The 72,089-nt window shown below is 37.4% G+C and overlaps 4 protein-coding genes and 1 pseudogene across 4 annotated transcripts; 4 read left to right on the top strand and 1 right to left on the bottom strand.

Annotated features, from left to right (window-relative positions):
* The first annotated feature begins 35,249 nt into the window (after positions 1-35,249).
* Positions 35,250-37,465, top strand: LOC149216301 (disease resistance protein RUN1-like). Its single transcript, XM_089389901.1, has 3 exons — positions 35,250-35,864; positions 35,986-37,093; positions 37,220-37,465. Exons 1-3 carry the CDS (start codon positions 35,356-35,358, stop codon positions 37,463-37,465), a joined length of 1,863 nt encoding a protein of 620 aa, XP_089246027.1. The 5' UTR covers positions 35,250-35,355.
* Positions 37,466-37,469: 4 nt separating this feature from the next.
* Positions 37,470-39,985, top strand: LOC149216300 (uncharacterized). The gene is made up of 2 exons (XM_089389900.1): positions 37,470-37,567; positions 37,664-39,985. The coding sequence occupies exon 2, from the start codon at positions 37,949-37,951 to the stop codon at positions 39,983-39,985; it is 2,037 nt and encodes a 678-aa protein (XP_089246026.1). The 5' UTR covers positions 37,470-37,567; positions 37,664-37,948.
* Positions 39,986-54,072: 14,087 nt separating this feature from the next.
* Positions 54,073-56,038, top strand: LOC149216299 (disease resistance protein RUN1-like). Its single transcript, XM_089389899.1, has 4 exons — positions 54,073-54,581; positions 54,703-55,037; positions 55,125-55,834; positions 55,961-56,038. The coding sequence occupies exons 1-4, from the start codon at positions 54,073-54,075 to the stop codon at positions 56,036-56,038; spliced, it is 1,632 nt and encodes a 543-aa protein (XP_089246025.1).
* A 313-nt stretch (positions 56,039-56,351) lies between these two features.
* Positions 56,352-57,782, bottom strand: LOC149216298 (uncharacterized; annotated as a pseudogene).
* Positions 57,783-57,867: 85 nt separating this feature from the next.
* Positions 57,868-58,338, top strand: LOC149216297 (uncharacterized). The gene has a single exon (XM_089389898.1). The coding sequence runs from the start codon at positions 57,868-57,870 to the stop codon at positions 58,336-58,338; it is 471 nt and encodes a 156-aa protein (XP_089246024.1).
* Positions 58,339-72,089: the final 13,751 nt, after the last annotated feature.

Here is a 72,089-nt window from a genome sequence, read left to right as displayed (position 1 = left end):
GGAAGAAGCCCAAAATTTGTAGGAAAAAAGAGGCAAGACCCAGTTGTGTCTTTGGAGTGGATATCCACATAGACAGGGCGTTGGAAGCATCAGAAACCCTCCTTGTCGGCAGAGTTGGTGGAAGGAAGCTCACGGTGGCCTCCATTAAGAAATGGGCTCTGGCTGAATGGAAAGAAGCTCCTGGACAACCAGAAGAGGTCAAGATTCTTGATAGAGGGTGGTTTTGTCTTCGGTTTGGGCAAAAGGAGCACGTTGAATGGGTGATGTCAAAGCATTGGAGCCTTGGGAAGAGGCCTGTGTTATTCAGGAAATGGACGCCTCTCTTTGATGCCCAGAAAGAAAAATCAGAAGAGTTTCCAGTCTGGGTCAAACTAATGGGTCTTCCTATTCACCTCTGGACCGACTCGGTTTTCTCCTCCATAGGAAATACTCTGGGTAAGTACCTCGAAGCTGAAAAATCCTATCTACATTCACACGACTGGAGTGCAGCCCGCCTTATGGTAATTTTAAATCCAAAAGAAGGATTGGCGGGAGATATCCTTCTAAAGTATCGAGGCCAAGAGTTCATCCAGACCCTGGACTACGAAAACCTCCCGTTCAGGTGTCATCGGTGCAAAGAATATGGACATCTGGCTCGGGATTGCACTCATGGTTATCGTAGACGTCGAAGGCAGAGGAAAAATGGTTTTAAGTCAGAGGAAAAGGAACAAAAGAAGATCACTGCTCAGAAGGAAGAGTTTCAGTCCAAGGAGGCCGAAGCTCTGGCAAACATCCAGGAGATAGGATCGGATCCTATGGAGGGCACAGGAATATCTCAGACTGAGGTGATAACGAGTGCTATTGTTTCAAATCAGCTCTCTGCAGCTGGTGTCCCAGCAGCCACTGCATTGGAAGAACTATATCAGGCTTGTCCTCCCCCCCCTAAATCCTCATCACCTATCTTATCAAGTGATTTGCATGTGGCGTGTAGTGGTGAGTTAGATTGTTTATGTCATCTCTCAAAAGTTATAACAGACTCGAAGAAGGGACAAAATACAACTGACAGTGTTTTAATGACGGTGACATCCCCCCTTCCTATGGCTCCGTTGCATTCCGGAAATGGAGGTCGTGAACCTCATTACAATCTAAGGCCTTTAGCTACCAGAAAAGGAAAAGAGTTAGTTGCAGGCGGTTTGGCAATAGATGAGGTGTCCATAGGCCCAAAGAAGTTAAGAGGGAGGAAGTCGGACTTATCGAAAGCTAAGCTGAAGGCTATCATAGATATTGCTGGAGGAAAGCAGTTGTCCCTGCCAGGGGTGCTTAGAGCAAAGCAATCACCTCCCGAAGGTTTTAAATGATTATTTTATCTTTCAATTGCAGGGGTCTTGCTAGTACCCCCAAAAAACTAGCTCTGAAGGAACTGGTTAGGGCGAATAAACTTGACATCCTCTTTCTTCAGGAAACGCTTGGGAAAGGAGGTGATATTATAGGATGTCTGCATAAACTTTTGCCGGGATGGAGTTTTCACGCAGTGGATGCTACTGGGCATTCAGGAGGTGCGGCTCTGGGTTTTAATGTGAAGGTAGTGCGGGAAATCTCATCTTGGGGAGCAGAAAACGTTTTGGCAGTGGAACTCTATTCCAATGAACTCTGTATTCCTTTTCTTTTACTAAATATCTATGGCCCTAATTTGGAGCGGGAGAAGTTCTGGAACTCTTTCTTTGCGAAGTCTTTTTTGGCGCATCCAAATCTTATCATTGGTGGAGACTTCAATTTCTCGTTGGGCCTGGCTGAATCCTGGGGTGTTAATGCTAGAGCGGACCCCCTCTCTACTTTCATACTTCAGAAATTGGCCTTATCGCCTCTTGTTGATGTTAACCCATCAAAGATGCGCCCCTCTTGGAGCAATCGAAGGATTGGTGATGATTGGATTGGGAAGAAATTAGATGGCTTCTTAATAAGCGATTTGCTGACGGAGAAACTTCAGGTGTTTAGGCATTGGGTTGGAGATGGTGGCCTCTCTGATCATTTCCCGGTTCTTCTGGAGATGAAAGGTAACTTAACTAAGCCAGGTATCCCCTTCAAGTTTAACTCCTCTTGGCTTTTGGATGCATCTTACATTAGTCTTTTTCATAAAACCTGGAGGAAAGCTGGGGTAAGTGAGAATGAGAACCGAAGTCAGCTGTTTATGGAAAACTTATTAAGGATGAAGGCCGCTTCTAAAAGCTGGGCACATCAAAAGAAGCTAAAGGAGGAAGAAATAATGCAAGCGGTGAACGCAGAACTTGCCCTTCTTGAGGATCCAGACAGTCAGGGCTATGGCACAGGCGCATTGCGCTCGAGGATACATGAGTTGGAAATGGAAAGAAGGAGAATTTTGCAGCTGAGGGAGCAAAGTTGGCGTCTTAAAAGCAGAGCGATCTGGTTACAGGCAGGGGATGAAAATTCCAAGTTTTTTCAGAATTACGCCAAAGGGAGAAAAAATACAAATACAATATGGGAAATGAAGAAAGCAAACGGTGACATAGCGCTCTCTTTTGAAGATTTGGCCACTGAAGGGGTAAACTATTTTAAACACCTCTTTAAAGCCCCAGTTGAAGCCACAATTGCAGAAGTTATAAGGGTTGCCCAGGTTTTTCCTCGGTTCATAGAGGAGGAAGATAATGGAATTCTCATGGCACCTATTACAAAAGAGGAAGTTGAAAGCATCCTCAAATCGATGCAAAAAGAAAAAAGTCCTGGGCCGGACGGCTAGACTGTTGAATTCTTCCAGCATTTCTTTGAATTCATTGGCGATGAGTTAGTGGAGGTGGTGGAAGAATCCAGAATCTTAGGTTCCATCTATCAACCCTTTAATGCTACATTTCTAACTCTCATTCCTAAATCTGATATCCCATGTTCTTTTTCCGACTTCAGGCCCATCTCGTTGTGTACCTGCGTTTATAAAATTATTACTAAAATCATTGCTGTTAGGATAAAACCTTTCCTTTCTAAAAATGTTTCCCTGGAGCAGTTCGGTTTTTTAGATGGCAGGCAAATTCATGAAGCTGTGGGAGTAGCTCAAGAAACACTCCACAGTCTCAAAGTTGGAAAGAAAAAAGGAGTTGTTGTCAAAATAGACTTATCGAAGGCTTATGATAGAATCAGCTGGATGTTCCTGAGACTCTTGCTAACACATCTGGGCTTTAGTTTTGAACTTGTAAGATGGATTATGAGCTGTGTCACGTCTTCTTCCATTGCTGTTTTGATCAATGGAGTAGCCTCTAGTTTCTTCAGTCCTGAACGTGGCCTGCGCCAAGGCTGCTCACTATCTCCCCTCTTGTTTTTGCTGGCAGCAGACAGAATCAGTCGTTTGATCCATGAAGCAAAAAGTCAAGGCTTATTGAAAGGAATTGAAGTTGCTCCAAATCTTTGGGTCACTCATCTTCTATTTGTGGACGATATTATACTCTTCAGCAATGACAGCCTTGATGATTGCAGGATGCTTAAGAGGATCTTGGACCTCTTTTTGAAAGCGACTGGCCTCTGTATAAATGAGAGAAAATCTTCCATAACCTGTTCAGGTCTGGCTAGAGAGGAGGTGCGTCGGGTGTCCTTGGTTCTGAACTTTGAAGTCATAACGCTTGAGGATTCTTTCAAATATCTGGGGTTCTATCTGAAGCCAGATAATTACAGGATAAAACACTGGCAGTGGATCCTTGTAAAATTGGAATCGAAACTGAAGCACTGGAGCCATAAGTGGCTCTCCCGGGCAGGTAGGCTTGTTCTAATTAAATCTGTTTTAATGGCTATTCCAGTCTATTGGGCGAGCTTGACTTGGGTGCCCAAAGGTATTATAAACTCAATTGAGAAGCTTTGCAGCAGCTTTCTGTGGGCAGGGTCTAAGTCTGAGAGAGTTACCCCGTGGATCGCATGGGACAAAATTACCCGCCCTAAAGAGTGGGGGGGCTGGGGTATAAAAAACCTTGTCAGCTTCTCTCAATCCCTTGCAGCAAAGTTGGCTTGGAGGATCATTACAGCGGAGAATCTATGGACTACAGTGACTAAAAGGAAATATATAGTTCCATTATCAACGCTAGATTGGATCCGACTGCCGCAAAAGTCGTCCAAAAATTCATCGGTGGTCTGGAAAGCAGTGATCGCTTCTGTTAACATCATTGAGAAGGGGTTGGCTTGGTATGTTGGAGATGGAACTCAGATCCGCTTGGGGCGTGACCCTTGGATTGGCTGTTCTGAGGGTTTTCATCTATCACAAGATTTGGTGGCAGTTTTAAAAGACAGAGGATTATTCACTTTAAACCAGATTGCTGATCCCAGGGCCTCTTCCATTTGGAATCAAGGGTGGCTTAAAGGACGAGACTTAGATTTGATTGAAGACAGGTTGGAGGAATGGGACAGGTACATAAGGAATCTCGTTAACTCTTCGGTGCGGCTTTCAGACTCTCCGGATGAGTTAAAATGGGTTTTTGCTCAGAATGACTTTTATTCCCCAAAGGAAGATTACAAATGGATGATGTCTCAAAAGGGGTGGGAAATTCCGGGCTGGTGGGCTAAACCCTTATGGAAGTTAAAAGGACCTGCTAAAACGAAACTTTTCTTCTGGTGTGTCCTTTCCCAGAAAGTTCCTACGTGGGATTTCCTTCAAAGAAGAGGCAGAATTGGTCCTGGTAGATGTCCTCTGTGTAAAGACAGCGCTGAAACTGCCCAGCATTTATTTCTCTTTTGCCCTTTCAATTCTAGTCTCTGGGCAGCAATGTTATGCTTAATTAACATTCCTCATAGATGGGAAGGGCAGGGACTCTTAGAGGCCTGGCAGAGCTGGTGGAATTCTTCATTAAACGAAAGGGAACGATCCATTCCTTTAATCATTACATGGGGGACATGGCTGGCCAGGAACCTAGCCATTTTCAAGGACTCTGCTTTCCCTATTGGAAGACTTGCAGCTGAGGGAGCGGCCATCTATGGAAGCATTCCTATTCCTCAAGCTCCTAACTCCTCCAGAGCTGTTTGTCCAGAAGTCATAAGACAATCTATGCCGTGGGCTTATTTTGATGGGGCGTCAGATATCAATGGTCGGTGTGGGGCTGGCTTGATCATACATTTTTCAGAAGTAAAGATTCTTAAAGCCTCAGTAGGTCTGGGACAGGGTTCAAACAATTTTGCCGAATTGAAAGCCCTTCATCTCCTCCTCAGCTGGCTTATCCTCCGAGAGGTGCGAGAAGTTCAGCTTTTTGGGGATTCCATGAATGTGGTCCATTGGTTCAATGGGACTCATCACTGTCATAATCTTCCTCTGTTTAAAGAAGTTTCTCGGCTCAGGAACTGTTTTATGGAGATTTCTCTAAGTCATATATACCGGGAAAGGAATTCTGAAGCGGATCGTCTTTCCAAAGAAGGAGTAGCTAGTGAGATGGGGCTGTGGACTGTCTCGGAGGTTGATAACGGGTCTGTTCGGCCTGTTGAACAACCTATCTTCGCTTAATCTTTCTCCTCACTTCCTCTGTTCCTGTATATATTTGTGCATGTTTTCTTTTCTCTTCTCCTTGTCTACACTCTCTCATTTTCTCCTCTGCCGTCTTTCTTGGGCTGTTTTCCCAATATGTGGATGCCCGGGCAGAGTTTCTAGATTTTTCATAGCAGCTTCCTTTTCCTCCAAGATTTATGGGTGGTTTTTTGTTATGGGTCCGCGCAGTCCTTCGTTTCACTGTTGTTGACGGTTTGGTGCTTTCCCCTTGTGGTGGCTCTCCATTGTTTAGTTGCATGAACGTTAGGACGATGCTCAAACGCTTTGAGTGACTAGGGAGGCTCTCCCCTCCTGTGATGGGATCTCTGTAAGAGAGGTTTATTGTTTGCTGAGTCACGCCTATTTGATGGCGGTTTCTGGCTTGGTGTCTCCCTTACATCTTTATGTAACCCTTTTAATTAATAAAAGGATGGAATTTTTTCTGTGGAAAAAAAAAGATTCAATTTTAAGAATAAGACTGACAATTGATTTAAAATGTATGCAAAATTAGAAAAGATAAAAACTCCCTAATATCATATGATGATTGTTCTTCCAAAATGTTTGTTTCCAACAAAGTTGAATTTATAAATCAAATCCATGGGAACCCGCAAGAAGAAAAAAAAAATATAAGAAAGAAATAATAATTAAAAGAGAAAAGAAATACTAAAAATAAAACTCAAACCAGATGAGGATGAACATATAAATGTGTATCTGGAAGAATTCGATGATAATTTTACCTGATGAATCTTGATTTTCTCCCATGTATTAATCAAAGTTCAAAACCATCTTCTTATTCAATTTAAACTTCTACTAACCTACACCTAATCCTAATTTAAAAAGAAAACTAAGAGTAAGTGAAATCATCCCTCCAATGTAGCTATTCAATCATTTTATTTTCTGCATGACATCAAACATTAGTAACAAAAGTATAAATCTAATTAAATCAAAAGAAATAAAACTAAAAACATTAAGTACAACTATTGTTAATGTCTGTATAAGAAGTAACTTATTTACAATAACCCTTTCTTGTAGATTTTCTTCCAACCAAATCTCGATGGGATCATAAAAATATGGATGAATATTTGTTAGAGATTGGAAGTGATCTAAAGAAAAGGATTACATGTCAGATTGTGAAAATATTCCTTTAAAGGAAATGTCTTACATCAAATTATCAGTTTTATGTACATATGATGAAAGGTCACCAATTGTGTTAGATCACTGGTCATATTGTAAAGGTACACATTAGAGTACAATTTTTTGTTGGTGATGCCTTTGAGAAGAAAAATAAAATTGACATGCGTTGAAAATCAAACAAAATGGGAAGAGATATGGCTCTTGATGTTCATAAATAAAGCTCTGAAATTCAATTTTATCCCTTTTTGTTAATGTACCATGTATGTCTGCAATGCTAAACAATTTAACATACCAGCATAGAATATCAAAGTGTTGAAAAATAAAAGAAGAAGAAAATTCTAACCAATTACTACTTATACTATAATTACAATTATTGTTATACCACAATTGGGACAAGTTTGAAAAGTTTTTTTTTACAATACTTAGCCAAAATAATGCAATTGGAATGGTTATCGACATCATCTTGTGCATGAGATAATGGATCGGGAATAGAAAAGACAATTCAATCATCGTAAGAATCATAAGTCGGGATGGAATCTTGAGCAATGAAATCATTACAATGATTAGAAGATTGAAAATGAGAAATTATTGGGACAATTTTAAAACTAGATTTTTCTTCATTTTCAAATGATATTTTACTTTGATTATGAGGATTTAATGAAGAATAAGATGAATCAATATCCTCATTATCAGCGTATTTGTCATAAATGATTTCACAACTTTCCTTAAAATTTATAGCATTCCCATGAGAGACATCAAAATAAGAAGAAGAACTAGGCACATTTTTCCTAAGATCGAAAGAATGATCATTAAGTATTTCTTTATCCTGTCAAAAATTTAAAGGCAATTCATTTGTATCAACTTCTTTTATTTTTGAAATATAATAACTAGGACATCAATTTCTATCAACAAAAATACCAGGATAAGGAGAGAAATGAGAATTAGAAACAATAAACCTGAATATTTCTTTATTTGTAGAATCCTTTGAGTTCTCTCTATTACAGATTTCATATTTTATTTGTTTGTCTGATCATGCTTTGATCCGGATTTAAACAGGAACGCAACAAATTACAGAGATAACCATATACACAAAGATGCAGCGGAAATAATACTTCATTTCATTAATTGAAAATACTGAAATATGCTTACAAACAGAAATGGAAATAAACTAGCTAGGGCGATGGTAGCTTATCTCTGAGAAGAGATGTGATGGCTACATGCCTCTGAACTGTGTTACAATGAGGCTCGAAGGCCTATTTATTGTTGAGAAACAATGGAAAAACCCTTCACATTCCAAAACCTAACCCTAGGAGATGAAACACCCAAACTGTGGGCCCCGTTTGGGGGTAAGTTGGTACATCAACTTCCCGGGGTCGTAACTTTGGCATATGATCTCCGTTTGACGCGTACAATAGCTCATTAGAAAGATCTATCCGAGCACTATCATTGTTGGAACGGGCAACACCAATCCATTCCATGGACTCGTGTTGCCCCCGGATTCCCCAAAAAACGTCGTTTAGGGCCTCAAAACGGCTCCGGAAGTTCAGGACTCGAAAAACTGCTAAAAATAGTAAGTTGTGCTACAATTAAGGAAACTGAAAATGCTGAGAAAGACAATGGTGGGGGTCCAGGTGGACTTGGCAGGTGGCCACCAATATCCACCTGGATCATTCCTCCCCCCTTAGGAAGCAATGGTCCCCATTGCGTTGAGCTCCTCCATGAGATGAGGAAACTTCTGCTGAACTTGTTCCCTGGTGAGCCACTTGCCCTGCTGAAGGAGTTGGCCCGCTTTGACAACTCGATACAGTTGGATATTCTGTTGGCGAGTGTTCTTGATTTGTGTGTCCATGATCCGATCAATTGCAGCTTGTTCCATGCAATCTGGATTTAATTCTGTGGGTTTGAGCTGTTCTGCAATGTCGGATGTGTCTAGCAATGGTGGAAAGTATGGCCGAAGGCGGTCCACATTGAATACTGGGTGCAGGCCAAGGAATGGGGGAATGCTAAGCTCAAATGCATTGTCTCCCATAGCCTTAGTAATGGTGTAAGGACCATATCGGAGTGGTCTCAATTTCCGATAGGCTCCAGTAAGGCGTTCCTTTTGCAAATGCAACCAGACTTTGTCGCCCACCTGAAACTTGTGTGGCACCCGATGTTGATCATGTCGCTGCTTGTACTTGGCATTTGATTTCTCAAGAATGTCATGGACCTGCTGGCGAATATGTTGGATGCGCTCAATGAAGCTGGTGGCCTTATCTGTTTCGAACTGGACATGAGCTGAATTCATGTGAGTAGCTGCAAGTGGCATGGCCACATCAATGGGGCATAGTGGCTGGAATCCCAAACCCACCTGAAAAGGGCTATGGCCAGTGGAGCTGTGAAGAGCTCGGTTGTAGCTGTGCTGAACGTAGGGGAGGCTCTCGTCCCATGTGCGTGGATGCTTTGAGTTATACATGCGCAGAATGTGCACAATCATCCTATTGACAACCTCTGTCTGGCCATCAGTTTGAGGATGGAAGGCTGTGGACTTTGTGAGTTTGGTGTCCAGCATTGACCAGAGACTGGACCAAAAGGTGCTGAGAAACCGACTGTCCCGATCTGAGATGATAGACTGTGGGATCCCAAAGTGCACCCACACTCGTTCAAAGAAGAGTTTAGCAGTGGCTTCTGCTGTGATATTCTTCTTGCAGGCCATCATAATGGCCATCTTTGAGAACCTGTCGACGACCACAAAAACACAGTCATTTCCATGCTTAGTGGAAGGAAGGCCTGACATGTAATCCATGGAGATGGATTCCCAAGGTCGACTAGGGGTAGGCAACGGGGTATAGAGGCCTTGCTTCTTAATGGTCGGTTTGGCAATGGCACAGGCAGTACATGATCGGATGTACTTCCCAACATCCTGTCGAAGATTCGGCCAATAGAAATAGTTTTGCAGTACTGCCACTGTTTTCTCGACCCCGAAATGCCCAGCAGCCCGACTGTAGTGTGCTTCCCAAATCATCTTGGCACGCTCGCTTGAAGGAACACAAAGGTGACCGAGGTGGCATAATAGGGCATCCTGGAGGTGAAAATCTGCAACCTGCCGACCCTCCAAGAGTGTCTGGTATGTGTGGCCGAATTCTGGGTCGCTTTTGTAGAGAAGTGGCCAATCAGAAGTCTCGTGCCCGCAAGAGTTGAGCACGGTGGTTAGCGCCATGATCGGTGGTCGACTGAGGCAATCTGCAACATTATTGGTGCTGCCCTTTTTATACTTGATATTCAAGTGAAACTGTTGCAGGTATGTAGACCACTTCTGATGGCGATCATTCTGCAATTTCCCTTGGGTCTGTATGAACTGCAGAGGTCGGTGGTCTGTGTGGATGACCGTTTCCTTCCCCAAAATGTAATGCTTCCATTGTCGGCAGGCCTGTACAATGGAATACATCTCTTTATCATAAGTGGGGTACTTCCGGACTGTGTCTGAAAGTGTTTCACTGTGATATGCCACTGGATGTCCATGTTGAGTAAGGACTGCCCCAATAGCATAGTCAGAGGCATCTGTCTCGACCTCAAATGGTTGTTGTAAATCTGGTAACGCGAGCACTGGTGCCGTGCAGAGGCGATCCTTCAACTCCCTGAATGCCTTCTGTTGAGATTCAGACCAAAAGAATTTTGCTTTCGCCCCGCCCTTGGTGACTTGACTCAAGGGCCAAGAAATATGAGAAAATCCCAACACAAACCTGCGGTAGAAGTTGGCAAGACCTAGAAAGCTGCGGAGCTCTGTTAGAGTGGTTGGAGAGGGCCAATCCCGAATGACTTGGACCTTGGCTGGATCGACATGCACCCCCTGTTCATCAATGATGTATCCCAGATACTGAACCTCGGTCATGCCAAAAGTGCATTTCTCCAAATTGGCACATAGCTTGTGTTGCCGCAGTGTTTGGAGAACCTGTCGGATGTGGTGGAGGTGCTCTTCCCAACTCTGGCTGAAGATCAGAATGTCATCCAAGTATACTACTACAAAGGAGTTGGTGAATGGCCGCAAGATGTCATCCATTAGCCTCATAAAGGTTGCAGGAGCATTCGTCAATCCGAAAGGCATGACCAACCATTCGAAGAGGCCCTCCTTGGATTTGAAGGCAGTCTTCCACACATCTGAGGGTTCAATTGGTACCTGGTGATATCCTGACTTCAGATCGATCTTGCTGAAATATTTCGCCCCCTTTAGTTGGTCTAGGAGGTCATCAATCCGCGGGATCGGGTACCTATTACGGACAGTGATCTTGTTCAGCGCCCGATAGTCAATACAGAGTCTCCACGTCCCATCCTTCTTCTGTACCAACACTATCGGGCTCCCACAGGGCGAAGAACTCGGACGGATGTGACCTTTCTGCAGGAGCTCCTGAATCTGCCTCTTGATTTCATTGTTCTCCAGAACGGAGCGCCGATAAATTGGTCCATTGGGTAGCGGCGCACCTGGGGTCAGATCGATGGAGTGCTTGACTTGACAGTGCAGAGGAACCCCTGCTGGGGAGGTGAAGATGTCTTCGTACTCCTCCACAATCTTGTCCATCTGTAGCTGTCGTGCAGAGGGACCCCGTTTGGAGGCCGCGGCCACTGTCTTCTTCTTCCCTTGAGGGCGTATCATCAGGAAAACAAATTTCCTGGTTTTGGAAATGATCTTACTGCATTGTTTTGCAGTAATCAAAGAGATGGCGGCAGGTGGTGCTACCTCTGGTATCCTGAACAACTTATTTCCCAATGTAATAATAACAGCACGGGGCCTTGATTCATACACAGCATGTCGCTTCCACAAGTATGGTTGTCCTAGTAATACATCACAAACTTCAAGGGGAGCAATGTCACACAATACCTCATCCGTGAAGGGCTTGATGTTGTATGGAAGGCGACACTGCTGGCTCACGCGAAGATCTCGCCCTTGGTGAAGCCACCCAATGGTGTATGGTTGTGGATGTGTTGTGGTCGGTAAGCCCAACCGCTTCACGACCTCTGCCGAAATGAGGTTCTTTTGACTCCCGCTATCAACAATGAACTGTATCGGGGAGCCCTTTACCCACATCTGGGAGTGGAAGAGACGCTCCTCCTCCTCTGGATCTTCGGGTTCATTTTTCTGGATCTTTGCGGTAGCAACAGTGGCGCTGGGATCCGCATCAATGATCTGCTTCCCTTTTTCATACCCCTTATCGGGTTCTGACTCAGAGTCGGAACATGCATCTGATTCTGAAACCTTTAGCTCAGCCACCAGTGACTGCTTGGCCCGACACTCACTTGTGTTGTGAGTGGAGCTCTTATGGAACTCGCACCATTTTCCAGTGTCCTTTCTCGGCTTCGCGGCGTTGCTCTTTGCTTGCAGCTTCAGCTGGTTGTCTTGGGCTGTCCCGCCTTGGCTTTGTCCTTTGTTCTGTGGTTTAGGGGCACCTTTCCCCTGCTTTGGATTCGCAGATCCAAAGTCTCGCTTCTTTTGTTTAAACTTCTGCTCGACCTTGACGGCATACCGGTATGTTGCGCCGAGCGAGGGGATGTTTAGGAACTGTATTTCTTCCTGGATGTACTTGTGCAGGCAGCCACGGTATTTGAGTATCAAATGTTGCTCCGAATCCTTGATACCCAACTTTGTGCGAAGGGTATGGAAAAGATTGGTGAACTCCGGCACGTCTTGGTCCCTTCCTTGCCGCAGCGTGGTCCACTTTATGTATTCATCCTCATAGCTTCCGACAGGGTAGTACTGCTCCTTGATGGCATCCCGGAACGAATCCCAGGTGGGTGCGGCTGAAAATAGTGAGCCAATACTTTCATCCTTCTGCTCGCAGTAGGTTTCCCACCAGTCCTTGACGTGGGGGGCTGCTTTGAGAAGAGCAAAAACAATCTTTTCCCGACTCGAAAATTCATGAACAGAAAAATAACCCTCTAGCAGATTTAACCATTTATCTACGGCATCGGCGTCTATCTGACCCTCGAATATGGGGATTTCAAAATTAACTTGTACCTTAAAGGGTGTGGCGTTTCCAGAGGAGCTGCTGGAAGCCGATGCGCCGTTTCTGGGTAGCCGCTGAAGGATCTGCGCAAAGCTGTCCATCATCGCATTCCGTTGTCGCTCGAGCGCTTCTTCGAGCAAGATTTTGATGGGATCTCCTACCCCCTCGTCTTTCTTCTCGTCCGCCATGGGAGGCCGTCGAGATTTGCGAGGCTGGTCTTGCAAAGGTTCAACCAGTTCAAGCCCTAACTCCTTATATCCCGACCTTGTTGGGGACATGCAAAGAAAAACAGAGAAAAAGCAGACCGCTCTGATACCACTGATCCGGATTTAAACAGGAACGCAACAAATTACAGAGATAACCATATACACAAAGATGCAGCGGAAATAATACTTCATTTCATTAATGGAAAATACTGAAATATGCTTACAAACAGAAATGGAAATAAACTAGCTAGGGCGATGGTAGCTTATCTCTGAGAAGAGATGTGATGGCTACATGCCTCTGAACTATGTTACAATGAGGCTCGAAGGCCTATTTATTGTTGAGAAACAATGGAAAAACCCTTCACATTCCAAAACCTAACCCTAGGAGATGAAACACCCAAACTGTGGGCCCCGTTTGGGGGTAAGTTGGTACATCAACTTCCCGGGGTCGTAACTTTGGCATATGATCTCCGTTTGACGCGTACAATAGCTCATTAGAAAGATCTATCCGAGCACTATCATTGTTGGAACGGGCAACACCAGTCCATTCCATGGACTCGTGTTGCCCCCGGATTCCCCAAAAACGTCGTTTAGGGCCTCAAAACGGCTCCGGAAGTTCAGGACTCGAAAAACTGCTAAAAATAGTAAGTTGTGCTACAATTAAGGAAACTAAAAATGCTGAGAAAGACAATGGTGGGGGTCCAGGTGGACTTGGCAGGTGGCCACCAATATCCACCTGGATCATGCTTACTTGAAGATTGTCGTTGGGTTGCCTTGAATTTTGAAGTTGGTCATCATGACAGAAATCATAAATTTATGTCGCAAGGTGAATTTTGTCTAATTCTTCAATTGGTACTTACGTTTGCTGATCTGTTTGTTGACTTTCTGATTTCAAGACAACAAATTCATCTTGCAATCGGTTGTCAAATTTTTCCAACTTAGGTGATTGTCTTACATTAACATGTGAAAATGAATCTGAATTATCATTAACACTATAAGAAGTATGAATTAAATGGAGAAATCTATCATATATGGTTGCAACAACTTCATCATGATTAGCAAGTTCCTCCATATCACATTTTTCAGTCCTGTTAATGGAAGTTGAAGACAATTCACTAAAGCTTGAAATTGTTTCGTATGGGTTAGGAATGAAAGGGAAAGAAGTTAGTTTATCAAACCATCCTATTAATTGAAATTATGGAGGTAAATCATCAGGTTGAAAATGAGAACAAGTTAATTTGAATCTAATACGAAAGTTATCTAATGATTCACTTTCAAAATGACGAATATTCTCCAATTGATCACATACCATTTCAAAGTCATAATCCTGAAAAGTTGTAAGAAAAGAATTACAAAATCATCCGAAGTGCGTACAAAATAAACTGGTAGGGCTTTGCACCAGTCTTTCGTTATTCCTTCCAAAGTAAGGGTAAACAATCTATACATGAAACCTTCATCAAGATCATAATGATTAGAATTTAAAATAAATTGATAAACATGTTCATAAGCAGAGGTATTATTTTCACCATTAAACTTCTCCTTTGACAAGAGTTTAGTTACCCAAGTTGGAATCAAATCAGGTGGAAGTCTAGTAAATCAACTCCAAAGTGATCTCTTAAGAGGAGCCATTGAAATCAAATAAAAATTTAAAAATAAGATCTCTAAAGAAACCAAGCAGATGTTGGCCCTCCTTCTAGCACCAAAAATGTTGATCAACAAAAATCTCCACTGTCAACATTACAGGAGACCACCTGTCCGGGAACTTAGAGCAGCTCCTTTTCCATTGAAATGGTAGTTCCGACTCGTAATGGATCCAACTACCCTATTATCTAATATTAACTTAAAAATAATCTAATATTAGTCTAATATAAATTAAGAGTTAATCTATTTTTATATTTACTCTGGTATGCTAGAGTGGAGTATGATGTGGCATGTGGGGTCCTCCTATAATGCTTATTATAATATGTCGAAATATTTTAAAAGGGCTATCACTTATGTATTTCAAAGTTTATGTATGTTTATCATTATAAAGGGCCAATGTCATATGTATCCGAGTTTTGTTATGGGATAATTCTAAAAGAGTTCCTCCGATGTCAAAGCTCCAATATCTCTGATATAATAACCACTTGTTTGTGAATATGCATGATGGACTTAAGATCCGATATAAGATTCTGATATGTGTTTTTTCCAATAAAAGTGAGTGGAGAAGGATTATGTGATAAGTGAGTCTTAAATAAACTAGAACCACTTTATCAAAAGGCACATCTTCTTTATAAGTTCAAAGCCAGTTTTTTGAAAAATATAGCCACTAATAAATAATAATGAAGATCTTGGTCCCAAGGGCTATGTTTTATTCATTAATCTAAGATGTTTAGAAAAACTTATTACAAAGTTTATAATCAAACTTAGGCAAAATATGTAAATAAAAAGAATATTATACTGGAAATAAAGTGATCATACTCAAAGCCTACATGAAATGCAAAAAGGGCCCCCATGCCTGTTATGATAAAATAAAATGGGGGTGTTTTGTTTTCATGAAAACAGGAGGGTGTGGTCACCAAATACAGTATGGCTTTGTTGGTATGAATGTCCCTACTCTTCGCATCCTTCTTGGATGCTCATGGACCATTTAAAAGATTTAGAAATGAACAGGCATGACCTAAAAATTTTATGGCATCAAGATTCTCAGGTAAGTAAACGTAAATGAACATACAATACTAGCATATGATAATAATTATGTATGTTTTATTTATGTTTATGATTCAAAGGTCGAACATTGTAGACATCTTTGCAGTTGCGGGAGTTCTATTTTGATACTCTAATTTTAGAGTTTCCAAGGTCAATAGAGAAGTTGAAGCACCTGGAAAATATTGTCCTCATGAAACATTATTTAAATCTTCCTCCAGAGCCTGTAGATCTATCAACATTACCTGACAAATTTTTTCATGTACGCTATTTGAAATATATAGAACTAGAAGGGTGCTTCGAGATTATTCTAAAGGAATTTGGAAATTTAACAAATCTCCAACACATCGATCTCTCTGGTTGTGAAAGATTGGAGAAGCTTCTGGATTCCTTCACAGATTTAACAAATCGATAAGCATGTCGGCTATCTCTTTTCAATAGTTTGAAGCGAAATCCAAAATCCTTTGGTGATTTAACAAATCTCCAACAAATCACCCTCACTAAGTGTCTAATTTTGGAGGGACTTCTAGATTCCTTTGGGAATCTGAAAAATATCCAACGAATCAGCCTCTGGATTTGCGACAGATTGAAGTGGCTTACAAATTCATTGGGGTGTTTAAAAAATATCCAAGAAATCAATCTCAACTCCTGTGAAAGTTTTGAGGTACTTCCAGATTCCTATCGGAATCTGAAAAATCTTCAATGCATTGGATTCACTGGATGCAGAAGATTGAAGAAGCTTCCAGATTCTTTCACAGATTTAACAAATCTCCAATACCTTGAGTTGTTTGGTCCTGAGAGATGGAAGCGGCTACCAAAAATTCGCGGGAGTTTAGAAAACCTCTAATATGTTTATCTATCTGGGTTTAAGAGTTTGAAAAAACTTCCAAATTCCTTGGGTCATTTAATAAATCTCCAACGAATCACACTCAACGATTGTGAAAGTTTGGAGGCATTTCTATATTCCTTTGGGAGTCTGTTAAATCTCCAGAAAATCAGTCGGTCGCACTGCAATAGATTGAAGAGGCTTCCAAATTACTTAGAGGAATTAACAAATCTCCAAACAATCACACTCAACAACAGCGAAATTTTGGAGGTTCTTCCAGATTTCATTGGGAGCTTGAAAAATATTCTACTCATTGAACTCTTTGCGTTGAAAATATTAAACAAGCTTCCAAATTCTTTCATAGATTTAACAAATCTCCAACACCTCATGATGTTTAGCTCCCACATATTGAAGTGGCTTCCAAAATACTTGGGGAATTTAGCAAATCTCCGACATATTTCTCTAGCTGGGTGGAAGAGTTTGAAAAAACTTTCAAATTCTTTGGGGATTTAACAAATCTCTAAGAAATCACCCTTGCCTACTGCGAAATTTTAGGGGTACTTCTAGATTCCTTTGGGAATTTAGAGACTCTTCAAAGCATCTAACTGGGAGATTCTAACTTAAACACACTTCCAAAATCCTTTCAAAATTTATGAAATATTCAGTCTATTTCTATGCAAGCTTGTAGAAGTTTGAAGATGCTTCCAAATATTTTGTTTCGGAATTTAACAAAAATCCAAAGAGTAAGCCTGTCCAGTTGTGAAATTTTGGAAAAGATTCCACATTCCTTGGGAAATTTAACAAAACTCTTATCCATTGATTTGGATAACTGCAAAACTTTGAAGAAGCTTCTAAAATCGTTTATAAAGTTAACGAACCTCTGAAGCCTTGATCTGTCTGGATGCAAAAATTTAAAGAAGCTTCCAAATTCATTAGGGAACCTATCATAGCTGAGATGTTTGTATTTGATTATTGTAGCACATGTTTTCCCACAACACTTGGAAGCATCACCACACTTCAATACTTAGACTTATCAGGATGTGTCCAAATGGAACTATTGGCCGCCTAAGTGGGACATCAAAAGTCCTTGCAGACGTTAAATCTTTTGGGTACAAACTTAAAAGAGTTGACCAATGAGAAAACAATATGCCTAAGCAATTTGAAATATATTTTCTTAGGAAGTCTTATGTTGAAAGAGTTGTCACCTTCGCTTGGTTTCCTACCGAGTTTGAAGATATTGCTTCTCCATGGATGCCATGAATTGAAACACCTACCCCATTTGGTTGGAATGTTGACTCATTTGATTGACTTGGAGATATAAAAATGTGGAATACAGGACATACCAGGTCTCATGGAGATGAAAAATTTGGAAACTTTAAGAGTACGTGGTTGTCCATTATAGGAAATTCCATTTAAGGAGTTGTCTTCCCCAAGGAGAAATAGAAGGCGAAGATAAAATGATAAAGGTTTGATTTGGCTCATGCAGTTAGAGTTGTACTATATAGAAGTATCGGAGGTATCCTTTCCTAAAGGTGTGTGAATAAAACTTCACACCCTCCGCATCATGTGTTGTAATATTTTGGTGAAGGTTGGTTCATTGCGAGCAACTCTGAGGTATTTTATTTTGAGGGGTTGTGGTGCATTGAGGAAAATAGAAGGGATTTTTGAGTTAACAAAACCTTTAGAGGTAGACATGTGAGGGCATTATAATATACAAATGGGGGAGCTCCCACATTTCGAAAATTCCATGTGTTTATTCTCTCCAGGTGACACTTACAACTGTCAGGACAAAGAGGAGGTAGAGAAAGAGATGGTAGCTTTCTAAGAGGGTGTTATACCGAAGTGTTTTGAGCACTTTGCTAGCACGGTGGAGTGGTCGACACTCAACACTTCGTAAGCCTTTGGTTTGTCATGGAGGGTAAATATGAATACATCGTGAGGGTGTCAATCTTAGTGGTGTTATATTTATCAATTTTAAATAAAAAGCAATTAAAAAAAAACAAGTGCTACATAGTATCTCGTCCCTTTCCTTTTGTAACAAAATAGTGAAACTATCTAATCATTATTGCCATATATTAAAAGAATAAACAACTATGATTTGTAAATGTAGTTATAAAATGTAACTTTAGGACAAGATTGGTTTCAATCTAGTTCAAAATCTTGAAAATATCATTTAATATATATCTTAACTTAAAAAATTAAGAAATAATACAATGTATTACTTATAAATAATTACTTGTAGTAAATAGTTTGTTTTGGATGTGGAAAAAATATTAAATGATATTTGAAATATTAAATGTTATAACTATATTAAGTAAATATAAAATGATAAACATACTTAGTGATGATAAACATATAAATTTGAAAATATAAAGAAGTTAAAATTTTCATCTATTATGGAGAATGCAAAATTAGCTTACGAAATTATTAGATATTTTTCATATTAATTATAATACATGTAAATGAAATATATATAATAGTACACTTTTTATGTTCAATTGTAATCGTGAATAATATTCATAATTGTTCAAGTTACATGATAATAATTTATTGGTTCATGGAATGTAAATACGTGGTCAATTCAAAACTCAATGCAACATATCTTGCCTCTACTAGTTGGTATAATAAAGCTGGAAGTAAAACACAATTAAAAATTTATAATAAATTCATTGTAGTGTAAAACTAATTTTGATAAGTTTATTATAATTTAATTAATTTTAAATATTATTGAAAACAAATTATAAAAATTGTGAGAATCATTCATTTCGTACAGTAAATATATGTTTCCATACCAATTCAGAATTTGACTAATAAAAATGATAAAGGTGTATATATTTTATTGTTATAGAATAAATTTTAAATGTCAATAGAATACATTTTAAATGCCAATAGAATAAATTTTAAATGTCAATAAAATATATTACAAAATATGTTTTTTTTTTAAGTTATACTTTGTTAAATGGAAAAATATTTCCATTGGTTGAATTAATAAATATTCAACAAATACCTAATGCATAATATTTGCCTACAAGTAGGAATAATAAGACCATCAATAGTAAACCAGGCACTAAACCTTTATGCATAAGAATAATAAAAGGTTAAATAACACACTAAACACAAGTATTTAGTGAGTACAATAAAAGTGCAAATGTCTTTTTGGTCAACACACCAAAGCCAAGTATTTAGCTAGTACACCAAAAGTCAAATTTTCTTCTTTGTTTTGTTTGACACTTCAATCGAAAATAGACTACATTATTCGATCTACTAATTGAGAGGGAATCATCAAAAGGAACCACATGACACCTTTAAGAAAACATGGTTATTATTGTTGGTTGTGGGCTCGAGACCATATGTCGCTTACCTCTTGTTTCTCGTATGGAGTTGGAAACCACACAACCATAGTGGATAAAGTTCCTAATATACTTGGCATGGTACGGATTTAAAAGGATATATGTTTTCCCTTCCCAGTCTTTGGCTTTGTATACATGCATGGATATTTTAGGGCTTTTTAAATGTGCAGGTGTTACAGGGACAGCGTTCCCAGGCCCATCCAAAGTAGTGTTCCTGGGGCTCAACCAAGCTTAGTCACAAAGAAATTAGAAGTTTCGTTTCCAATTGAAGGAACAAGTCAAACCCACATTTCCCTCATTTTCATATTATTTTCTGTGTTTTTTGGTCTTCATTTCAAAGCATCAAACTATAGCTCTCTAAAATTGGACTTGTTAAACCTTTGTTAGCGAGAAAATTTTAAAGTCAAAAGTATTTAATATGGAGACTGGGAGGTCCAGTGCAAAAAAGCACTTGTTTTGGTGGAAAATAAGCATCCAAGAATCTCAAAGGTAGGGAAAGTATCAAATAGTTGGGAAACAGTAAATGGATTTCAAATGCAAATTTCGGGTTTGATTTTATGGGGTATCTCGGAGGAAGGTTGGTGCACAACCTAGAACCACACTTTCTGAATCTCAGGAGGAGATAGGGAGCCCTACTCCAACACTCTTATTAAGAGTGTAAGCAGGAGTTGGAGTCCCCTTTTGTCTCTAAGACATGTAGAGACATATTCAGAATCTAGAGCAACGCTCCAACCTCCTACAGTAGTTGCATCTCCAACCAACACAACATATCATCCTCAAACCAACATCACATGTGGAATCCATCTCCAAATCACCTCTACTAGGTCTATTCATAGGTATGTTGATATCAATTCCAAATAACAAGACCATCAAGCCAAACATCCATCACCAAGCACTCATCACACATCACACATGCATATGATCAACGACATCTCCAACTAGTTGACATCAGTGCCAATGCCACAATGCCTACAAGCTCCCCCTTTGACATTGATGTCAACCTCCATCCACTAAGTAAGGCTGACCTCTACAATCCAAAATCTCTCCCACTTTGACATCAATGGAAAAGGGCTATACAAACACTGAAGATAATTCCAATTATGTGCCATATGAAAGAAGGACTCTCGCTGTCAAACAAAATATCTTGTTGATGCAAGGCTAATGTAGACCAAAAATCTCAGGTGGCAATCATGTCTCTGCCAATGCCATGCCATCTCTAAAACTAAACATGCTCCCCCTAAGCATGTAATGTAGCTACAATCATACACTCTGACTGCTACAATACATTTCCTTTCCAAGTGCAAGATACTACTCCTCATGGCCATGACTCCAACTAACTTTAAGCAATGATATACAATGAAGTACAATACATACAATGTCTCATGGATAAAATACATAGTTGTGACAAGTACATATGACTAACATATGAGTCCTTTATAAACTCTTTTATCACCAATCAAGACTTTTATGGACCCAAGTTTACATCATGCTCTCAATGTAATGAGGCTACATCAAAGATATGCAAATTAATACATGAATTGGACTCCAATTGGCCCATACATGGCTAATGACAAAACATGCTAAACACCATGGGTCTCTCCATGAGAAACACACCTGAAATATGACACAATGATAGTACATGGCTTTTACATCTGCACACAATGGTGCTCTCATTAATACATGCCCAAAACATAAAATAACATGAGCACATGGCATCAATGAGCATCAACATATGCTCTATATGGAAGCAACAATGAACTACAATACATGGCATCCACGAGCTATGACATGAGCTCTCCAAATGTAGCAGCAAAAATAAGAAGTACTAACAACATCAGATGCTAGTACATGACCACTCAACACCTTGAACACCACCATCCCATCAATGAATATACTGCAGCATAATCATGATAACCACTAGCAATCACCATGGTCCAAATGTGCATCAACAAACAATATCAACCGATAGCATCAATACAACAATAGTAACAATAACAAGTACATATCCTCATCATGAGCTACAATAATCTCTTCATACATAAACAACCATATGAATCAACATCACTCAACCAAATTAATGTCCAACACATGATAATGAATATCATATTCAACCATCTAAAATATATCAATAGCATGCATGATTCATCTAGAAGTGAAAACAAAAGCAACGAAGTACATAAACTCTAGATGATCCAACTAGAAAAATGTGACAATAGTAATAAAAATCATCTTGCATAAAACAATGTCAACATTTTGAAAATCCACTAGGAAGCACATATGCTCCCCTTGAATGTGTGATCCTCCATCACACCTTGACCATATGCATAATACAACCATGTGGCTATCAAATCTCCAGTAATCATCATGAAACTTCTCCAAAAACCATCAGTAAAAATATAACTGAAAAAATAATCAATGAATGCTACAACAAGGCTGATATACATATATTTTCCACTCATATAGAATAAATACATTAGCTACAAAAATAACGAGTGAAAAATAAATAAGCATAAGGAATGAAGCCCTGAGAAACTAGCTCCCCCTGAACATGATGTAACTCATATGAAGTATCTGCCTGAGTTGAAAGTGCATGAAGGAACTGAACCATGCCGCCAACACTCCCCCTGAGACCATGCAAGTTTCATGCATAGTACTGCAGTCAAGTAAATGTAACATGCAAGAGTGGATTGTAGTAAGGAATGATCTCATCTATTCTAAATTTGACGAGGAAGAGTACTCGCTTGGTCTCTTCTTACTTTTCACTCTTCCCTTCAACACATATACATTATCTAGTGTCTTGAATCCTTTAGCAATCACTCTCTTTGATCCTTCCTTCCAGATGATGCAACCTTTGTAATTGAATATCACTTATTTTCCTCCATCAACCATTTGGATCACACTCAAGATATTATGATTTAGACCTTCAATGAGCCAAACATCTTCTACATTTGTTCTCTTCTCACCAAGATTGGATTTGCAGCTTCCCAACACTCTAGAGGTTTCACTATCTTCAAAAACCACACAAGAATCATTGGTTTTATTGAGAAAACAAAGTTTTCTCCTATCTCTTGCCATATGGTGTGAGCATCTTCTATCTATATACCACATTTCATCAACATCATGAAAGAAAAGTGCAATTCCACATCTTCCTAGTTGCTTCTCATTCCTCCATGTGTTCCTTGGTTGCACATTTTCCCTTAACTGCTACTTTTGAACAAATGGCCTCAAAGATCTAGGCATCTTACAATCCTTGGCCATGTGCCCAAAATTGTGGCACACATAACACTCTATATGACCAATATATATAGCCAAAGGATCTAGTCTTTTGTTGCTCATACTAGAACTTCAGATTTTTACGTTAGATCTGCAATCAATGGCTTTATGCCCAAACATGTTACAAGCAAAAAAAATGACCATTGAAATAATTTTTATACCTGAATGTAGGTCCTCTTTTTGGATGATTATACTACTGCATGGATGAGTGCATTCTCCTCCTATAATCAACCGCCACATGACAAAAATTGTGTCAGTTGAAGCACTCAATCTCGTACATCAAGGGGGAAAATGAGTTTTGACTTCTCCTTTGAAAACTGCTACCTCCTACCTTAGGAACAAATGGTCTTATATATGTTAAAGTTCCTTTTGGTTTTCTATATTGTTGATGCTTGCATGGCTCATGGATCTCATGATTTTTTGTAGGCTTCTCTGATTCTACTTTGACATTATTTCCTGCATGCAAACTTGTCTCACCCTTGTGAAAGTTGTTGCCTATTTTTCCCATTGGTATAATTCTCTTCCCTTTCTCCAATTGTTGGTTATTTTCTTCAAGCTCCTTTCTCAATTTTTCAATCACACCTTCAAGCACTTCAACATAATCCTTTCTATCTTTTTTCTTGTTGTAATTGACTTCTTCTAATGTATTTTATTCTTCCAACTATTCTCTTAAGCTTGTAATTTCTTGCTTGAGATTTTTCTCCCTTTGATCACAATCCTGCAATGTCTTCTTATGATCCTTGCATACATTTGTTATCCTACCAATTTCACTAGAAAATTATTCAATAACAACCATGGAAGATTCATATTAAGTGTTAAGAAGAATACAATTGTGATCATAATCTCGATCACTAAACAAATATGAATCATTGGCATTACCGCTATCTGAAATATAACTCAAAAGTATATCATTATGGCTTATACCTTTAGATTTGTTGCCCTTTTTCAAAACTGGTTCAAGAGGATCTTCTTTCTTCTTTTTGCTTCTTTTCTCAAACTCTCCATCATTGTTGTTGCTACTGGATCCATATAAGATATGCAATCTATGCCAAATTTCCTTTACATATTTTAAAACTCCAATTTTCTCTAAATCTTCATTATGGATATTTTCAAAAATAATTCACCTTGCTTGAGCATTTTGCTTCCATAATTTAGATGCAGGAAAATCTTCATCATTTCCTTCACAAACCAATCTCCAAATGTTATAGCCACAAATCAATAATTTATTTTTCACATTTTCTTTCCATACTTTGAAATTTGTAGCAATAAGAACCAAATTCTTTGGAGAAATCATTTTGAAAAAAAGTATGCAAATTTCTATCAAAATCTCCAAGATCCACTCATCAACGATCAAGCTGCACCCGAGAGCCCTGCTTTGATACCAGTTGTTGGAAACTAGATCACTACTGTGGGGGTGAATCAGTGGCGAGAGAACACATAAACTTTTTCTCCAATATATTAATATTATAACCATGAATGAACTGAAACACATAAACATAGATCAGAGCAACAAAAAAAAAACATGAAACCATAAAAATAAATCACACAAGGACACAGGGACACAAGTGCTTTTGGTGGAAAACCCTTCACTAGGGAAAAAATCAGTCTCTTGTTGCTACGCTGCTCAATTTTTTTATTAAAATAGCTAAACAAATTTTACATGGATTAGCCACACTCATAGATGGAATATTTGACTTATTTCACAGTATGTTGTTTGGAAGACTTGACTTATTTCACAATATGTTGGTATTTTCAAACATGAACTTGTTTCTCTCTCAGATCTATGGACTACCATCCGCTGAAGGCCACCCAAATCAATGATCCTCGCCCAACTTCCATTGGACTATCCAAATCATGTTGGATGGATACACCTCTTCCCTCTACTGAATCCACCAAGTCACTATATCAACACCTCCAGGACCTGTATCAACATCTCTGACTCCTATAGTGGCATATCCAACTCATGTAATAGCAACATCATCTCACACAATTGCCTCCAACATTGATAGAGGCACCTCCAATACAAACAACCTCATCTTATCAAATGTAGCAGCAATCTAAAGTCTCCAAGACATGTATAAACATATGAAACATCTAGAGTAGCACTCCAACCTCTTGCAGCAGTAACATCTCCAACCAACACAACATATCATCCTCAAACCAACATCACATGTGGAATCCATCTCCAAATCAACTCCACTAAGTCTAGTCATAGGTATGTTGACATCAATGCAAACTAACAAGACCATCAAGCCAAACATCCATCACCAAGCACTCATCACACATCACACATGTATATGACCAGTATTATCTCCAACCTATTGACATCAATGCCGACAATACAATGCCAACAAAATTTCCTTCATACAAATATCTTGGATTTGATACTCATTATAAGTTCAATTAGAATATAATGTGGAAAAAGGGATAATAGAGGGTGGAAAGTTCATTATGGGCATGAAAACAAGTGTAATTTAGCAAACCTTTCTGTTGTGTGCTAAGAAAAACTCCTATTTGATACTTTTGTCACTCCTATTATCTTATATAGATGTGAATTCTAGGGATGCGGTATTTATAGTGAATCTTGGAGAAGGAAAGAGAAAATCCAAATAATTTTATAGCTTATAATCTTAATATTAAAAGCAATAAACCCTATCCTATTCTCCTCATAAAAGTGAGACCCTCCCCCATTGAATGCATGGTCATGGTTAGGTATTTAATCTATAAGAACAAGATAAACAACATGGATGACAAGAGGCTCCCCAAAATTGTGTCCATCTCCAACCATAACCACTATGATCTTAAGTGAGGATGGCATCAAGACACCAATTCTTGGTTAAATCATTGGGGAATATAGAAATGCATCATCCCAACAGATACTAACCATCTAAAAAATATTATTATGTTTAAAGATAAAGACAATTTGTAGTGCAATAAAGATTTAGAAAATAAAAGGAAGTGAAAATACTACAAGAAGGCGTCAACCCTAATGTAGAAGATCAAAAGTATCTTTGAGTTCTAACTAGCACAATGGAGAAAATAAACATTATTAAAATACAAACCAACTCCCATGAGCTACATAGTGAAACTAAGCATTGGACATTACCAAAACATTGTGGAATGCAATAATTTATAATCTTTGTGACACTAAGAGGGTTGAATAGGAAAGCCACATTCTACTACAGTGCCCTAAATACACCCAAACTAGAACTCAATTTTGAAATATTTGTTACAATACTGAACATCTTAGCCTCCTAATTCATCAAAACTATGATAATCTTAGAACACTTGTCTTACTACTTTTTGAGCATGGAAATAAATACTCTAAAGGAGTAAGTAATATTTAGCTTTTTTAAGATATGATAAATCAATTATGATTGGAATGGACATAAATCATCATGATTAAAATTATCTTTTGTAAAATATTTTTTTATTAATAAAATTTAACTTAAAATTAATAATTATGACGATGATGATGATTATTGTCCACTGAGACCAAATTGGTCTATTAGACCTTAAGAAAGTAAGGGATTACTTGAAACCTTTTAGAATTTTATTTATGTTCTTGAAAAAAATTAAGAGAAGTGTTCCAATATCACCATAGTTTCATTGAGTTAAAAGGTTAGGAAGGTTGGTCACGTGACACATATTTTTTTTTGCTAAGCTTGGTAGGACTCTCTGATTTTCATGTTTACATGTCCATTATTCACCTCTCTATGGGAGGGTAGCACAATATTTGATCCCAAGACTTCTGGTTCAGTAAGACTTCATTTCCACAGCCACTACCACTTGAGCTACCCCAGACGGACCATGTGACACATATTTTGAAATTGGAATCTATTCTTAATATATGAAAGACATTCTAGGAGAAAGTGTTTTTTTATCTTACACCCTGCCAGTGTCATAAAGGTAACAAACCCTTTCATCCCAATGATTTCCAAGAATTGACCATTGCCTAGTTTTATTATGGATTTCATTAGAATAAGTTCTTATTTTATCAAGATTAATTTTATTTTTTACACTCTTTAGAACAAAGATATACTTTTGATTCTCTAAAGTCAGGCTGATAACCTCCTTATAATATTGTAATTTTCTTTCTCCCTCCAATTTTTTATTGCACCATTTTCTACTTAAAGATTGATGTGATACTATTTTTAAGTCTATCCTTACTTTGCAAAATGATCCCTTCCTTTATTATCTAAGGGTTGAGCCATGACTCAAATCGTCACACCACCCCCTTTAAAGCATGTTTAAGAAGTCCCTTGTCTTCCATGTTATTTAACTTGTTCTTTTACATTGTGTACTTGTCATAGTTGTGCTCTTAATTTGGGAAATGATTTCTTATATGTGGAGGATAGGATTGTAACATCCCTCAATATACTTCGTACAAAATACATAGAGTTAGAAAATTTTACCAGTTTTACTAGCATGTAATTTTCCCAATGACTTATCCCATAATACTTAACTAATAATCAAATGATATGGTCATGATCCTTAAGGAAATTAACCTTAGAAAAGTAATAGTAAATCACATAAATTAATAACCATTAATACAACTTGTTAACATAATGCTGTCTGCTGCAACTTTGCATCATTGACATTGTTCATTTAATTAGGCTTGTTAATAACACATTGAATGATATAAGTTTCAACATCATGCAAGGTAGCAATATCATCAAGTTAAACAAACACATAAATGGACATCGATATACCCTCGAAAGACCAAAGAGAAAACCCAACAAACATTTATTTTATTAAACATTTCGTGAGGGAGTTCACCCCTCACTCGATGGCAACAATGGATTCTTTTTTCAACTATTTTTCACGTCACTGAGTGGCCGCTACATCCACTTGAAGGGATATACCCACCGGCTTATCTAGTCGGGCCTAACCCTAAGGGGGGCAAGGAGATTTGACCCTGTGACCTCTCAATTGGCAAGGTACTTAGCAACGTGAACTCGACCAATTGAGCTATCTCTTAGGGCTTCAACAAGGGATTCTATCCCTTGTCCATTGTTGAATTTTTATAAAAGGATCATAATATTTAATTCAAGCATTATTAACTAGAAGCAATTACATTAAACAATATGTCATGTTTCTCAACCACATTACCTAACAGTTCTTCCTGTACAATGTCTTCATGGCATGGTTGTTTCATGCGGTAAGTTACCTCTTATAAACTACATTGATGATCTTTCACTCTACATGTAGCATTAGTTATGTATAATGGCCTCATTATTTTCCATAGTATTAGTTAAAATCTATCTTTCGATTGTTGGAAAAGAGTTTAGTTTAGAAATGCTACATTTTTTTTTGTGAAGGACATGATTCTTTTCTACAACACTATCATCAATAAACCCTAACATCATGAATATCAAAACCCAAAAAATTATGACCTTTTTGATTGCGTATTCAATCTTTACTGGTTCACATTTCTATGTCAGAATCATTAATAATCTTCTATGCATTATACCTCTTTTCAAGAAAACACTTTCTTGCACATATAAAAGTAAAAGTCATCTCCATAACTAATCTCTTACTTTTACATGCATAACCATAACTATTTAATACATACAATACCTTAAATATTATATGCAAAACTATATTTTTAATGCATTTAATCCAAATGAAAAGATATGGAAATATATTTGCAAAACCATGGTATTGTTTTCTGGTCATTCTTCTTGTTGCAAAACCATGTGTAATATTCTACTTTTTTCTTCTACTACAAAACCAATCTTATTATTACCATTGCAATAAAATACAAGTAATACTTTTATCTTTATTCCCAAAATATAATACAAGTGCACACATTTATAAGTGCGTGTCTATTTTTCCCATATTTCACGTGTGTATAAATTATAAAAACATGCTTATTCATCCTCTATTTCACATGCATTAAATAAATCCTTAAAAAATATAAAAGCATGTCTTTTCCTTCATAGTTCACATGCATACATGCAATTATAAAACACTGATTATTTATGGTTGAAAAGGCAAAGTCCCATGCATTAATAAAACCATATTTATATTATTTCTATGGATACAAAATTAGATGCATTAACCATTGCAAGTCATGGCTATTTTAATATCACAAATGCATTGGCCATTGTTAGAGGTTAACGATTATTCAATTAACTTAGTGGAAATGTATTTAGCATTGTGAAACCACACTTTCATATATATATATATATATAAAAAGTACTCTTTTGGTGATCATGTTTTGTGTTGAATTGTGTAAGGAATTCTATATTACTCTTAGTTGCTCTAATTACAGGTCTAATTTAATAATAGGAATCGAGTAATTGTTGTTTTTCTCCTATTTTTTTTATTTTAATTAACTTTAATTTCACATAAGGCACCACCCAATTTACATAGTTCCTTATTCATTGAAAACAAACAAACATAATCAATTTACTCTATTTCCATGCATTTTGCATATAGATCACCTAGAATAAATTGGCCATATAGAATAACATACAACCAAATACAGTTTGCAAAAATGAACAAGGTTGATTTAGAGGGGATTTGCACCTAATAATGGTAGATTTGGAACCAAAAACATCGATCTCCTGATGAATCTGCCAACACAAAATCTATGAAAGAGTGAGTTGGTAATGGAATGTAATTTTTTCTTGGGCTTATAGGCGTCTGCTTTCATGTTAATGGTGACACAATTCTTGTTATTTGTTGGAATTGCATCAATGACATCTTGGACCATACTGAAATCACTCATACTTGTCTTCTTATCTATGGGTGAAAGCATGAAGATGCGTTACACTTTTGGGCCAAATGTGGAGATGAAATTTCAAGTTTTTCCTCTTTTATCGAATTTATCCGTCAAAATTCATATAAGCATTGTGAATTTTGATTCGGAATAAAAATACAATATGTGGAGAATTATGTTGTTGTACTAATGATATTTTTTGCAAAAAAAATTAGTGTCGTATAACCTCTCAATTTTCCATTAAATGCAATATATGAGGTATGCGTGTATTTGTGTAGCGTAACTTAGTCTAAAATGTGTAATTTAATATATATATATATATATATATATATATATATATATATATATATACATATATATACATATATATACATACATACATACATATATATATGAGCATGATGTACACATAGACAACTAAGTTTTTCGTATTAATTTATTTTTTTATGCAAAATTATATTTTTAGCTATTTTTTGAAGTTGGTGAAATAATATCTCAATTGCATTTTAGAGACACATGTGTTCACATAAGATTTTTTTCAACTCTTTAAATAAATTGAAAAACCAAGAGTACCCTTTTGAAGAGGACTCGTAAACGAAGATAGTGGTATTCTTTGAATTTTTTCTGTTTTGTATATTTTATGTTATTGATTTTTTTTTATTCAGCCCTAAATTGTCCAAAAACAAATTCAAGTGTTATGTTTAAAAGAAATTAGATGCAAAATATCGTATGAATTCCAAAGTGTCAAATTCATATGACATTGGATAGGGGATTCTTTCATGAATCCAACATGATCAACTCCTCCACTTAAGGACAAATTCGACCCTAAATCCAATAGGTATGAAATGGGGTTGCAAAGAAATTTGGATAAAAGAGATCGACACTGTATTCTCGAGAATGGGCTTTGAAGGTATTTGCAGTCCTAGAACTTAGTGCAAAAATGTTCCAAAACCTACAACTAATTCTTGGGCATCAACCATTTTAGGTCATGTCTTTATATTAATCATTAATATTTCCTTCATGTTATGTTTAGTTTGGTTTTTGAGATATTACCAAGATGAAGTATATTCCTTTTAATTTTAGGAGTATAAGTTATAATTTTATTTTAGATTGGTTTTATCTTTCTCCATGACTTTTTACAAATATTACAGTCTCAAATTTTACATCAATATAAAATAATAAAAATAATGGAAATATCAAAAAATATTTTTTTTTCTCGTTCCAAATAAAAATTTATTGATTTATAATTAATCTCAAACTCATAAGAACTTTCCAATCTCATTTTTTTTTAAATACCATAGTATTAATTAAACTTGTAATAAATATCGATTTTAAACCTTTTATATAATTTTTTTCCCAAATTATTATTTTCATATAATTTTTTTATTTTTTATTATTATTTTTTTATAAATCCATTTTTATAATTGTTTTACTTTAAATACTTAAATTTATAAGCCTAACATAAATAATGCCCATTAATCATGGGCAAAGATATAACGACCTCTATACATTTTTGGTTTCAAAGATTTACAGGAAGTCACTATGTAATATTGATTGTTTTTTATTTATTTCAATTAATTTAAAATTATCTAAAATTATGCTTTAATTTTATATTAAAAATAAAATACAAAAAATATTATTAATTATCATATTTTATTAAATCAATTAGCTTAAATATTTTTAAAAATTCTAAACTGGTCTACGGTAATAAAGTCATAATTCTTTTCGCTTTTCTTTTGAATGCCCCTCTGCATCTTATGCCGTCCTCCTCTACGAGACACGTGGCGCTCGGCACCGTACGCACGTGGAAAGTATTAGATGCTCGGATCCACAAGGAACAAATGAGAGGAGACTAAAATGAGAGGAGACTACATCACACGGTATTGGAGGGCAGGGTTGGAATTTGGATTTCTCTTTACCCATCGTACACTTTTTTTTTTACGTTTTGGGTTTTCATGTTCCCGTCAAGAAACGTTATGTTTAAAATTTTGCCCTTCAAGAGTAATGTTCTTAGAATAAATTAACGCTTTACCAATAAATGTTTGATTATAAAATTACCCTTCAATAACATAATTATGTTAAATTTTCACATATTTATCATAAGAGAAAAAAAACAAAATGACCATAACACACAAATGACTTAATATTTCTCGACTTTTGGTTTCAAATTGCATGGAACACTCACAATAAAGTCTTTGGAACTTGAAATCAAATGTCCTTGCCCCAGACATGATGACTAAGGATATCTTATGGTACATATAAGATGGCCACCATAGTAAAACTATTGAATGTTATCAATAAAAACTCAAAAGTAGATTATTTATATGGTTTATGTTACTATTTACTTAATCTAATATATACTAGTGGATTTAAAGATAAAGTACATTTTACCATATATATTTTAGCACTGCTTTGGATAATGAGATATACACTAATGTTAACAAGAATGAATACTTAGTACTTGAACCTTTTTTTTAAAAGACTAAAATTATAATAAATGGAAATTGTAGATCTCCTAACATCATGTTATAGGATTTTGTTATGATTTCCTCCACTATTACATTTTTAGAGAGAAAATACTTATAAGTATTAAATGTGGTAAAAGCATGCCCAATCAAATATTTCCTTGTATTTATCACCAAACTAGTAGCAAAATCAATATATATATATATATATATATATATATATATATATATATATATAATCAAATATTTCCTTGTATTTATCACCAAACTAGTAGTAAAATCAATATATATATATATATATATATATATATATATATATATATATATATATATATATATATAAACAAAAAAACCATTCTGTATTAAAGTAACATTGAATAAAACCATAAGAAACTCACTCTAAAAGGGCTCTATATAGTATCTAACTATTTTATTTTTTAGACAAAACAATTTAATTGAAAAATCAAAATAATTTTCACCTTGATGTCTTATTTAGAGACTATACCCTTTAATATGACATGTGAATTAAAATTAAATATATTAAAATTATAATAGTTTGACAACTACAATTGTGGACGTTTCGACAAAAAGATGTTGAACATTTGCAACATGTTTATTTTTCTTATTGAAAGCATATGATTGATCCTAGGTAGATTACTTGATGTCAAATTATCTAATATAAGGTTTGATATAAAAAATAAATATATGAAACCCTAAAAGGGCACAGGAACATACTATCAACATATAGTTTTCAAATCCCTCTAATAAGAGAAATTCATTTTACAACAAATTATTAGTTGTTTCAATCTAATGTCACAACTTACAAGTGTCCAAATTATATTTCTCCAATGATATTGCAAGCAAAGAAATGCCTCAAGTTGCATGGAAGCTATGCATTAAATCCAAGTAAAAATGGATACTGGATATATGTGCAAAGGAATCTCCTCATATTTAAATGCATCTTGAGAAACACAAAGGGAAAGATGATATGCCATAGTAGCAAAATGCTACAATCTAAATGTGTCACTTCTTTTACTAAATTTTTAAAAAGGTTGGTAAGATGTGGGCCACCTACCTCTATGAAATGTAAATGGACAAAAAACATAATCAACATCTCATCCTCCAATATGTGGTGTAGTGGAGACTTCAATATTATAGATTTTTATTCTTTTAAGATTAATTTGAGATACAAATGCAGTACTTTAATTTTAATTATACTGGATAAAATATATCAAGTTGGACTTCAAATTTGTTTTGTCACAAACATGATTATGCTTTCTGTTCTTTATATTTTTAATCTTTATCTATGTTTAATAGGTTTGGGATTAAAATAAATATATACTTTTTAAAATAATGGGGAGATCAGATTTGAAAAGAATTGTCTACTCTTGTTTGCACCTAAACAAAGTAAGGTGCACTCTACAATATACTCAAATTTGGATTAAGGATAATGTGAATAAGTTAAATTAAGTAACATTATTAAACTTAAAAAATTATAAATTAAGTTTACATTAAAACAAATATATCAAAATAATAAATAATTATTTGTTTCTATAATTGAAGTATTTTCCTATAAATATTTTAATAAAAATAATTCATATTTGATTTTTGCCACTTGGTAGATCCAAGATGGATCTAAGTTGCTTTAATTATTAATTATAATTATTAACTTTATTTTTTTTATTTTTTGTTTTTAAATTTATCTATTTATTTTTCTAATTTTATTTTGACTAAGGAAAATGTTATAAAAAATATTACAATATTTGTACCTTATTGGAGAGAAATTTGCTCACAAATATTTTAGAAAAGAAGGAAATCTTCGTCGTCTAAAAATATACATTGTAACAAAAAAATAGAATTTACATCAAAACAAATTTATTAAATGAAAAATTCATTACTGAAATACAATATTAAAAAGATATCCTATTTAATTGAGGTATGTTTTTTAATTTGATTATTTTATTTAGGGATATCTAAGTCTATTTAAATGTGTTAGAATGATTATTATTATTAATTAAATTATTTCTTATCCATTAAATGATTTTTCTTATGGTTAATTTTAATCAAAATCTACGAGAGATTTTTAATTTTTAGAATTTTAAATTCACTTATGCATTCAAAAATTATTTTAAATAACAAAAATTCACAAACTTGATTGAAATTCTAATTAAAAAACACTAATTCTCATAATCATTCATGTAAATATTTTAATTTAAGTATAATCAAAATTAGCTTATGCTCCAAATCTTACCTAGCAACACAAAAATGAAAATCTTACTTGAAATACAATTCCACAATCAATTATTCATTACTTTTTAAAAATACCAATGTTCAAATAAATCACATTCCTTTTAAACCCAATCTCCACTAAAACCCATCCACTAATTTGCATTACATCTGCCAAAAACAATAAAACATAAACCAAAAATCCACCAAAATCCTCTTGTGCAATTTGAATGACAAAATAATGTGCGAAAACAAAGATAAAAGCAAGTGAGATTTACTTTAGGTTTTCCTGGACGCCTTTCCCACAAGAATTATTGTAACACTTACAATAGGACCATGACAAAAACATACACCAAACGGAAGTCATGGAAAGGTGAGATACGAACGTTACAGGATGGCTTGCTGGAGGCCAGACAAGTGGCCATATCGAGGAGAACAAACACCTGGAAACTCAATCTACTACCTTTGCTTCCGATTTTTTCATTGGGTATTAATGACGTTTTGAGCAAAATGTTAACTGTCAAAAATACGTTTTGAACCTTTCCAAACACGTTTAAAAAAACGGTCTTTAAAAATTCCTAACTGTCAAATACGTTCAAAAGGCTTTATGACGGGCAAAATGCCCGTCAAATTCCATCCCTGTTGGAGGGTACAGAAAACTAAGTAAAATTGAGACGACCTTCGTATTCGATCATATGGCATTTGGCAAGTTAATCACAAAACAACGCGGCATCACAAAACTGGCGGGCGCCTAAACAACATCATAACACTGTTCAACGCGCAAATTACGGACTTGTGTTTCCCAGGGCACGGTGTGTCAGAGAAGATCCAAAGCCACACCTACCCCTTGCTTTTGTTTTCTACCAATCGCTCTGCCTGCGCATCACCTGAGCTTCATTGTTACTATTACTCCTGCTTCAAACTTCCTTTCGATCTGCCTGCCCGCGCATCATCTGGTTGCTTATTATCATTACTTGCCTCTATTCTTCTTCTTCTTCTTCCAATGGCACACAACACAACCGCCTCTACTTCTGCATCTAATTCATCCGCGCCCAACTACTTCCATATATTTATAAATCACCGCGGCTGCGATGTCAAGAAAACCTTCGCAGGATATCTCTACCGGCGCCTTACTAATTCCCATGGATTGCGAGTGTTTCTTGACCAGCCAGAGTTAAAGGCTGGAAAAAGAATTCTTTCTCAAATCAAACAGGCTATCAAAGTGGCCTCTGTCCAGATTGCCATTTTCTCAGAAAACTATGCGAATTCGAAATGGTGTCTCGATGAGCTCCGGCTCATGGTAGACTCCGGCGCTACCATTCTACCTGTATTTTACAATATTAAGCCTTCCGATCTCCGGTGGGCGGACGCAGCTCAAGATGGACCGTACGCTCAAGCCCTTCTCAAACATGAAGAAAAGGGGCGATACGACCACCGAAGAATTCAAGGTTGGAGAGAAGCTCTTTCTCAGGTTTCACAAATCAGCGGCTTTGAGTTGGAGGCGTGTAATGGGTGAGTATCTTCGACACTGTTACAATTCCTGTCTTCGTTTTTCTTTCATGGATTGATAGCCACATGACAAATTAGGCAGGTTACTGTTTGTAATTTTACCCTCTGAATATGCCATATTCAGGGACGAGGCTGATCTCTTGGATAAGGTCGTGCAAAGGGTGTTGAAAGAGGTTCCAGAACCAGAGTTGCATGTGGCCAAATATGCAACTGGTTTGGGAGAAAAAATTGAAGATTTTGAAAAGACCGTCTTATCACAGCGGAAGGAGCAGCCGGTGGAGGCCATGGTTGTGGGGATCGCAGGTGTAGGTGGAATTGGCAAAACGACGCTTGCCAACGAATTCTTCAACTGTAAGAGATCACATTACGATGGCTCGTCCTTTCTACCTGATGTCAGAGAGAAGGCGTCTAGGTCGTTTTTACCTTCTCTGCAGAGTAAGCTTATTAAAGACTTGAAAGGTATAGATAAGGAAATTGATAGATGTGAACAAGGTATAGGAGTGCTTAAAGAGTATTTCAAGTCTTATCGTGCTCTCATAATTATAGACGATGTAGATGATGCCGACCAATTGGATGCATTCTTGCCAATTAAGGGTGTTCTTCATCCCAAGAGCTTGATTTTGGTTACCTCTCGTGACAAACATGTCCTTGGAAGTGCAGGAATAGCAAAGCCAGCAATTTATCACCTGAAGGGCCTCAATAAACCCCATTCCCAAGAGCTTTTCTGTTCGTATGCCTTCTTTCAGCCACATCCACGACAAGGGTTTGAAAAGCTTGTCGACAGGTTTGTAAAAAGCTGCGACGGTTTGCCTTTATCGCTAAAAGTTTTTGGTGCTCTTTTATGTGGGCAAGATCAGCCTTATTGGGAAGAAAAATTGAAGGAACTACATAGATTGCCTGATAAGATTTTGGCAAGCCTTAAAATTAGTTATAATTCATTGAATCAAAAGGAACAGCAAATATTTTTAGATATTGCTTGTTTTGCTATAGGAGAAGACAGGGATAAGTGGGTAAGAATCTGGGGAGGATTCACAGGGCTTCAAATTCTAGAAGACAGATGTCTTGTAGATATAGAGGTTGAGGACTACGGTGAGAAGATGAAGAAGATGAGAATGCATGATCACGTGCGCGACATGGGAAGAAAGATTGCTGAGGAAGTATCAATGCCCCGTCGTCTTTGGCGTTCGGTTGAGGAGGTCCATGATCTGTTCGAGGAGCAGTCATTATCATCTGTAAGTCATTAATCATCTAAGACTTCATACCCATCTCCGCAACTTTCAAGTTCTGTTTATTCATATAAATAAATAATAATTATGCCAGGTACTATGTCGTAATACTGTCTTTTAACGAACGAACAGGTAATACCAGATGTACGTGGAATTAGGATGCCTACCCAGTGGAGACACTGGAGAGGCTATAATCAAACAATAACAAAAGAGGAGGCATTATTACGCACAAAATCAGAGATACCGCTGAACAAAATTTCAAGTGAGCCGGCGATCAAAATGAGAACATTGCAACTTCTTGAAAGTGAAGGGGAATTTGTGCAAGGCATAATAAGAAGGGTGCGGTCACCAAATCTCGTATGGCTCGGCGGTATATAGTCTCCCTGCTCTTCGCTGCCTACCTGGATTCCAATCGACCACTTAAAAGTTTTAGAAGTGCAAGGGACGAAACTGAAAAAATTATGGCGTCGTGATTCTCAGGTAAGTAAATGTAGATGAACATACAACAATAGTAGATGAGAGTAATTGTGTATCTTCTGTTTTCTCATGTTATGATTAAAATGTCGAACATTGCAGGCACCTCTACAGTTGCGCGAGTTGTATGTTGATGCTCCACTTTTAGAGTTTCCAAAGTCAATAGGGAAGCTGACACACCTCGAAAAGATTGTCCTGAGGAATTCTAATTATTCAACTCGTTCTCCAGAGCTGGCAGATCTATCAACGTTGCCAACGTTACCAGAACAATTCTTTCATCTCCGCTCCTTGAAATATCTAGAGCTTCATGGGTGCTTCAGGATTCTTCCGAAGGAATTTGGAAATTTAACAAATCTCCAAAGCATCCTTCTCTCTGGCTGCCAAAGGATGGAGAAGCTTCCAAATTCCTTCACGGATTTAACAAATCTCCAAGTCATCCAGCTGTCTCAGTGCAACAGTTTGAAGCGGCTTCCAAAATCCTTGGGAGATCTAACAAATCTCCAACGAATATCCTTCGACGGGTGCGAGAGTTTGGAGCTTCTTCCAAATTCGTTTGCGAATCTGGAAAATCTCCAAGACCTCTATCTGTCGGGCTGCAAGAGATTGAAGCGGCTTCCAAACTCCTTGGGGGATTTAACAAATCTCCAAGGAATCACCCTCCACAGCTGCGAAGGTTTGGAGGTACTTCCAGAATCTTTTGGGTGTTTGACAAATCTTTTACGCATTGAACTCACTGGCTGCAAAAGATTGACGAAGCTTCCAGAGTCCTTCACAGGTTTAACAAATCTTCAAAAGCTCAACCTGTCTGGCTCGGACAGTTTGAAGCGTCTTCCAAATTCCATGGGCGATTTAACAAATCTCCAAGAAATCAGGCTGTCAAGCTGCGGCAGATTGAAGCGGCTTCCTAATTCCTTGGGGGATTTAACAAATCTCCAGAGAATCGCCTTCAGCAACTGCGAAGGTTTGGAGGTACTTCCAGAATCTCTTGGGTGTTTGACAAATCTTTTACGCATTGAACTCACTCGCTGCAAAAGATTGAAGAACCTTCCAGATTCCTTCACAGGTTTAGCAAATCTTCAACACCTCCAGCTGTCTGACTCCGACAGATTGAAGCGTCTTCCAAAATCCTTGGGGTGTTTAACAAATCTCCAACATATTAATCTATCCAATTGCAAGAGTTTGAAAAAGCTTCCAAATTCCTTGGGGGATTTAACAAATCTCCAAGAAATCAGAGTGGACAAGTGCGAAAGTTTGGAGGTACTTCCAGATTCCTTTCGGCATTTAACAAATCTTGTATCCATCGATCTGGTAGCATGTAGAAGTTTGAAGATGCTTCCAAATAATTTATTTGGGAATTTAACAAATCTCAAAGGAGTAGGTCTGTCCGGTTGCGAAAGTTTGAAGAAGCTTCCGAAATCGTTGGGGGAGTTAACAAATCTCCGAGGCATTGATCTGTCTGGATGCAAAAGTTTGAAGAAGCTTCCGAGTTTGTTGGGGAATCTATGGCAGCTGAGATATCTGGATTTGAGTCATTGTAGCACGTGTTCGCTTGCACTACCTGAAAACATCACCACGCTTCAAATATTAAACTTTTCAGGCTGTATCCAAATGGAAGTGTTGCCCGCCCAAGTGGAACATCAGAAGTCCTTGGTATTGTTGAATCTGGTGGGTACAAACTTAAAAGAGTTGACCATTAATGCGCAGACTGCATGCCTAAGCAATTTGAAATATCTGTTCTTAGGAAGTCCTTTGTTGAAAGAGCTGCCACCTTCGTTCGGTTGCCTATCGAGTTTGAAGGTACTGCTGCTCCATGGATGCCAGGAATTGAAACGCCTGCCCGATTCATTTGCACTGTTGACTCAGTTGACTGAGTTGGAGATATCAAAATGTGGAATACAAGAGTTACCAGATCTCATGGAGATGAACAATCTGGAAAATTTAAGTGTACGCTATTGTCCGCTGCGTGAACTGCCATTTAAGGAGTCGTCTGCCCCGAGGAGAAAGAGAAAGCGAAGAGCAACGGAGAAAGGCCTGATTCGGCTCAACTGGTTAGAGTTGTACTGCACAGAAGTAAGAGAGGTATGCTTTCCTGAAGGTATCAACCTTTATACCCTCCGCATCATGTGTTGTAATGATTTGGTAAAGGTAGGTTCATTGCCAGCAACAGTAGAGTATCTGACTCTGAGGAGTTGTGGAGCTTTGGGAAAAGTAGAAGGGCTTAGTGGGTTGGCAGATCCTAGCGAGGTAGACCTGCGAGGGTGTTGTAATATAGAAATGGGGGAGGTGCCACATTTCGGGAATACCACGCGTTTATTCATCCCAACTGACACTTACAACCCCAGGAGGAGGTGGAGGTGGAGAAGGAGATGGCAGCTTTGCAGGAGGGTGTCCTGCCGCATTATTTTGCCTCGAGCTACGACATGAAGCGGTCACTAAACTATTAAATATGAAAGGTATCTTAGTTGTGTTATATTTATGAAATTTAAATAAAAATAAATAAATGAGAAGCAATTACATTGAAATACTAACAGACAGCGGTGGTCTTCTAAATTAAAATATTGAAGCTCATAAATTAAACGTGTATTTGAAGCTCACAAATTAAACGTGGTCTCCTTTAAATGAGACGCGATAGGATTGTTTCCACTGCACTATGAAAATATAAGATTCTCCCCACTACACTATGAAAATATAAAATTATATTTTCTAGTTTATAGTGCTTAAAAAAATTTAGGTATGAATAATATTGTTGGATTTTCAAGTTTATAGCCTTTAAAGGTGAATTTTACAATATGAGTGATATGTATAATAGTGTTGACGAATGATTTCTGTGTTCGGCTATTATGTTTTCTGACTTTTTATTTTATTTTATGTTTGTTCTCTAGTTCGGTAGTATGTATGTTTTGTTAGTGATCGATTTAATGTGCTTGTTATTAGCTTGTATTTTGGGGCAACTGTTATTTCTGGATATTGATTTTTGGTTGACAAAGTTAACCATAAATAATATACTGTTATTTTTGGATATTGATTTTTGGTTTTGGATATTGATTTTTGGTTGACAAAGTTAACCATAAATAATATACTGTTATTTTTGGATATTGATTTTTGGTTGACAAAGCATATTAGTTTTAAATTTTGTTTTTTTGAATATTAATAAAAATTAAGTGAGATATTATTAAAAAAAGTGATGAGAATCAAATTATTTGAAAAGATTTCAAATTTTTATATGAAAAATAAGTAATTTGAAAATTAGATATTTAGAATATTCTAATGAATAAAATGAAAATTTATTTATTATATTTTTTAAAAATATAATATTTTTTTATTAATTAAATATATACTATTAAAGTAAAATGAGATGAGCATTTCTTCTAATTAGAGACATTGTGGTAATGAACTCCAAGAAACTATTATTTATCATTTTAATATTCTTCCTCCATTAATGAAGAAAGAAATACATGATTATTTAGATAAAGATATTCATCACTTTTTAATAAAAAGTACATACCTTTTGTTAATGCAACTTTATGTCTATTTTTCTTTTCACATTCAAAATTGTGAATTAGAGAAGGAATTAGACACCTTACAAAAGGACATTGGACAATAATTTCATAATACTTCTCATCACGCGCTATGATTATTCATTGGATATGTGGTCACAACAACTATGATTTGTATACTTAATGGTTTGGCTTCATATTACTTCATTTAATTGAATATACAGGTGGTGAACTTAAGCATGGATAGGGAGTTATTACTTACATTGTTCCTAAGATGACACTATTAAGTATGGTGTACTCTATAATTTTTCACTTTACACTCTTTATGCCTGCACACTTTTATATGTGGGTGTAGGGAGTATTTGTAATACATTGACCATATATGATCTTCTTATGGATGACAATATACTCCTTCCTTTCACTCTTCCTTGTGACAAATCATTTGTGTTAGTACCTATTCATTTTGAGTCATCCTTTTTACCTTAGGAGCATGACCAAAGCCTAACCACTTGATGTCTAATACTTTTTGACAAGGTCCCTTTTGCCTTTGTACCCTTTATCATGATCCTTGGTCATAGGTTTGGCCTTATTTGAGTTCCTAAACTTCCAAGTTACTTGTTGAATCACTTGGCTTCAACCCCTTTATTTGGTAATGGTAGGGAACTGCACATTTACTTAGAACTATTGGGTATGTGTTATATTATTTGAGCGACTAATCCCATGTGATGTACGTTGATATGGGAGATAAGAAGGGAAACTTGGACCTCTTTGTTTGGGGGTTCTAGGGTATACGACCCAAGAAAAAATTATTGGTATGTTTAAGCCATATTTTTTGTGTTTTTTTATCCCATGGTTTTCTAATTCTCATTAAGGAATTAAGGTTTAATGTAATATGGGGCACTGGATTAAAGATTTTGGATGTTATAAAATCATATATATTGTATTGTAAATGATGAAGAAACATAAAGGTGATACTCTAAACATTTTGTTGGTTTTCCTGGTTATGGGTTTTTATTGCTTATTGTAAATGTTTAAAACTTACAAGAACACTTCCTCTATTGTGTGTTTCCCATACTATGCAAACTTCTTTGCATTGTGGGCTCATAAATAGTACCACAACGCTTTTTAGCTAAGATTTATATAATAAGATATTGATCAAAATACCTAAATCCAAATAAATGAGGATACATGGATAAATTTACTTTAATTTTGTGGTTATTAACTACCTCTCTTGTTTGCATGAGGATATGCAAAATATCTGGTGTGAGGGAGATGTTGGGCCCCTGTTCTTACATGATTTCAAAGGTCATTTTACCTAATATTTTATAAATTTCCCTTTATTCCTCATTTATAAATTTCCCTTTATTCCTCATTCATCATTACCTTCATTACCATATATTTGTCCATTCTCATCCCATGCAAACTTCATAAGACATATGAACATTAATATGGCTAATTTTCATCATTTGATGGTTACTCGTAATGGTTTTTGTCTTTTCCTAACTTCTAAAAATTTTGGTGTGCCTATAGAAAGTTCTTGTAACAGACATTTGGAGAGTCAATTTTGAAACATCATTTAAAATTTGATGAATATCAATCTAGAAAAAGTAGAAAATGGCTTTTGTGCATAATATGGCTATTTAGGTGAATTTCAAGTAGAATCCTCAACAAGTGCAACATATGAGATGTTTGGATAAGGTTTCCACGGGGATTTATTAAAATTGTTTGCTGAAATATGCACTTCATTGTTTGACCAACAAGCCTTGTGTATGATGTCATTTGACCTTCTTATGATCTCCACATGATCTACATCTGATCTCCACATAATATTCATAAGATATTCACATGATCTCTATTATCCTACATCTAAGTTAAGTTGGTTTTAGATCCACTTATTTAGGGACTGGTTCTATATTGTTGTAATCTCTTTCCTTTTATGAAGGATGAGTTATATGTATAAATATGAGAGGATATCAATCATTTGCAGGAGGTTTGAACTATCAGAAGGAAGAGGATAGATTAAGTGTTAAGCATATGATTATGAATTAAATGTAGAATATTTCTATTTATTCCTCTGATTAATATCAAAAAATGATTTTCTCTTTTCAAATGCATGTGTATTGGGTTAACTTCAGTTATGTATACTCTTTAGCAATGCTTCATTGAGTGAGGAGGCCCCCCTATGTAAGGGATGCATTACTCTTCTTCTCTTAGTTTTTTTTAATTATAGTTAGTTTGATTTTATGCTTAGTTAATGTGTCTACTTATTGTTAAGTGTAGCTTATTTTAATGTGTTTTCAATTTCATTTGCTTGCAGTTTGGTGTGGTGTGTCAACCTAGTGGAGGCTACTAATACAAAACTTCTAATAGAATAAAGTTTTGTTCATCTTTAATTACAAAAGTGAACAATTAAACTATAAATTATATGATTAATTGATTTTGTGATTGTAACATTGAAATTATTTACATAATAAGAGGATTTGAAAACAATTAGAATCATGACTCTGTTAAATTCTTTAAATTGCGATTATTTTATATTAGAACTCTGCTTTCATTTCAAATTTCAATAGATTAAGTTAGAAACTAGACCTAGCATATATTGTGCATTACACTTCACAAGTTTACCAACTTGTACTGATGATTTAATTGTAACAAAATTCTAGTACAATTAAATTGACCAACATTTTTGGTGCCATTGTCGAGGAAGTGCACATAGGATTTGGTTTCTCATTTAGGAATACAATTAAGTTGTATAAGTAAATCATGATAAATAGGATGCATGAATATCAATAAATTTTGGGTGCTGTAATATCCCCCATGTACTAGTCCATGTGTTAAATAGGGATTATCAATTATAAATTCAGGCATGTTCAAGAATCCATTGAGTAAATAAGATTGTTACTCAAAGAAATATCTCAAATCCTAGCAACAACTAGAAACATCTCTACATCTCAGGAGGAACAAATCTTAACCACCATCAGGAGCATACTTGCACTCCAAGAAGTAATAGAATGGAAAAAAAAGGTTCATGAACAACATCTATAAGAAGATCCAGAGTAGATGAGAGGACCATGGATGACATTTGATGGAGAGAAAATATTAGAACCCAAAATCAAGGAATTTATACTATGCCTATCATTAGATCCTTCATGCATTCAAGAAAATAATCAGAAAATATTAGAGGATCTGCATGGCATGACAAAGGAAGGCATACAAAGTGATTCCAATGAAAAAGAAAATACATGGAATCATGACTACATTGAAATTTGGTTCAAGATAAATATCAGGTCGAAACATCACTCTCTTCTTCAACATTTCTTGACATAAGCTCAATCAAAGTAGCTAGTATCACATTTACTGGTATATGTAAAATCACATTTTTCAAACTTGAATACAAACATATCTATTATCTTATTATGGATATGGATTCATTGCAAATATTCATACACTTAACAAAATAATTTCTTTCTTTAGGTAGGGTAGGATATTGTAAAGAAATAAATAAAATAGCAAAGATAAAAATAATTCTAGTTGTGAAAACCTAGTAAGTGGTGCAACTAGACATGAATCATGATGTAACATGCCTCCTCTCACATCTACCCACTTTCACTAGCTTACTTGGGGTAAACATGAGATGAGGGGCTAATATGATATGACTCAACCTCCTATATGACCTCAAGGAAATTTAGTCGACACAACTAGACCTTACTAACTTCCCCCAGGGTCCACAAGACCCCTAGGAGTAACCCAACCCCTCCAAGTGTCCAATCCCTGAGACAACTCACCTTTTCCCTAACTTAGAGCCCTAGTCGCTCCCTTGCCAAGGCCTCCATGTGACTATGGGTTCCTAGTCACTCCCTTTCCAAGGCCTCCATGCAACTATGGGTTCCCAGTCGCTCCCATAGGCCTGCATCATTGTGACTGTGGCCTTTTTCTACTAGTGTTGTGCCAGCGACTACGATAATTAAGGTTATTTTCCAGGGCTAATGCTTAGCCTCTACCTAGAAAGCTATGAAACTTCCAAAACTCATAAAAGACATGAAGACAATGCTTGTAAACCAAAATTGGAACCAGGACTTACACTGACCATCCCCAACCGGGACTGACATTCTGTCAAACACTTGGTAGGTATGCAACCTACAAGTCATGAATGCAAGTTTGAACATAAGGTACTGAAAACTTATTTGAGGTTTAACAACAAAGGTCTCTACCTTCTCCCATTAGCTGTCTTAACACCAATTAGGTCTTGCATTCATTATTTATTCAGTTATAAGTAAAAACATAAATAGAGCCACTAATGATATTTGTCATAAAACCATGCTTATAACCAACATATAACCAGATAAATAACCATAAGAGAAAAACCATTAAAGCCACATAATAACCAATACATTTCGTTACCAAAAGTAAGAGAAACTTAGCTCTTATTAACCATAGGCAAACACCAACTGGGTTCAGGACTTCCATGTTCCACCCAACCATAGATTGACTGAACCAGATCTTTCTTTCAACCAATCACCCCCGTGCCATATTCCAAGCATGAATGTGGGAACTCATGGGATAAACCAATCCATAGACAACCAAGGGAATCCATAGGTTTAACCACCTCCACCCTCTCCATACTGTTGTCGAGATCAAAAATCAAACCGAGCTTGGATGCCTCATAATTTCTTTACCATCCTTGAGGAATTTTCTTGACTCCACCCTCAGGATTTACCATATATCCTTCCATTAGCGGTCAAGGGATTCCTACGCCTTTGGGAATTTTCCTGAGACCACCTCACCCCGGATTCTGAGACAATTTGAGAATCCAAATCTCAAACCGATAAAGAACCCCATCACACCATGGCTACCCGAAAATGGAAATGCTACTAAAATCCATGCCAATGACAACAAAAGAACCAAATACCAACATCCACATTCCATGCATGTCAAAACCAGCTACAAAATCACACATGCAATCTGTTACCTACAAGTATTCCCATTAAAGTTGCTTGATCCTTTCCTTCCTTTCCTTTCCTTGTCCTTCCTTGCTTTTCCTTTCCTTTCCTTTCCTTGCTTGCTTTCTTTCTGCTCTTTGAGACAAAACTAACACTAAACTAATAAAAGGCATTAACTGATCCTCAAAAGCCTTTTATTAATGGGGCCTCTATTCTCTTCAATTTTCTTTCCTTAATTTTCTTCCTCACATGCAACCTTTCACTTTTCACCTTCCTTTTCTTATAGTTTCCATTATTTTCATAAATAATATGCCAAAAATACTTTTTTTTTACTTTCCAAAAGCTTAGCCATTGTCTTTGCTAATTTCCCTTTAGTCATAGAACACCACAAGTGATGCCCACTAGGATATTTTTCCCAACATTTAGCTTGGAATAAGTGTCCATTGTCGGTGGTCTTATTTTACCTTTATTAACTTTTATTACATGAAATTTTAACCCGGGGTTGTTATAGACCCCTCCCCCTTAGGGGAACACCATCCTCGGTGTTAAACCATACCTACACCCAAAAAAACCACTAAAGAGAAAAAAAATACTACCTATGGAGCTTTATAACCCAGCTCATTGCAGTATTTATAATAACATCCTGCTCAAAAGCAAAACCATCATGTAAAACATGACAACATGACAACCGTACCACTTACTGGAGCTTTATAACATAGCTCATTGCAGAATTTACAATAGAAACCATACATAAATATGCACAAATGCCAAGACTCATTTGCCTTCACCGAAAAACAATGAAGGATACATAACCCGCATATGATCTACCATCTCCCATGTAGCTTCATCGGACCCAAAGTACTTCCACCACACTTTAACTTGCTCGAGTGCTCTGCTCTAGAGCACAAGATGTTTTCGCTACAATATGCATTGAGGTTCCTGTTGGGCGCGGGATCCCCCAAGGGCAGTTTTGGGGCTTAAAGCTCAGATTTTGGTCCAATTTTGTAATCCAAATGTAAAGACTCCGCATTTTGTGGTCGCAGAGTGCGTAGATGTTAAAGAGTCACAGGGTTGTCCACCCTTATTTTGATAATGTAATGTCGGTTGTAAAATATCTACCCATGGTCAACGGACCATGTGATTGTATAAATAGAGCGAAGCTCTAAGTAGTTAAAAGACACGAAGGAATCAATGATTGAAGATATATGAGAGATAGATCTGAAGTAGAAGTCTAAGTTTTGGGTCGTAGCGTAGGTAGAGGCTCTGCAACTAAGTGCGTAGAGGCTTAGAAGTTCGCAGCTGAGTTCACAAACCCCTGCAGCTGAGTGCGCAAGGCAAGTCGAGTCTGTAATCATATGGAATTATCAATAAATAGAAGTATTCTATAATTTCTGCATCTTTATTTTCTATTTATGCATCTATTATATTGGGTATAAATTTAACTTATAATGCTTATATGATGCGCGAATGTATGTAAATGTATTGGTTAAGTGAATGCAAGTAAGAGCATCTGTTTACGCGAAGCCAACTAAGATCTGTTAATAAATCAAGTAAGATACTTAGTGTAGTTTGGGAAATATCACATTTCGTTGCCCTAGCAGCGCGAAAGCATATCAACCCCTGGTTAGGGCTGTGTGAAAGCTGATTGTAACATTTCGTGAAGGCACTGAAGGGCAGAGTAGAGGGATAAGATACTTGCGCGAAGGCAGGTATAGTTGGAATAAACCGACATCACATCCATCTCAAGGGTGCGGAAACTTGGTTCCAACATCCCCCCATACTGTTTCGGGTGAGATTTTAGTCTGCGCTCTGCGGGCTGATGCTGAAAGGGCCAGTAGTGTAGGGATTTGTTTAGCTAACTAATGCTGAACCTGGGTCAGGCCCCCACAAGCCAAAAAATGGTTCCGTTGTCGGGACCGGAATCTGCATGAGAGATGTGTGATGTCGTATCACTGGAATCCAACTAAGAAAGAAATCAAAGGCTGGTTGGACAGAAGGATTCACGAGTTCGTGGCGCAGGAGAACAGAAACCCGCGACTGTCAAAAGAATAGTGGTTGGACCAATACTTGTATACGGAGATCCACGAAATCTTTTTTGCCTCTTTCCCTACTGAGCTATAAGAGCTGATCGTGAAGCTAGCAAATAGCCAAGGAAGGTGGAAACTTGACGGTCCTATTGTGTGGAACCCAGATCTAGTGCGAAGGTTGGAAGCATTAGAGGATAAGATCACGCACGTTGTCGATCATTGGCTCGATCGCATTATAGGAGGATTTGTTATTGAGTTCGTGGTTGACACCTTAGTCAGCTATAGTGAGGCAGAGCGATGATTTTTTCAAAGGACCGAGAGGTAAGTACGTAAACTCTCTGAATACTTGGATTAAAATGTTGTTGTGCGAAAAATGGGTTATGCAGCTACCTTGATGTTTGGGACTACGCAAAGCGGAAAAAGTTATAGAAATGAAGGAAATAAGGGTCTAGAGTATAACCCCTTGATTTCACCACCGTGAAGGGATGAAGAGGGGATAGCTAAGGTCTCTCTGTGAAGTGATATTCAATTGATAAGACAGGGATTTCTGCGAATACCACCTCTGCCCACACTACCTCCATCTTCACCGCCATCACCTCCAACTTTACCCGTACCACCTCCACCACCACAACGATTCAATATGGAAAACACAGTGAATTTGCCTTTGTTCAAAGGTTTGGGAAATGAGGACCCAAACCAATTCTGGTTCGTTGTGAGGGTTGTATGGGAAGCTCAAGGTGTTATAGATGATAACATAAAGAAGGCAACATTGGTTAGTGCTTTGCAAGATCGCACGCTAACTTGGTATATTAAGTAATCCAACGATAACCTGAATGCTAGAGTAGCAGACATCCAAGTAGCACTAAATAGGGAATTTAGCAGGCCTAAATCCGAAGCACAGTCGATTGTGGGATTCAAATAGATCATGATGCTACCAGGTGAAATGCCTTGGGAACTAGATCAGAGGCTGAAATGTACGATCTGGGAAGCCAACATGAATTTGACAGATGGACAACATCCTGATTGGTTTGTGGCTTCACTACTACCACACTTAAGGAGTGCGTTGTCACAGTAGAAGATAACAACTCAAGCAGAGGCCTTGGAGATTGCCATGAGAATACATGAGACTCCAATGCAAGATCCTAATCTAGGAGTTCAACAGATCCATGCGGAGCTAAAGAATCTGTGCCTTGAGATGCAAATCTTGAAGCAGGATAGGACAGCTCGACTAGAGGTACGCGAAGAAGTATGGTGCGTGAAATGCAAGAGCTAGGGTCATGATAAAGACCACTGCCCAGTCTTTAAAAATTACCTTGCAGGAGGAGGACCGATGCCTTTAAGGCTGGAAACTCAAGCAAGACCTAGTGCGGTGCCTGCTTTGTGGTGCACTATCTGTCAAATAGTCAGAAAACATGCCACGGATAACTGCCACCTGTTACAAAAGTATACACAAACTCCAAAATAGTTGTTCTTCAACTTTTGAAGATCAGTGGGACATGATGAGAACACCTGCAGGAGCTATGAATTGATGATGGATAGAACTCCCACCTACAGGGTTCAGGTCGAAATGCAACCCTTTGACTAGAATGCAGGGATGGCACGGACAGGATTTCAGATAATTGATTTGCTACAATTGCAGAGGGCTAGGACACTATGCCCGTGATTGCACTAATCCAACGCGCCTGTCGTGCAAGTATTGCACGTTGTTTGATCATGAAACAAAAGATTGTCCTACGATAATAGCCAGGATACATGACAAAGGAGTGCTACTGCCTCCCCTGACTTAGAACCTGCAAATGATGAGGTCTGAGCCACACGAGGAAGATCCGAATGTAAATATAGTGCTCTGAAGTGGAATCGCGACGAGAGATGACAAAAGGAAACAATTGGAAGACAATACATGGGTTCGCAAAGCCCCGGCAAAAGAGGCCGAGTTCAATTTGGAGCACGCTTGTGAAGCATTCATGGAAGCTAAGAAGATCTTCGTTGAGGCCTCCACTTCAGGAAGCAAGGATAAACCAGAGTCGGAGATGGACCCCTCTATGCTGACAACTTTCCTAGAAACCTGTATGAAGTTACTACGCGACAGTAAGGCTGTGAAATGGTTACAGGAACTTATCAATAGATGTGCTGGGACCACGCGTAGTCTGCAAGATCAGAAAGCATAAGACAAGGAAGAGACGTGAAATGAGACTCACCGCGCAGATCGGAGAATACGAGATGGATCAAGTCATTCTGGATTTGGGATCAGATGCGAATGTTTTATTGAAATAGACATGGGAGCGAATGGGGAGACCTGCACTACAATGGTCTCTGATTCGGCTAAGGATAGCGAATCAACAGAAAATAATACCCATGGGGCAGCCGCAGGGAGTGACCGTGGATATTGAGGGAGCGAGCGTGCTGGCAGATTTTGAAGTAATAGAGATTGTTGATGACAACAATCCCTACCCTGTGCTCTTGGGAATTGACTGGGTTACTAATATGAACAGGGTAATCAATATGAAGAAGCGAAATATTATATTTGAGAAGAAATCACTGAGCGTAATAATACCCCTGGATCCTGCTGAAGGATTACACTATACGGAACCAGTCCGCGACTATGAGAGTGATGAGGATCTCGACTGCATCTATAAGATAATAGCACGAGACCAAGACTGGGTGAATCCCACCGCAGATGGGTGGATTACATGGGAGCCCAAGAGTTCCTGCACTTCAGACTCTAACGAAGAAATAGAACGATGGCAGAATCAGTTACACGAAGTAACTATGTTGAATTGCAACATGATGACCTAGTCATTGCGTTGTGTGTCATCGGAGGAAAGAAATCTGCCTACTTATGAGGGACTGAATGAGGTGGATATATTTTTGAATGCATTTGAGAGGGAGGTGCTAGAAAAGCAAAGCTTCTAGGCCTTGGACTGGGTACTGTGCGCTACACCCGCAAGATGGTGGGGTATGCACAAAGGAAGCTTTGATGATTGGCACGAATGTAGGAAAATGACGTGAAAATGATTTGGGAAGCCTAAGATGCGACTGACAGAAAAGTACGATGGGAAGAATGATCAGCGTGCATCTGGCCAAGTGGACGCAGTCTTATGGGGAAAATCCACAACCTGAGTGGGTTCACCTATTCTGTCATACCCTAGATGTTATCATAATGAATTGGTATGTAGAAACAGAGCTTTGCCATGGCACAAGTGAATGGGATATCCTGCGTGAAGGATTCATGATGACATTTAGTTTTGAGGACGGGTTTGACGGTATTGATGAAGCACTACAAGAGGTGAAAGCAGCCATCTTCAGGATACCGTAGGATCCTTTAGACCTGACGCAGCCTAAATCGGCTACTCAACTGAGTCGCGCGCTGGAATGTTATAATGTAACTGCTGAAGAAGAGGACGAGGATTTGCGGAAGATTAACATTCTAGAGACAGAAGGCCACCGCGAGGTTTAGGGACCACAGATTGAGAACCCTAATATAACCGTGCCAGTGAAAACTAGACAGGTGAACATTGGTACGGAGGTAGAACCCAAGTTCGTGAAGATTGGAGACTACTGGGACGACTCGACAGTGGATAAGGTCGCTGAATTAATCCGCGTATATCAGGACTTATTCCCTACCAAGTTTATGGATTTGAAAGGAATAATCGGAGACCTGGGAGTGATGAAGATCACGCTAAAGCCCGACGCGAAGGTAGTTAAGCAGAGGCCTTATCGCCTACATCCGAAATACAAGGAGAAGGTCCACTTAGAGCTAGAAAAAATGCTAGCAACAAGCATCACTGAGCCTATGGAATAGTCTGATTGGGTAAGCCCAATGGTGGTGCAAGAGAAGAAGTAGAAGGATGAGATAAGGATATGCGTGGACCTTAGGAAGCTGAATGACGCTTGTGTGCATGATCCTTTCCCAACTCCATTCACAGATGAAGTGTTGGACAATGTAGGTGGCCAGGAAGCATACTCCTTCACTGATGGGTTCTCTAGGTACCACCAAATCAAAATCGCACCGAAGGATAGGAGCAAGACAACCTTCACAACTGAGTGGGGTTGCTTTCAATACACTGTAATTCCGTTTGGGTTGAAGAATCCACTTGCTATCTTTTCGCGTGTGGTCATTGCGGCATTCAAGGAATTTATTCATAAGTTCCTGGAGGTCTATTTTGATGAATGGACCGTATTTGGGTTGGTTAAGCGCCATGTAGCGAGCTTGCGTTTGATGCTGGATACCTGCCGAAGATACCAGATCATGCTCAACCTCAAGAAGTGTCTATTTTGCGTTCCTTTTGGGAACCTATTGGGGCATGTGGTTTTGTTGATGCCCCGAAAATTGTTGTATCAACATTGGGGGATAACCACCCAGTCCGGACCTTAGTACAGCTCCTTTTCCATTTGGAATGGTGGCTCCGACTGGGGATAATGGGACCAGTTTCCCAGTAATGGATAAACGGGATGAATGAATGATTGGTTGACTAATCTAATGATAGGCGAATAACTTAATCTATCGGCGAAATAAAAGAAATACTACTAATCTCAGGAACTATTGTATTTTTTAAAGTGTAGCGCCTGATGATCTATGTTTATAAACATGCATGTAGATGACTCTATTCAATAAACATGGACTTTTATTCATTCAAGAATTACTCTGCTTAAATCGTTAAACAAAAGGATTAGCCCAATATTGCTACACTTTATATATCATCGATACATATATGATCAAAGGAAAAGCATCCCATAAACATCCAATAGTGGAAGGAATAGAGAAATGCTGTTAAAACACATACATATATTCGATAATAGCAAAGGCAATCAAATAACAATTCATATGAAAATAATGAATTCAAACATAGATAATAGTACCATATGAGCTGCTAAACACTCCCAATATCAATCGCTATTTTAGATTCTTCTTCTAATGCAGAAATACTTTCAAACAAAGACAATAGTGCACATTTGCATAAAAGCTTCCTTGTCAAAATTGGAATAACTAGTCCAATTTTATAAAAGAATATGGCTGAAGCACAATAGTGCAACTTCAGTCTTTAAGTCAAGTAGAAAACTTTACAACCCTTTCTAAAAACATGAAAGGGTCTATAAATACTTAATTAAGCTAACTATCTATGAAACTGAAATCCTACTTAATTGGTATCAATTAATTTTGATCATAATTTCCTCAACAATCTGGCAGTCGGCAGCATGACTCATCAAGTATGCTGTTTGCCTTTGAATCTGAGCTGACTTATCACAAGCATCGGCTCCACTTCGGGTGGTCTGTTGAGGCGAGAGCTAAGCTGGGTAGCATAGGTGGCATCCTAAATATCGGGGATAATATACCCGATTGCATTTGTAAGGCACTTGAGGGTGGCTCTTTGAGTGTGTGGTTTTACCAAGAAGAACCAATAGGTATCCCATGTTAAACTGTTAATTCTAGCAATTAATCTCCCCTTTTCCTCTAGATCTGGATAAGATGACTGCTCCAATGTTTTCATCGCTGTCAATTTTCCTGGTGTGCATTGGGAAATCATGTTTGACAAGTAGAGAGTGTTATTAACTAATTCAACCAAATTGCTTGAAGTTGATTTGCACCTTGAAACTGCCCTCTCTGCTTTCATTAACTGGGACTGCCATTCTGTAAATAATATATCTTTATGTGACTCTAAAATTCTTGGTAAATTCGCCGCTTGTCCTTGGTCAATATCTTGCCAGTCAAGAAATGCAGCTATTGTTTCTTCAGCTTGATCCAATTCCGTCCTAGCCTTTTCTACTTTCTCACTTATTGATGCCGTTAACTCACATAGTGGCTCTGCCTGGGCGATTTGTTGACATAGAAGTTTGATTTGTGCTATTAATGTCGTATTTATTTGTAGTGCTTCTACTCTGAATTCAGTTATTGCTCTGCCTGTCTGCGCATCATCTGCTTCATTGTTACTATTACTCTGCTTCATTGTTACTATTACTCCTGCTTCAAACTTCCTTCCGATCTGCCTGCCCGTGCATCATCTGGTTGCTTATTATCATTACTTACCTCTATTCTTCTTCTTCTTCCAATGGCACACAACACAATCGCCTCTACTTCTGCATTTAATTCATCCGCGCCCAACTACTTCCATATATTTATAAATCACTGCGGCCGCGATGTCAAGAAAACCTTCGCCGCACATCTCTACCGGCACCTTACTTCCCATGGATTGCGAGTGTTTCTTGACCGGCCAGAGTTAAAGGCTGGAAAAAGAATAATGTCTCAAATCGAGGAGGCTATTCAAGTGGCCTCTGTCCAGATTGCCATTTTCTCAGAAAACTATGCGAATTCGAGATGGTGTTTGGATGAGCTTCGGCTCATGGTAGACTCAGAGAAGCGCGGGGCTACCAATCTACCTGTATATTACAATATTAAACCTTCCGATCTACTGCGGGTGGACGCAGCTCAAGATGGACTGTATGCTCAAGCCCTACTCAAAAAAATGGAGCGATACGACTCCGCAAGAATTCAAGGTTGGAGAGAGGCTCTTTCTCAGGTTTCATATATCAGCGGCTTTGAGTTGGAGGCGTGTAATGGGTGAGTATCTTCGACACTCTTACAATTCTTGTCTTCGTTTTTCTTTCATGGATTGATAGCCACATGACAAATTAGGCAGGTTACTGTTTATAATTTTACCCTCTGAATATGCCATATTCAGGGACGAGGCTGATCTCTTGGATAAGGTGGTGCAAAGGGTATTGAAAGAGGTTCCAGAACCAGAGTTGCATGTGGCCAAATATGCAACTGGTTTGGGAGAAAAAATTGAAGATTTTGAAAATACCGTCTTATCACAGCGGGAGGAGCAGTCGGTGGAGGCCATGGTTGTGGGGATTGCAGGTGTAGGTGGAATTGGCAAAACGACGCTTGCCAACGAATTCTTCAACTCTAAGAGATCACATTACGATGGCTCGTCCTTTCTACCTGATGTCAGAGAAAAGGCGTCTAGGTTGTTTTTACCTTCTCTGCAAAGTAAGCTTATTGAAGACTTGAAAGGTATAGAAAAGAAAATTGATAGATGTGAACAAGGTATATGAGTGCTTAAAGAGTATCTCAAGTCTTATCGTGCTCTCATAATTATAGACGATGTAGATGATGCCGATCAATTGGATGCATTTTTGCCAATTAAGGGCGTCCTTCATCCCAAGAGCTTGATTTTGGTCACTTCTCGTGACAAACATGTCCTTCGAAGTGCAGGGATAGGAAAGGCATCAATCTATCACCTAAAGGGCCTCAATGAATCACATTCTCAAGAGATTTTCTGTTCGCATGCTTTCTTTCGGCCACATCCACTACCAGGGTTTGAAAAGCTTGTCGACAGGTTTGTAAAAAGCTGTGACGGTTTGCCTTTATCGCTAAAAGTTTTTGGTGCTCTTTTATGTGGGCAAGATCAGCCTTATTGGGAAGAAAAATTGAAGGAACTTCATAGATTGCCTGATAAGATCCTAGCAAGCCTTAAAATTTGTTATAATTCATTGAACCAAAAAGAGGAGCAAATATTTTTAGATATTGCTTGTTTTGGCATAGGAGAAGAGAGGGCTAAGTGGGTAACAATATGGGGCGGATTGGCGGGGCTTCAAACTCTAGAAGACAGATGTCTTGTAGAGGTAAAGGAGGAGACTCTTTGGATGGCGTCAGGGTTTGTATATGAAAAAGTGAAGAGGATGAGAATGCATGATCATGTGCATGACATGGGAAGAAATATTGCTGAGGAAGAAGTATCAATGCCTCGTCGTCTTTGGCGCTCGGTTGAGGAGGTCCATGATCTGTTCGAGGAGCAGTCATTATCATCTGTAAGTCATTAATCATCTAAGACTTCATACCCATGTCCACAACTTTCAACTTCTTTTTATTCAAATAAATAAATAATAATTATGCCAGGTACTATGTCGTAATACTATCTTTCAACGAATGAACAGGTAATACCAGATGTACGTGGAATTAGGATGCCTATATGGTGGAGGCATTATTACGCACAAAATCAGAGATACCGCTGAACAAAGTTTCAAGTGAGCCGGCAATCAAAATGAGAACATTGCAACTTCTTGAAAGTGAAGGGGAATTTGTGGAAGGCATAATAAGAAGGGTGCAGTCACCAAATCTAGTATGGCTCCGCTGGAATAACTGTCCCTACTCTTCGCTGCCTACCTGGATTCCAATGGACCACTTAAAAGTTTTAGAAGTGAGTGGGATGAAACTGAAAAAATTATGGCGTCGTGATTCTCAGGTGAGTAAATGTAGATGAACATACAACAATAGTAGATGAGAGTAATTGTGCATCTTCTGTTTTCTCATGTTATGATTAAAACGTCAAACATTGCAGGCACCTCTACAGTTGCGCGAGCTGTATGTTAAGGCTCCACTTTTAGAGTTTCCAAAGTCAATAGGGAAGTTGACACACGTCGAAAATATTGTCCTCATGGAGAATTCTTTCATCTCGGGTCCGCCAGAGCCCGCAGATCTATCAACATTACCAACGTTACCAGAAGAATTCTTGCATCTCCGCTCCTTGAAATATCTAGAGCTTGATGGGAGCTTCAAGATTCTTCCGAAGGAATTTGGAAATTTAACAAATCTCCAAAGCATCGTTCTCTCTGGTTGCTCAACGATGGAGAAGCTTCCAGATTCCTTCACGGATTTAACAAATCTCCAAGTCATCCAGATGTCTGGCTGCCACAGTTTGAAGCGGCTTCCAAAATCCTTGGGAGATCTAACAAATCTCCAACGAATCGTCCTCGAGTGGTGCAGTCGTTTGGAGCTTCTTCCAAATTCGTTTGTGAATCTGGCAAATCTCCAAGACCTCTATCTGTCGGGCTGCTACAGATTGAAGCGGCTTCCAAACTCCTTGGGGGATTTAACAAATCTCCAAAGAATCACCCTCAAGAACTACGAAGGTTTGGAGGTACTTCAAGAATCTTTTGGGTGTTTGACAAATCTTTTACGCATTGAACTCGCTGGCTGCAAAAGATTGAAGAAGCTTCCAGATTCCTTCACAGGTTTAACAAGTCTTCAACACCTCGAGATGTCTAGCTCCGACATATTGAAACGTCTTCCAAAATCCTTGGGGTGTTTAACAAATCTCCAATGTTTTAATCTATCTAATTGCAAGAGTTTGAAAAAACTTCCAAATTCCTTGGGGAATTTAAGAAATCTCCAAGTAATCAGACTGGACAAGTGCGAAAGTTTGGAGGTACTTCCAGATTCCTTTGGGAATTTAAAGAATCTTCAAAGGACCACCGTGCAAGATTCCGGCTTGAAGACGCTTCCAAATTCCTTTCGACATTTAACAAATCTTGTGTCCATAGATCTGGCAGCATGTAGAAGTTTGAAGATGCTTCCAAATAATTTATTTGGGAATTTAACAAATCTTGAAACAGTACGTCTGTCCGGTTGCGAAAGTTTGGAAAAGCTTCCACATTTCTTGGGAAATTTGACAGAACTCCGATCCATTCAGTTGAATGGCTGCAAAAGTTTGAAGAAGCTTCCAAAATTGTTGGGAGAGTTAACAAATATCCCAGGCGTTGATCTGTCTGGATGCAAAAGTTTGAAGAAGCTTCCGAAATTGTTGGGGGAGTTAACAAATCTCCGACGCATTGATCTGTCTGGATGCAAAAGTTTGAAGAAGCTTCCGAAATCGTTGGGGGAGTTAACAAATCTCCGACGCATTGATCTGTCTGGATGTAAAAGTTTGAAGAAGCTTCCGAATTCGTTGGGGAATCTATCGCAGCTGAGATTTCTGGATTTGAGTCATTGTAGCACGTGTTCGATTGCACTACCTGGAAACATCACCACACTTCAATTGTTAAACTTATCAGGATGTGTCCAAATGGCAACATTGCCCGCCCAAGTGGAACATCAGAAGTCCTTGGTATTGTTGAATCTGGTGGGTACAAACTTAAAAGAGTTGACCAATGAGCAGACTGCATGCCTAAGCAATTTGAAATCTCTATTCTTAGGAAGTCCTTTGTTGAAAGAGCTGCCACCTTCATTCGGTTGCCTATCGAGTTTGAGCATACTGCTTCTCCATGGATTCCACGAATTGAAACGCCTGCCCGATTCAATTGGACTATTGACTCAGTTGACTACGTTGGAGATATCAAAATGTGGAATACAAGAGTTACCAGATGTCATGGAGATGAACAATCTCTGTTCTTTAAGAGTACGCGTTTGTCCGCTGCGGGAACTGCCATTTAAGGAGGAGTTTTCCCCAAGGAGAAAGAGAAAGCGAAGAGCCACGGAGAAAGGCCTGATTCGGAGAGTTGTACTGCACAGAAGTAAGAGAGGTATCCTTTCCTGAAGGTGTGTGCATCAACCTTCATAACCTCTGCCTTGAGTGTTGTAATGATTTGGTAAAGGTCGGTTCATTGCCAGCAACAGTAGACAGTCTGATTTTGAGGGGTTGCGTGTTGAAATTATAATTTCAACTGCAGTGAACAGAACAACAGCAGCTACTTTATTCATTTGTCGTGATTCGGCGCCCCACATTTTCTCTCGATATTTTAAGTCACCGCTATTACCATCTTTTCACTCTTTAATTATTTTTGAGTTCCCGAAGGATGAAGATCAGATACAACACTACATCGTTACTTCTCAACAACCATATTAATGAGCAGAACGGCTGAAAGAGAAAAGAACCAGCCTCAAGTCGACGTAGCATTTATCAGTCATAGATTTCATCACCACCGACTCAAGAAATACAGCAAAAGATCAAATCTGTTAATCATGAGCAGCAGAGACTTCATCAGCAAGTTAAAGCGGTGAAGACCCTTTCCCGCACTATAAAATGCAGACACAACAGTGTAGAACAAGAGAGTTTTTTTTGTATTGCACAGCAGTGCTGAAATTTTCTGAGATAGTTGTTTTGTGGAACTGAAGCGTTCCTGTTGTAATCCCTCTGTCAAGAGGAAGATGCTCTTTAGTATAATATTTTGTGAAGATCCCTCTACGTGAGGAAGACTTATTTTATCAGTTAGTTTATCGTTCATAAATAGAAGTTTCTTTTCGCCTGTTGCTGTTTCACCGTAAGTCGAAAAATAATTCACGTCAAAAATCCCTGTTGCTGTTACACCGTAACTCAAAAAATACTTGACGTCAAAAATTTACGTTGCTGCAACACCACGAACAGTGTTGGTGCAACACAAGTTACAGCAACTGAAAAAAAATTGTTGCTGCAACACCGTTTCCAGAGAACGAATTTTTCTGTTTTTCTGAGTTAAAAAAAGAGTATTTTCTGTGTCAAAAACAGAGTATTATTTTGATCAGTTTTTGATCCTGAGGCAAAGTAGAGTATTATTTTATGCTCTGTTCTTGTGTTTTTGAATTATTAGAAAACAGAGTATTACTCTCTGTTCGTATTTTTGTTGTTTCGGAATTTATCAGAAAATTCTCAACAGTGGAAACCGAGGATTTTTCCATTGTATTTTGTTTGGAATAACCATAAATTCCCTACATGGTATCAGAGCTTGTCCAGGCTCTTTGAAGACATCAAAGAAGTTGAAAGAAGATTTGTTGCTACAGCAAATTATCTAGCAGAGCGAAAACGATGTCAAGGTATTTTTCAGATTAGTTTTTTTTGTGTAGCTGCTGAAGACAATTAAGTGATTTTTTTTACAGTCAAGTATCGTAAGAATGGCCAGCACCAGCGTGGGTATGTTTAATACCCAGCTCCCACAGTTCAATGGGAAAAATTATGACTACTGGGCAATAACCATGAGAGCCGAGTTTGCCTCACAAGATTTATGGGAACTTGTTGAATATGGATTTGAAGAACCATCAAATGAAGAAGAGTTTATTGGATTAACTCAGGCAGAGAAAGAGCTGTTGAAGAGCAATAAGAAGAAGGACTCAAAAGCCTTTGTACTTTTATATCAAGCAGTGCATGAGAGTGTGTTTCCGAGGATAGCAGCAGCCAAGACATCCATAGAAGCATGGCAAACTCTCAAGACAACCTATCAAGGCATGGAGAAAGTGAAGACAACAAAACTACAGTTGCTGAGGAAAGATTTTGAGAAGCTGCGTATGAAGGAGTCATACAATATTGACTCATTCTTCACACAAGCAATTGGTTTGGTCACACAGATAAGGTCTCATGGAGAAACTCTTGAAGAAACGAGGATTGTGGAGAAACTATTGAGGTACCTACCCTCAAAGTTTGATGCGATTGTCACCACCATAGAAGAGACAAAGGATCTCTCAAATTTTTCAGTTGATGAACTTCATGCATCACTGATAACACATGAGCAAAGGTTGAGTAGAAATGAAAACTCATCTCTAGAGCAAGCATTCAAGACCCAGATGTCATTTGGAAGAGGAAGAGGTCAAGGCAGAGGAAACAAGAGAGGAAGAGGAAGAACTCAATACAGAGGCGGAAGAAACAGTCCAGCAAACATTCAAGGAAGAGGCAGCAATCCAAATCAGAACCAAGGCCATGGCAGCAGTCAAAAAAGTGGACAACATCATGCTCAAGGACAAAGGTATGAAAAATCCAATGTCCAATGTTATTATTGTAAAAAATATGGGCACTATGCAAATGAATGTAGGAAGAAGCAGCATGATATGAGTAATAGATCTAGTGCAAATATCACTAGAGAAAATATCAGTCAAGATAATGTGTTGTTAGTTTGTAATATGGCTGAAACAAACAGTGAGGATATATGGTTTCTAGATTCTGGTTGCAGCAACCATATGACAGGAAACATAGCCCTGTTTTCTGCTTTAGATCAGAGTGTGCAATCACAAGTCACACTTGGGACTGATAGTAAAATTTCTGTTATGGGAAAAGGAACATGATGTTCCCTCTCAGAATAAGGGCAGATCTGAAAAATAAAGAAGTAATTGCAGCAGTGACACAAGAGGCTCTCCAAAGCGTACCAAAGGATGAAAATTGGTTGTGGCATTTGAGATTTGGACATCTCAACTTTGGAGGTCTTAATTTGTTGAGTAGAAAAGGAATGGTAAGAGGATTACCACTGATAGAAAAGCCAGACAGCCTTTGTGAAGGTTGTATATTGGGGAAACAACACAGAGAAAGTTTTCCAACCGGAAAAAGCATAAGGGCAAAAGCACCCTTAGAAATTATCCACTCAGATTTATGTGGACCGATGCAAGCTCCATCACTTGTAGACAGCCAATATTTTCTAACATTTATTGATGACTTTACCAGAAAGACTTGGCTTTATTTTCTGAAGAATAAGAGTGAAGTGTTTGAAAAATTTCAAAATTTCAAAGCACTTATAGAAAATCAAAGTGGGCTGCGTATCAAGGTTTTGAGAACTGACAGAGGAGGTGAGTATATCTCCAAAGAATTTTTACGTTTTTGCAGAGAAAATGGAATTCATAAGAAATTTATAGCAAGGTACACCCCGCAACAAAATGGAGTTGCTGAAAGGAAAAACATAACAATCATGGATATGGCGAGGAGCATGTTGAAGGCAAAGCATTTGCCAAATGATTATTGCGCTGAAGCTGTACACTGTGCAGTATATATTTTGAATAGATGTCCTACAAAAGCAGTGATGAAAAAAGTGCCAGAAGAAGCATGGAGTAGGAGAAAGCAAGGGGTCACCCACATGAAAGTTTTTGGTTGTGTGGCTTATGCACACATTCCAGATCAGCTAAGGAAGAAATTGGACAGCAAAGGGGAGAAATGTATTTTCATTGGATACAGTGAAGAATCCAAAGATTACAGATTATATATCCCATCCACCAAGAAGTTTTTTGTGAGCAGAGATGTTCAATTTATTGAAGAGGAAGCTTGGGATGGAAGCATAGAGAAAACAATTAATGTTAAAAACTATTTGTCTCATGATGATGATGATGAGGAGTTGGCTGAAACACATCCCCAAACAACAGTGCCAACAATAGAACAGCAAGAGACACCCTTGAGGAGAAATGAGAGTGCTTCTCCAAGCACACCACAAGGAGGAAATTCAAGTGCATATACAAGCACTTGCACATCGAATGAAAGAGGTAAGAAATTCAGAAATTTAAGTGATATTTATGATGAAGGAATGAATTCTTTGTTTGCTTTGTATTGTCACGTTGATGACCCTGTTCATTTCGAAGATGCAATTAAAGATAAGAAATGGATAGAAGCTATGGATGAGGAGATGAATGCCATAGAAAGAAATAAGACATGGGATTTAGTTGAGCTACCAAAAGGTAAAGAAGTCATTGGAGTTAAATGGGTCTACAAGACCAAGAGTAATGCTGAAGGAAAGATAGAAAGGCATAAGACAAGACTTGTTGTCAAGGGATACAAGCAGCAGTATGGGAGAGATTATGAGGAGACTTTCGCACCGGTTGCAAGAATGGAAAGAGTAAGAACAGTGTTGTCCATAGCAGCACAAAACAAATGGAAAGTTTACCAAATGGACGTGAAGTCAGCATTCTTGAATGGAGTATTAATGGAAGAGGTTTACATTGAGCAACCTCTAGGCTATGAAAAGAAAGGCCAAGAGCACAAAGTCTGCAGATTGAAGAAAGCTCTTTATGGGCTAAAGCAAGTGCCAAGAGCATGGTACAGTAGGATAGATTCCTATCTACTGGAAAACGGATTTGAGAAGTGTGAGGGAGAACCCACTGTTTACATCAAAGAAAAGGACTGTAAAATTTTAATTGTTGTGTTATATGTTGATGATGTGATTTTTACAGGTAATGATGACTACCTCATTGAAAATTTCAAATCAGTCATGAAAGAAGAATTTGAGATGACTGACATGGGTTTGCTGAGATACTTCTTAGGAATAGAATTAGATCAAAATGAAAATGGAATTTTTATTTCACAGGCAAAATATGTAAATGAAGTGTTGAGCAGATTTAACATGCAGGACAGCAAGGCAGCAATCACTCCCACAGTGATGGGATTAAAACTCAGCAAAGAGGACAACAGCAAAGATTTTGACCCTAGTGTGTACAAGAGCATAGTTGGCAGCCTCATGTATTTGACTGCAACTAGGCCAGACATAATGTATGCTGTTAGTTTAATTTCCGGATTCATGGAGAAGCCAAAAGAAACACATTGGCAGGCAGCAAAGAGAATTCTGAGGTATGTTAAAGGTACAAAAAGGTATGGCATATTTTATACTGTTTCAGAATGTTCATATTTAGTTGGATACACAGATAGTGATTGGGCTGGAAGTGTAGATGACCAGAAAAGCACATCTGGTTACATTTTTTTACATAGGTTCAGGAGCCATTTCATGGGCTTCCAAGAAACAACCAATTGTGGCATTGTCTACAGCAGAAGCAGAGTATGTGGCAGCTACAGTAGCAGCATGTCAAGCGGTTTGGATGAGGAGAATGTTGAGAAGTCTATGCTAGGAGCAGGCAACAACAACAGTTATTTTTTGTGACAATAGCTCAGCTATTGCATTATCCAAGAACTCTGTATTCCACAAGAGAACGAAACACATAGACATAAAGTTTCACTACATCAGAGAATTGGTGAACAATGGAGAAATCATTTTACAAAATTGCAGGACTCAGGAACAGGTTGCAGATATTCTGACAAAGCCATTGGATCAGAAAAGTTTTGAGTTTTTAAGGAAAATTTTGGGTATGACTGATAACCCAGCAGTTGAAATTAAAGGGGAGTGTTGAAATTATAATTTCAACTGCAGTGAACAGAACAACAACAGCTACTTTATTCATTTGTCGTGATCCGGCACCCCACATTTTCTCCCGATCTTTTAAGTCACCGCTATTACCATCTTTTCACTCTTTAATTATTTTTGAGTTCCTGAAGGATGAAGATCATATACAACACTACATCATTACTTCTCAACAACCATATTAATGAGCAGAACGGCTGAAAGAGAAAAGAACTAGCCTCGAGTTGACGTAGCATTTATCAGTCATAGATTTCATCACCACTGACTCAAGAAATACAGCAAAAGATCAAATCTGTTAATCATGAGTAGCAGAGACTTCATCAGCAAGTTAAAGCGGTGAAGACACTTTCCCGCACTATAAAATGCAGACACAACAGTGTAGAAAAATATAGATTGAAAGTCCTTTTGTAACACACAGCAGTGTAGAACAAGAGAGTTTTTTTTGTATTGCACAGCAGTGCTGAAATTTTCTGAGATAGTTGTTTTGTGGAACTAAAGCGTTCCTGTTGTAATCCCTCTGTCAAGAGGATGATGCTCTTTAGCATAATATTTTGTGAAGATCCCTCTACGTGAGGAAGACTTATTTTATCAGTTAGTTTATCGTTCATAAATAGAAGTTTCTTTTCGCCTGTTTCTGTTTCACCGTCAGTCGAAAAATACTTCACATCAAAAATCCCTGTTGCTGTTACACCGTAACTCAAAAAATACTTGACGTCAAAAATTTACATTGTTGCAACACCACGAACAACATTGCTGCAACACAAGTTACAGCAACTGAAAAAAACTGTGTTGCTGCAACACCGTTTCCAGAGAACGAATTTTTCTGTTTTTCTGAGTTAAAAACAGAGTATTTTTCTGTATCAAAAACAGAGTATTATTTTGATCAGTTTTTGATCCTGAGGCAAAGTAGAGTATTATTTTATGCTCTGTTCTTGTGTTTTTGAATTATCAGAAAACAGGGTATTACTCTCTGTTCATATTTTTTTTGTTTCGGAATTTATCAGAAAATTCTCAACAGTGGAAACCGAGGATTTTTCCACTGTATTTTGTTTGGAATAACCAGAAATTCCTGACATTGCGGTGCGTTGGGAAAAGTAGAAGGGATTTGTGGGTTGGCAGAACCTTGGTGGGTAGACCTGCGAGGGTGTTGTAATATAGAAATGGGGGAGGTGCCACATTTCGGGAATACCACGCGTTTATTCATCCCAACTGACACTTACAACCCCCAGGAGGAGGAGTGGGTGGAGAAGGAGATGGCAGCTTTGGAGGAGGGTGTCCTGCCGGGTCGTTTTGCCATCAGCTTTGCAGGAGGCACTATACCAGCTGGCACTAGACTCTGAATTGTAAGGCTTTAGTGTTCTGCAGTGGAGTGTAAATATGAAAGGTATCTTAGTTGTGTTATATTTATGAAATTTAAATAAAATAAATAAATGAGAAGCAATTACATTGAAACACTGACAGACATCGGTGGTCTTCTAATTAAAATATTGACGATAAAGAAGGTATATTCCAAGCTCACAAATTAAACGTGGTCGCCTTTAAATGAGATGCCATATATTCTACACTATGAAAAGATAAAATTATATTTTCAAGTTTATAGTGATTAAAAAATTTAGGTATGAATAATATTGTTGGATTTTCAAGTTTATAGCGTTTAAATGTGTAGTTTACAATATGAGTGATATTGTTGACGAATGATTTTTCTTGATCCATTATCCTGTTTTTGTGTTCGGCTGTTATGTTTTCTGACTTGATTTTATTTTATTTTATGTTTGTTCTTTAGTTCGGTAGTATGTATGTTTTTTTAGTGGTCAATTTAGTGTGCTCGTTATTAGTCTGTATTTACGGTTTTGGGGTAATTGTTATTTTTGGATATTGATTTTTGGTTGACAAAGTTAACAATATACTACACAGTATATTAGTAAATACTACACAATAAATTTTGTTTTTTTAATATTAATAAAAATTAAGTGGGATATTATAAAAAAAGAGTGATGAGAATCAAATTATTTGAAAAAGATTATAAATTTTCCTATGAAAAATAAGTAATTTGAAAATTAGATATTTAGAATATTCTAAAGAATAAAATAAAAAATTCTAGTTATTATATTTTTTAAAAATATGATATTTTTTATTAATTAAATATATACTATTAAAGTAAGATGAGATGAACATTTCTCCTAATTAGAGATATCGTGGTAATGAACTCTAGGAAACTATTATTTGTCATTTTAAATATTCTTCCTCCATTAATGAAGAAAGAAATACATGATTATTTACATAAAGATATTAATCACTTTTTAATAAAAGGTATACTTTTTGTTAATGCAACTTTATGCCTATATTTCTTTTCATATTCAAGATTGTGAATTGAAGAAGGAATTAGACACCTTACAAAAAGACATTGGACGATATTTTCATAATACTTCTCATGCGCTATGATTATTCATTGGATGTGTGGTCATGACAATAATGAGTTGTATACTTAATGGTTTGGCTTCATATTACTTCATTTAATTGAATATACAGGTGGTGAACTTACACATGGATAGGGATTTATTACTTACATTGTTCCTAAGATGACACCATGTAGTATGGTTTACTCTATGAATTTTTCACTTTACACTCTTTATGCCTACACACTTTTACATGTGGGTGTAAGGAGTATTTAGAATACATTGACCATATATGATCTTCTTATGGATGACAATATACTCCTTCCTTTCACTCTTCCTTGTGACAAATCATTTGTGTTAGTATCTTTTCATTTTGAGTCATCATTTTTACCTAAGGAGCATGACCAAGGCCTAACCACTTGATGCCTAATACTTTTTGACAAGGTCCCTTTTGCCTTTGTACCTTTTATCATGATCCTTGGTCATAGGTTTTGCCGTATTTGAGTTCCTATCTTGGGGAAACTTCCAAGTGAATTGTTGAATCACTTGGCTTCAACCCCTTTATTTGGTAATGGTAGGGAACTACACATTTACTTAGAACTATTGGGTATGTATTATGTTATTTTAGCGATTAATGCCATGTGATGTACATTGAATTGGGAGATAGGAAGGGAAACTTAGACCTCTTTGTTTGAGGGTTCTAGGCAATAGGACCCAAGGAAAATTTATTGGTATGTTTAAGCTCTAGTTTTTGGTGTTTTTTTATCCCATGGTTCTCTAATTCTCATTAAGGAATTAAGGTTTAATGTAATATGGGGCACTAGATTAAAGATTTTGGATGTTATAAAATCATATATATTGTATTGTAAATGATGAAGAAACATAAAGGTGATACTCTAAACATTTTGTTGGTTTTCCCGGTTATGGGTTTTTATTGCTTATTGTAAATATTTAAAACTTACAAGAACACTTCCTCTATTGTGTCTTTCCCATACTATGCAAACTTCTTTGCATTGTGGGCTCATAAATAGTACCACGACACTTTTTAGCTATACAAAGACAATTAAAAAAGTGTCATCTCATAAGTCATTTAGGTTTCCGAAGAAATGGCATAAGAAAGCTAACTTATTAGATTTATATAATAAGACATTGATCAAAATACCTAAATCCAAATAAATGAGGATACATGGATCAATTTACTTTAATTTTGTGGTTATTAACTACCTCTCTTGTTTGCATGAGGATATGCAAAATATCTGGTGTAAGGGAGATGTTGGGCCCCTATTCTTACATGATTTCAAAGGTCATTTTACCTAATATTTTATAAATTTCCCTTTATTCCTCATTTATAAATTTCCCCTTATTCCTCATTCATCATTACCTTCATTACCATATATTTTTCCATTCTCATCCCATGCAAACTTCATAAGACATATGGACATTAATATGGCTAATTTTCATCATTCGATGGTTACTCATAATGGTTTTTGTCTTTTCCTAACTTCTAAAAATTTTGGTGTGCCTATAGAAAGTTCTTGTAACAGACATTTGGAGAGTCAATTTTGAAACGTCATTTAAAATTTGATGAATATCAATCTAGAAAAAGTAAAAAATGGCTTTTGTGCATAATATGGTTATTTAGGTGAATTTCAAGTAGAATCCTCAAAAAGTGCAACATATGGGATGTTTGGATAAGGTTTCCACGAGGATTTATTAAAATTGTTCATTGAAATATGCACTTCGTTGTTTGACCAACAAGCCTTGTGTACAACTTTGGGAACATGGAATTTAAGTTTGATGTCATTTGACCTTCTTATGATCTCCACATGATCTACATCTGATCTCCACATAATATTCATAGGATATTCACATGATCTCTATTATCCTACATCTAAGTTAAGTTGGTTTTAAATCCACTTATTTAGGGAATGGTTCTATATCTTATTGCAATCTCTTTCCTTTTATGAAGGATGAGTTATATGTATAAATATGAGAGGATATCAGTTATTTGGAGGAGGTTGGAACTATCCGAAGGAAGAGGATAGATTAAGTGTTAAGCATATGATTATGAATTAAATGTAGAATATTTCTATTTACTCCTTTGATTAATATCAAACAATAATTTTCTCTTTTCAAATGCATGTGTATTGGGTTAACTTCAGTTATGTATACTCTTTAGCAATGCTTCAGCGAATGAGGAGGCCCCCCTATGTAAGGGATGCATTACTCTTCTTCTCTGAGTTTTTTTTAATTATAGTTAGTTTGATTTTATGCTTAGTTAATGTGTCTACTTATTGTTAAGTGTAGCTTATTTTAATGTGTGTTTTCAATTTCATTTGCTTGCAATTTGGTGTGGTGTGTCAACCTAGTGGAGGCTACTAATACAAAACTTCTAATAGAATAAAGTTTTGTTCATCTTTATTTACAAAAGTGAATAATTAAACTATAAATTATATGATTAATTGATTTTGTGATTGTAACATTGAAATTATTTACATAATAAGTGGACTTGAAAACAATTAGAACCATGACTATGTTAAATTCTTTAAATTGTGATTATTTTATATTAGAACTCTGCTTTCATGTCAAATTTTGATAGATTAAGTTAGAAACTAGACCTAGCATATATTGTGCATTACACTTCACAAGTTTACCAACTCGTACTGATGATTTAATTGTAATGAAATTCTAGTACAATTAAATCAACCAAAATTTTTGGTGCCATTGTCGAGGAAGTGCACATAGGATTTGGTTTCTCATTTAGGAATACAATTAAGTTGTATAAGTAAATCATGATAAATAGGATGCATGAATATCTAAATTTTGGGTGCTATAATATCCCCCATGTACTAGTACATGTGTTAAATAGGGATTATCAACTAGAAATTCAGGCATGTTCAAGAATCCATTGAGTAAATAAGATTATTACTCAAAGAAGTATCTCAAATCCTTGCAACAACTGGAAACATCTCTACATCTCGGGAGGAACAAATCTTAACCACCATCAGGAGCATACATGCACTCCAAGAAGTAATAGAATGGAAAAAAAAGGTTCATGAACAACATCTATAAGAAGATCCAGAGTAGACGAGAGGACCATGGACCACATTTGATGGAGAGAAAACATTAGAACCAAAAATCAAGGAATTGATACTATGCCTATCATTAGATCCTTTATGCATTCAAGAAAATAATTAGAAAATATTAGAGGATCTACATGACATGCCAAAGGAAGACATACAAAGTGATGCCAATGAAAAAGAAAATAAATGGGATCATGACTACATTGAAATTTTGTTCAAGATAAATATCAGGTCAAAGCATCACTCTATTCTTCAACATTTCTTGACATAAGCTCAATCAAAGTAGTTATTATCTCATGTACTAGTATATATAAAATCACATTTTTCAAACTTGAAGACAAACATATATATTATCTTATTATGGATATGGCTTCATTGCAAATATTCATAAACTTAGCAAAATAATTTCTTTCTTTAAGTAGGGTAGGATATTGTAAAGAAGTAAATAAAATAGCAAAGATAAAAATAAGTCTAGTTGTGAAAACCTGGTAAGTGGTGCAGCTAGACATGAATCATGATGTTACATGCCTCCTCTCACATCTACCCACTTTCACCAGCTTACCTAGGGTAAACATGAGATGAGGGGCTAATATGATATGACTCAACCTCCTGGATGACCTCAAGGAAATTTAGTCGACACAACTAGACCTTACTGACTTCCCTTGGGAGCCACAGGACTCCCAGGAGTAACCCAACCTCTCCAGGTGTCCAATCCTTGAGACAACTCACCTTTTCCCTGACTTAGAGCCCTAGTCGCTCCCTTGCCATGATCTCCATGCGACTATGGGTTCCTAGTCACTGCCTTGCCAAGGCCTCCATGCAACTATGGGTTCCCAGTCACTCCCATAGGCCTGCATCAGTGTGATTGCGGCCTTTTTCTACTAGTGTTGTGCTATCTACTACGAGAATTAAGGTTATTTTCCAGGGCTAGTGCTTAGCCTCCACCTAGAAAGATATGAAACTTCTGGAACTCATAAAATACATGAAGAAAATGCTTGTAAACCAAAATTGGAACCAGGACTTGAACTGACCATCCCCAACCAGGACCAACATTCTGTCAAACACTTGGTAGATATGCAACTTACAAGTCATGAATGTGAGTCTGAACATAAGGGACTAAAAACTTACTGAGATTTAACAAGAAGGGTCTCTACCTTCTCTCATTAGTTGTCTTAACACCAAATAGGTCTTGCATTTATTATTTATTCAGTTATAAGTAAAAACATAAATAGAGCCACTAATGAGATTTGTCATAAAACCATGCTTATAACCAACATATAAGCAGATAAATAACCATAAGAGAAAAACCATTAAAGCCACATAATAACCAGTACATTTTGTTACCAAAAGTAAGAGAAACTTAGCTTTTATTAACCATAGGCAAACACCAACTGTGTTCGGGACTTCCACGTTCCACCCAACCATAGATTGACTGAATCAACTATTTCTTTCAACCAATCACCCCCGTGCCATATTCCAAGCATGAATGTGGGATCTCATGGGATAAACAAATCCATAGACAACCAAGGGAATCCATAGGTTTAACCACCTCCACCCTCTCCATACTGTGATCACACCTAAATCGTTGTTGAGATCAAAAAATCCAACCGAGCTTGGATGCCTCATAATTTCTTCACCATCCTTGAGGAATTTTCCTGTCTCCACCCTCAAGATTTACCATATATCCTACCATTAGCAGTCAAGGGATTCCTAGTCCTTTGGGAATTTTCCTGAGACCACCTCACCCCGGATTCTGAAACAATCTGAGAATCCAAAGATCAAATGATAAAGAATCCCATCACACCATGGCTAACCGAAAATGGAAATGCTAGGCTAAAATCCATTGTCAAAACCCAACAAAATCCATGCCAGTGACAACAAAAGAACAAAATACCAAAATCCACATACTTTGCATGTCAAAACCAGCTATGAAATCACACATGCAATCTGTTACCTGCAAGTATTCCCGTTAAAGTTGCTTGATCCTTTCCTTCCTTTCCTTTCCTTGTTTCTTTGCTTTTCCTTTCCTTTAATTTCCTTGCTTGCTTACTTTCTTTCTCCTCTTTGAGACAAAACTAACACTAAACTAATAAAAGACATTAACTGATCCTCAGAAGCCTTTTATTAATGGGGCCTCTATTCTCTTCAAGTTTCCATTATTTTCCTTAATTTTCCTCCTCACATGCAACCTTTCATCTTTCACCTTCCTTTTCTCATAGTTTCCATTATTTTCATAAATAATATGCCAAAAATACTTCTTTTTTTACTTTCCAAAATCTTAGCCATTGTCTTTGCTAGTTTTCCTTTAGTCATAAAACACAACAAATGATTCCCACCAGGATATTTTTCCCAACATTTAGCTTGGAATAAGTGTCCATTTTCGGTGGGCTTATTTTACCTCTATTGAATTTTATTACATGAAATTTTAACCCGGGGTTGTTATAGACCCCTCCCCCTTAGGGGAACATCATCCTCAGTGTTAAACCATACCTACACCCAAAAAAACCACTGAAGAGAAAAAAAATACTAACTATGGAGCTTTAAAACCCAACTCGTTGCAGTATTTAGAATAACATCCTACTCAAAAGCAAAACCATTGTGTAAAACATGACAACATGACAACCGTACCTCTCATTGGAGCTTTATAACGTAGTTCATTGCGGAATTTACAATAGAAACCATACATAAATATGTACAAATTCCAAGACTCATTTGCCTTCATCGAAATACAATGAAGGATACATAACCCACATATGATCTGCCATCTCCCATGTAGCTTCATCGGACCCAAGGTACCTCCACCACAATTTAACTTGCTTGAGTGCTCTGTTCTGGAGCACAAGATGTTTTCGCTACAATATGCATTGGGGTTCCAGCTAGAATTCTCCTTCTTGCTCCACTTGCAATACAAACCAATCAATAATTTGATCAACATCCTTTACATATCTTTCAAGAAAT

This window comes from Pinus tabuliformis, chromosome 1_1 (genome assembly GCF_031772625.1).
Source record: "Pinus tabuliformis cultivar Carrire ecotype Pingquan chromosome 1_1, CPIR1, whole genome shotgun sequence".
In the NCBI taxonomy this organism is placed as follows: domain Eukaryota; kingdom Viridiplantae; phylum Streptophyta; class Pinopsida; order Pinales; family Pinaceae; genus Pinus; species Pinus tabuliformis.
Note: the sequence above shows the minus strand (reverse complement) of the source record. Positions and strands in the feature narration are given on the sequence as shown.

What these genes read in the sequence shown, in the direction of transcription:
- LOC149216301 (XM_089389901.1), top strand. Translation starts at nt 35,356, where the DNA reads ATGGCACACAACACAACCGCCTCTACTTCTGCATCTAATTCATCCGCG. An exon ending in GAGTTGGAGGCGTGTAATGG is followed by an intron (nt 35,865 to 35,985) that starts GTGAGTATCTTC and finishes TGCCATATTCAG; the next exon opens with GGACGAGGCTGATCTCTTGG. An exon ending in AGGAGCAGTCATTATCATCT is followed by an intron (nt 37,094 to 37,219) that starts GTAAGTCATTAA and finishes ACGAACGAACAG; the next exon opens with GTAATACCAGATGTACGTGG.
- LOC149216300 (XM_089389900.1), top strand. Translation starts at nt 37,949, where the DNA reads ATGGAGAAGCTTCCAAATTCCTTCACGGATTTAACAAATCTCCAAGTC.
- LOC149216299 (XM_089389899.1), top strand. Translation starts at nt 54,073, where the DNA reads ATGGCACACAACACAATCGCCTCTACTTCTGCATTTAATTCATCCGCG. An exon ending in GAGTTGGAGGCGTGTAATGG is followed by an intron (nt 54,582 to 54,702) that starts GTGAGTATCTTC and finishes TGCCATATTCAG; the next exon opens with GGACGAGGCTGATCTCTTGG. An exon ending in GCTTATTGAAGACTTGAAAG is followed by an intron (nt 55,038 to 55,124) that starts GTATAGAAAAGA and finishes TCATAATTATAG; the next exon opens with ACGATGTAGATGATGCCGAT.
- LOC149216297 (XM_089389898.1), top strand. Translation starts at nt 57,868, where the DNA reads ATGGCAACATTGCCCGCCCAAGTGGAACATCAGAAGTCCTTGGTATTG.